Below are 70282 nucleotides of genomic sequence, written 5' to 3'. Positions count from 1 at the left end.
TGCTAGGGGTGATTGCAGGCAATCCCAGTGACCGAGGCTGCCTCCCCAAGGTCAGGGAAGGTATTTCCCGGAGTTCCCCGAACAGGGAACACCTGTGACTGAAGAGAGCTGCGTGGAGTTGTCTCTCGAGCTCCCCCACGCACTGACAATGGTTCCGGAATCCTGAGCGTGGGGAGGATCCACCAACGGTCGGCAGCGCGTGGGTTCTAACGGAATGCCTAAGCTCCTCTCCCCTGAGGGTTTTCCTAATGTCTCTGTGCCAGGGAATGCTAGGGGTGATTGCAGGATATCCCAGTGACCGAGGCTGCCTCCCCAAGGTCAGGGAAGGTATTTCCCGGACTTCCCCGAACAGGGAACACCTGTGAATGAAGAGAGCTGCTTGGAGTTGTCTCTCGAGGTCCTCCACGCACTGACAATGGTTCCGGAATATTGAGGGTGGGGAGGTTCCACCAACGGTCGGCAGCGCGTGGGTTCTAACGGAATGCCTAAGCTCGTCTCCCCTGAGGGTTTTCCTAATGTCTCTGTGCCAGGGAATGCTAGGGGTGATTGCAGGCAATTCCAGTGACCGAGGCTGCCTCCCCAAGGTCAGGGAAGGTATTTCCCGGACTTCCCCGAACAGGGAACACCTGTGACTGAAGAGAGCTGCGTGGAGTTGTCTCTCGAGCTCCCCCACGCACTGACAATGGTTCCGGAATCCTGAGCGTGGGGAGGTTCCACCAACGGTCGGCAGCGCGTGGGTTCTAACGGAAGGCCTAAGCTCGTCTCCCCTGAGGGTTTTCCTAATGTCTCTGTGCCAGGGAATGCTAGGGGTGATTGCAGGATATCCCAGTGACGGAGGCTGCCTACCCAAGTTCAGGAAATGTATTTCCCGAACTTTCCCGAACAGGGAACACCTGTGAATGAAGAGAGCTGCGTGGAGTTGTCTCTCGAGCTCCCCCACGCACTGACAATGGTTCCGGAATCCTGAGCGTGGGGAGGATCCACCAACGGTCGGCAGCGTGTGGGTTCTAACGGAATGCCTAAGCTCGTCTCCCCTGAGGGTTTTCCTAGTGTCTCTGTGCCAGGGAATGCTAGGGGTGATTGCAGGATATCCCAGTGACCGAGGCTGCCTCACCAAGTTCAGGGAAGTTATTTCCCGGACTTCCCCGAACAGGGAACACCTGTGACTGAAGAGAGATGCGTGGAGTTGTCTCTCGTGCTCCCCCACGCACTGACAATGGTTCCGGAATCCTGAGCGTGGGGAGGTTCCACCAACGGTCGGCATCGCGTGGGTAATAACGGAATGCCTAAGCTCGTCTCCCCTGAGGATTTTCCTAATGTCTCTGTGCCAGGGAATGCTAGGGGTGATTGCAGGATATCCCTGTGACTGAGCTGCCTCCCCAAGGTCAGGGAAGGTATTTCCCGGACTTCCCCAAACAGGGAACACCTGTGACTGAAGAGAGCCTCGTGGAGTTGTCTCTCGAGCTCCCCCACGCACTGACAATGGTTCCGGAATCCTGAGCGTGGGGAGGTTCCACCAACGGTCGGCAGCGCGTGGGTTCTAACGTAATGCCTAAGCTCGTCTCCCCTGAGGGTTTTCCTAATATCTCTGTGCCAGGGAATGCTAGGGGTGATTGCAGGATATCCCAGTGACCGAGGCTTCCTCCCCATGGTCAGGGAAGGTATTTCCCGGACTTCCCCGAACAGGGAAAACCTGTGACTGAAGAGAGCCTCGTGGAGTATTCTCTCGAGCTCCCCCACGCACATACAATGGTTCCGGAATCCTGAGCGTGTGGAGGTTCCACCAACGGTCGGCAGCGCGTGGGTTCTAATGGAATGCCTAAGATCGTCTCCACTGAGCGTTTTCCTAATGTCTCTGTGCCAGGGAATGCTAGGGGTGATTGCAGGATATCCCTGTGACCGAGCTGCCTCCCCAAGGTCAGGGAAGGTATTTCCCGGACTTCCCCGAACAGGGAACACCTGTGACTGAAGAGAGCCTCGTGGAGTTGTCTCTCGAGCTCCCCCACGCACTGACAATGGTTCCGGAATCCTGAGCGTGGGGAGGTTCCCCCAACGGTCTTGAGCGCGTGGGATCTAACGGAATGCCTAATCTCGTCTCACCTGAGGATTTTCCTAATATCTCTGTGCCAGGAAATGCTACGGGTGATTGCAGGATATCCCAGTGACCGAGGCTGCCTCCCCATGGTCAGGGAAGGTATTTCCCGGAATTTCCCGAACAGGGAACACCTGTGACTGAAGAGAGCCTCGTGGAGTATTCTCTCGAGCTCCCCCACGCACTGACAATGTTTCCGGAATCCTGAGCGTGGGGAGGTTCCACCAACGGTCGGCAGCGCGTGGGTTCTAGTGGAATGCCTAAGATCATCTCCACTGAGGGTTTTCCTAATGTCTCTGTGCCAGGGAATGCTAGGGGTGATTGCAGGATATCCCAGTGACCGAGGATGCCTCCCCAATGTCAGGGAAGTTATTTCCCGGACTTCCCCGAACAGGGAACACCTGTGACTGAAGAGAGCTTCGTGGAGTTGTCTCTCGAGCTCCCCCACGCACTGACAATGGTTCCGGAATCCTGAGCGTGGGGAGGTTCCACCAACGGTCGGCAGTGCGTGGGTACTAACGGAATGCCTATGCTCGTTTCCCCTGATGGTTTTCCTAATATCTCTGTGCCAGGGAATGCTAGGGGTGATTGCAGGCAATCCCAGTGACCGAGGCTGCCTCCCCAAGGTCAGGGAAAGTATTTCCCGGACTTCCGCGAACAGGGAACACCTGTGACTGAAGAGAGCCTCGTGGAGTATTCTCTCGAGCTCCCCCACGCACTGACAATGGTTCCGGAATTCTGAGCGTGGGGAGGTTCCACCAACGGTCGGCAGCGCGTGGGTTCTAACGGAATGCCTAAGATCGTCTCCACTGAGGGTTTTCCTAATGTCTCTGTGCCAGGGAATGCTAGGGGTGATTGCAGGATATCACAGTGACCGAAGCTACTTCCCCAAGGTCAGGGAAGGTTTTTCCCGGACTTCCTCGAACAGGGAACACCTGTGACTGAAGAGAACTGCGTGGAGTTGTCTCTCGAACTCCCCCACACACTGACAATGGTTCCGGAACCCTAGCGTGGGGAGGTTCCACCAACGGTCGGCAGCGCGTGGGTTCTAACTTAAGGCCTAAGCTCGTCTCCCCTGAGGGTTTTCCTAATATCTCTGTGCCAGGGAATGCTAGGGGTGATTGCAGTCAATCCCAGTGACCGAGGCTGCCTCCCCAAGTTCAGGGAAGGTATTTCCCGGACTTCCCCGAACAGGGAACACCTGTGACTGAAGAGAGCTGCGTGGAGTTGTCTCTCGAGCTCCCCCACGCACTGACAATGGTTCTGGAATCCTGAGCGTGGGGAGGTTCCACCAACAGGCGGCAGCGCGTGGGTTCTAACGGAAGGCCTAAGCTCGTCTCCCCTGAGGGTTTTCCTAATGTCTCTGTGCCAGGGAATGCTAGGGGTGATTGCAGGCAATCCCAGTGACCGAGGCTGCCACCCCAAGTTCAGGGAAGGTATTTCCCGGACTTCCCCGGACAGGGAACACCTGTGACTGAAGAGAGCTTCGTGGAGTTGTCTCTCGAGCTCCCCCACGCACTGACAATGGTTCCGGAATCCTGAGCGTGGGGAGGTTCCACCAACGGTCGGCAGTGGGTGGGTTCTAACGGAATGCCTATGCTCGTTTCCCCTGATGGTTTTCCTAATATCTCTGTGCCAGGGAATGCTAGGGGTGATTGCAGGCAATCCCAGTGACCGAGGCTGCCTCCCCAAGGTCAGGGAAAGTATTTCCCGGACTTCCGCGAACAGGGAACACCTGTGACTGAAGAGAGCCTCGTGGAGTATTCTCTCGAGCTCCCCCACGCACTGACAATGTTTCCGGAATTCTGAGCGTGGGGAGGTTCCACCAACGGTCGGCAGCGCGTGGGTTCTAACGGAATGCCTAAGATCGTCTCCACTGAGGGTTTTCCTAATGTCTCTGTGCCAGGGAATGCTAGGGGTGATTGCAGTATATCCCAGTGACCGAGGCTGCCTCCGCAAGGTCAGGGAATGTATTTCCCGGACTTCCCCGAACAGGGAACACCTGTGACTGAAGAGAGCCAAGTGGAGGATTCTCTCGAGGTCCCCCACGCACTGACAATGGTTCCGGAATCCTGAGCGTGGGGAGGTTCCACCAACGTTCGGCAGGGCGTGTGTTCTAACTGAATGCCTAAGCTCGTCTCCCCTGAGGGTTTTCCTAATGTCACTGTGCCAGGGAATGCTAGGGGTGATTGCAGGATATCCCATTGATCGAGGCTGCCTCCCCAAGGTCAGGGAAGGTATTTCCCGGACTTCCCCGAACAGGGAACACCTGTGACTGAAGAAAGCCTCGTGGAGTTGTCTCTCGAGCTCCCCCACGCACTGACAATGTTTCCGGAATCCTGAGCGTGGGGAGGTTCCACCAACGGTCGGCAGCGCGTGGGTTCTAACGGAATACCTAAGCTCGACTCCCCTGAGGGTTTTCCAAATGTCTCTGTGCCAGGGAATGCTTGGGTTGATTGCAGGCAATCCCAGTGACCGAGGCTGCCACCCCAAGGTCAGGGAAAGTATTTCCCGGACTTCCCCGAACAGGGAACACCTGTGACTGAAGAGAGCTGCGTGGAGTTGTCTCTCGAGCTCCCCCACGCACTGACAATGGTTCCAGAATCCTGAGCGTGGGGAGGTTCCACCAACGGTCGGCAGCGCGTGGGTTCTAACGGAATGCCTAAGCTCGTCTCCCCTGAGTCTTTTCCTAATGTCTCTGTGCCAGGGAATGTTAGGTGTGATTGCAGGATATCCCAGTGACCGAGGCTGCCTCCACAAATTCAGGGAAGGTATTTCCCGGACTTCCCCGAACAGGGAACACCTGTGACTGAAGAGAGCTGCGTGGAGTTGTCTCTCGAGCTCCACCACGCACTGACAATGGTTCCGGAATCCTGAGTTTGGGGAGGATTCACCAACGGTCGGTAGCGCGTGGGTTCTAACGGAATGCCTAAGCTCGTCTCCCCTGAGGGTTTTCCTAATGTCTCTGTGCCAGGGAATGCTAGTGGTGATTGCAGGATATCCCAGTGTACGAGGATGCCTTCCCAAGTTCAGGGAAGTTCTTTCCCGGACTTCCCAGAACAGGGAACTCCTGTGAATGAAGAGAGCTGCGTGGAGTTGTCTCTCGAGCTCCCCCACGCACTGACAATGGTTCCGGAATCCTGAGCGTGGGGAGGTTCCACCAACGGTCGGCAGCGCGTGGGTTCTAACGGAATTCCTAAGCTCGTATCCCCTGAGGGTTTTCCTAATGTCTCTGGGCCAGAGAAGTCTAGGGGTGATTGCAGGCAATCACAGTGACCGAGGCTGCCTCCCCAAGGTCAGGGAAGGTATTTCCCGGACTTCCCCGAACAGGGAAGCCCTGTGACTGAAGAGAGCCTGGTGGAGTATTCTCTCGAGCTCCCCCACGCACTGACAATGGTTCCGGAATCCTGAGCGTGGGGAGGTTCCACCAACGGTCGGCAGCGCGTGGGTTCTAACGGAATGCCTAAGCTCGTCTCCCCTGAGGGTTTTCCTAATGTCTCTGTGCCATGGAATGCTAGGGGTGATTGCAGGCAATCCCAGTGACCGAGGCTGCCTCCTCAAGTTCAGGGAAGGTATTTCGCGGACTTCCCCGAACAGGGAACACCTGTGACTGAAGAGAGCTGCGTGGAGTTTTCTCTCGAGGTCCCCCACGCACTGACAATGGTTCCGGAATCCTGAGCGTGGGGAGGTTCCACCAACGGTCGGCAGCGCGTGGGTTCTAACGGAAGGCCTAAGCTCGTCTCCCCTGAGGGTTTTCCTAATGTCTCTGTGCCAGGGAATGCTAGGGGTGATTGCAGGCAATCCCAGTGACCGAGGCTGCCTCCCCAAGGTCAGGGAAGGTATTTCCCGAACTTCCCCGAACAGGGAACACCTGTGACTGAAGAGAGCCGCGTGGAGTTGTCTCTCGAGCTCCCCCACGCACTGACAATGGTTCTGGAATCCTGAGCGTGGGGAGGTTCCAACAACGGTCGGCAGCGCGTGGGTTCTAACGGAAGGCCTAAGCTCGTCTCCCCTGAGGGTTTTCCTAATATCTCTGTGCCAGGGAATGCTAGGGGTGATTGCAGGCAATCCCAGTGACCGAGGCTGCAACCCCAAGGTCAGGGAAGGTATTTCCCGGACTTTCCCGAACAGGGAACACCTGTGACTGAAGAGAGCTGCGTGGAGTTGTCTCTCGAGCTCCCCCACGCACTGACAATGGTTCCGGAATCCTGAGCGTGGGGAAGATCCACGAACGGTCGGCAGCGCGTGGGTTCTTACGGAATGCCTAAGCTCGTCTCCCCTGAGGGTTTTCCTAATGTCTCTGTGCCAGGGAATGTTAGGGGTGATTGCAGGATATCCCTGTGACCGGGCTGCCTCCCCAAGGTCAGGGAAGGTATTTCCCGGACTTCCCCGAACAGGGAACACCTGTGACTGAAGAGAGCCTCGTGGAGTTGTCTCTCGAGCTCCCCCACGCACTGACAATGGTTCCGGAATCCTGAGCGTGGGGAGGTTCCACCAAAGGTCGGCAGCGTGTGGGTACTAACGGAATGCATAAGCTCATCTCCCCTGAGGGTTTTCCTAATATCTCTGTGCCAGGGAATGCTAGGGGTGATTGCAGGCAATCCCAGTGACCGAGGCTGCCTCCCCAAGGTCAGGGAAGGTATTTCCCGGACTTCCCCAAACAGGGAACACCTGTGACTGAAGAGAGCTGCGTGGAGTTGTCTCTCGAGCTCCCCCACGCACTGACAATGGTTCCGGAATCCTGAGCGTGGGGAGGATCCACCAAAGGTCGGCAGCGCGTGGGTTCTAACGGAATGCCTAAGCTCGTCTCCCCTGAGTGTTTTCCTAATGTCTCTGTGCCAGGGAATGCTAGGGGTGATTGCAGGCAATTCCAGTGACCGAGGCTGCCTCCCCAAGGTCAGGGAAGGTATTTCCCGGACTTCCCCGTACAGGGAACACCTGTGACTGAAGAGAGCTGCGTGGAGTTGTCTCTCGAGCTCCCCCACGCACTGACAATGGTTCCGGAATCCTGAGCGTGGGGAGGTTCCACCAACGGTCGGCAGCGCGTGGGTTCTAACGGAATGCCTAAGCTCGTCTCCCCTGAGGGTTTTCCTAATGTCTCTGTGCCAGGGAATGCTAGGGGTGATTACAGGATATCCCAGTGACCGAGGCTGCCTCCCCAAGGTCAGGGAAGTTATTTCCCGGACTTCCCCGAACAGGGAACACCTGTGACTGAAGAGAGCTGCGTGGAGTTGTCTCTCGAGCTAACCACGCACTGACAATGGTTCCGGAATCCTGAGCGTGGGGAGGTTCCACCAACGGTCGACAGCGCGTGGGTTCTAACGGAATGCCTAAGCTCGTATCCCCTGAAGGTTTTCCTAATGTCTCTGTGCCAGGGAATGCTAGGGATGATTGCAGGATATCCCAGTGGCCGAGGCTGCCTCCCCAAGGTCAGGGAAGTTATTTCCCGAACTTCCCCGAACAGGGAACACCTGTGACTGAAGAGAGCCTCGTGGAGTTGTCTCACGAGCTCCCCCACGCACTGACAATTGTTCCGGAATCCTGAGCGTGGGGAGGTTCCATCAAAGGTCGGCAGCGCGTGGGTTCTAACGGAATGCCTAAGCTCGTCTCCCCTGAGGGTTTTCCTAATGTCTCTGTGCCAGGGAATGCTAGGGCTGATTGCAGGGTATCCCTGTGACCGAGCTGCCTCCCCAATGTCAGGGAAGGTATTTCCAGGACTTCCCCAAACAGGGAACACCTGTGACTGAAGAGAGATGCGTGGAGTTGTCTCTCGTGCTCCCCCACGCACTGACAATGGTTCCGGAATCCTGAGCGTGGGGAGGTTCCACCAACGGTCGGCAGCGCGTGGGTAATAACGGAATGCCTAAGCTCGTCTCCCCTGAGGATTTTCCTAATGTCTCTGTGCCAGGGAATGCTAGGGGTGATTGCAGGATATCCCTGTGACCGAGCTGCCTCCCCAAGGTCAGGGAAGGTATTTCCCAGACTTCCCCGAACAGGGAACACCTGTGACTGAAGAGAGCCTCGTGGAGTTGTCTCTCGAGCTCCCCCACGCACTGACAATGGTTCCGGAATCCTGAGCGTGGGGAGGTTCCACCAACTGTCGGCAGTGCGTGCGTTCTAACGTAATGCCTAAGCTCGTCTCCCCTGAGGGTTTTCCTAATATCTCTGTGCCAGGGAATGCTAGGGGTGATTGCAGGATATCCCAGTGACCGAGGCTTCCTCCCCATGGTCAGGGAAGGTATTTCCCGGACTTCCCCGAACAGGGAAAACCTGTGACTGAAGAGAGCCACGTGGAGTATTCTCTCGAGCTCCCCCACGCACTGACAATGGTTCCGGAATCCTGAGCGTGTGGAGGTTCCACCAACGGTCGGCAGCGTGTGGGTTCTAATGGAATGCCTAAGATCGTCTCCACTGAGCGTTTTCCTAATGTCTCTGTGCCAGGGAATGCTAGGGGTGATTGCAGGATATCCCAGTGACCGAGGCTGCCTCCCCAAGGTCAGGGAATGTATTTCCCGGAATTCCCCGAAGAGGGAACACCTGTGACTGAAGAGAGCTGCGTGGAGTTGTCTCTCGAGCTCCCCCACGCACTGACAATGGTTCCGGAATTCTGAGCGTGGGGAGGTTCCACCAATGGTAGGCAGCGTGTGGGTACTAACGGAATGCCTAAGCTCATCTCCCCTGAGGGTTTTCATAATATCTCTGTGCCAGGGAATGCTAGGGGTGATTGCAGGCAATCCCAGTGACCGAGGCTGCCTCCCCAAGGTCACGGAAGGTATTTCCCGGACTTCCCCGAACAGGGAACACCTGTGACTGAAGAGAGCTGCGTGGAGTTGTCTCTCGAGCTCCCCCACGCACTGACAATTTTTCCGGAATCCTGAGCGTGGGGACGATCCACCAACGGTCGGCAGCGCGTGGGTTCTAACGGAATGCCTAAGCTCGTCTCCCCTGAGGGTTTTCCTAATATCTATGTGCCAGGGAATGCTAGGGGTGATTGCAGGATATCCCAGTGACCGAGGCTGCCTCCCCAAGGTCAGGGAAGGTATTTCCCGGACTTCCCCGAACAGGGAACACCTGTGACTGAAGAGAGCTGCGTGGAGTTGTCTCTCGAGCTCCCCCACGCACTGACAATGGTTCCGGAATCCTGAGGGTGGGGAGGTTCCACCAACGGTCGGTAGCGCTTGGGTTCTAACGGAATGCCTAAGCTCGTCTCCCCTGAGGGTTTTCCTAATGTCTCTGTGCCAGGGAATGCTAGGGGTGATTGCAGGATATCCCAGTGACCGAGGCTGCCTTCGCAAAGTCAGGGAAGATATTTCCCGGACTTCCCCGAACAGGGATAACCTGTGACTGAAGAGAGCTGCGTGGAGTTTTCTCTCGAGCTTCCCCACGCACTGACAATGTTTCCGGAATCCTGAGCGTGGGGAGGTTCCACCAACGGTCGGCAGCGCATGGGTTCAAACGGAATGCCTAAGCTCGTCTCCCCTGAGGGTTTTCCTAATGTCTCTCTGCCAGGAAATGCTTGCGGTGATTGCAGGCAATCCCAGTGACCGAGTCTGCCTCCCCAAGGTCAGGGAAGTTATTTTTCGGACTTCCCCGAACAGGGAACACCTGTGACTGAAGAGAGCTGTGTGGAGTTGTCTCTCGAGATCCCCACGCACTGACAATGTTTCCGGAATCCTGAGCGTGGGGAGGTTCCACCAACGGTCGGCAGTGCGTGGGTTCTAACGGAATGCCTATTCTCGTCTCCCCTGAGGGTTTTCCTAAAGTCTCTGTGCCAGGGAATGCTAGGGGTGATTGCAGGATATCCCAGTGACCGAGGCTGCCCCCACAAATTCAGGGAAGGTATTTCCCGGACTTCCTCGAACAGGGAACACCTGTGACTGAAGAGAGCTTTGTGGAGTTGTCTCTCGAGCTCCACCACGCACTGACAATGGTTCCGGAATCCTGAGCTTGGGGAGGTTTCACCAACGGTCGGCAGCGCGTGGGTTCTAACGGAAGGCCTAAGCTCGTCTCCCCTGAGGGTTTTCCTAATGTCTCTGTGCCAGGGAATGCTAGGGGTGATTGCAGGCAATCCCAGTGACCGAGGCTGCCACCCCAAGGTCAGGGAAGGTATTTCCCGGACTTTCCCGAACAGGGAACACCTGTGACTGAAGAGAGCTGCGTGGAGTTGTCTCTCGAGCTCCCCCACGCACTGACAATGGTTCCGGAATCCTGAGCGTGGGGAAGATCCACCAACGGTCGGCAGCGCGTGGGTTCTTACGGAATGCCTAAGCTCGTCTCCCCTGAGGGTTTTCCTAATGTCTCTGTGCCAGGGAATGCTAGGGGTGATTGCAGGATATCCCTGTGATCGAGCTGCCTCCCCAAGGTCAGGGAAGGTATTTCCCGGACTTCCCCGAACAGGGAACACCTGTGACTGAAGAGAGCCTCGTGGAGTTGTCTCTCGAGCTCCCCCACGCACTGAAAATGGTTCCGGAATCCTGAGCATGGGGAGGTTCCCCCAACGGTCTTGAGCGCGTGGGTTCTAACGGAATGCCTAATCTCGTCTCACCTGAGGGTTTTCCTAATATCTCTGTGCCAGGAAATGCTACGGGTGATTGCAGGATATCCCAGAGACCGAGGCTGCCTCCCCATGGTCAGGGAAGGTATTTCCCGGACTTTCCCGAACAGGGAACACCTGTGACTGAAGAGAGCCTCGTGGAGTATTCTCTCGAGCTCCCCCACGCCCTGACAATGTTTCCGGAATCCTGAGCGTGGGGAGGTTCCACCAACGGTCGGCAGCGCGTGGGTTCTAGTGGAATGCCTAAGATCATCTCCACTGAGTGTTTTCCTAATGTCTCTGTGCCAGGGAATGCTAGGGGTGATTGCAGGATATCATAGTGACCGAGGATGCCTCCCCAATGTCAGGGAAGTTATTTCCCGGACTTCCTCGAACTGGGAACACCTGTGACTGAAGAGAGCTTCGTGGAGTTGTCTCTCGAGCTCCCCCACGCACTGACAATGGTTCCGGAATCCTGAGCGTGGGGAGGTTCCACCAACGGTCGGCAGTGCGTGGGTTCTAACGGAATGCCTATGCTCGTTTCCCCTGATGGTTTTCCTAATATCTCTGTGCCAGGGAATGCTAGGGGTGATTGCAGGCAATCCCAGTGACCGAGGCTGACTCCCCAATGTCAGGGAAAGTATTTCCCGGACTTCCGCGAACAGGGAACACCTGTGACTGAAGAAAGCCTCGTGGAGTATTCTCTCGAGCTCCCCCACGCACTGACAATGGTTCCGGAATTCTGAGCGTTGGGAGGTTAGACCAACGGTCGGCAGCGCGTGGGTTCTAACGGAATGCCTAAGATCGTCTCCACTGAGGGTTTTCCTAATTTCTCTGTGCCAGGGAATGCTAGGGGTGATGCAGTATATCCCAGTGACCGAGGCTGCATCCGCAAGGTCAGGGAATGTATTTCCCGGACATCCCCGAACAGGGAACACCTGTGACTGAAGAGAGCCAAGTGGAGGATTCTCTCGAGGTCCCCCACGCACTGACAATGGTTCCGGAATCCTGAGCGTGGGGAGGTTCCACCAACGTTCGGCAGGGCGTGTGTTCTAACTGAATGCCTAAGCTCGTCTCCCCTGAGGGTTTTCCTAATGTCACTGTGCCAGGGAATGCTAGGGGTGATTGCAGGATATCCCATTGATCGAGGCTGCCTCCCCAAGGTCAGGGAAGGTATTTCCCGGACTTCCCCGAACAGGGAACACCTGTGACTGAAGAAAGCCTCGTGGAGTTGTCTCTCGAGCTCCCCCACGCACTGACAATGGTTCCGGAATCCTGAGCGTGGGGAGGTTCCACCAACGGTCGGCAGCGCGTGGGTTCTAACGGAATACCTAAGCTCGACTCCCCTGAGGGTTTTCCAAATGTCTCTGTGCCAGGGAATGCTTGGGGTGATTGCAGGCAATCCCAGTGACCGAGGCTGCCACCCCAAGTTCAGGGAAAGTATTTCCCGGACTTCCCCGAACAGGGAACACCTGTGACTGAAGAGAGCTGCGTGGAGTTGTCTCTCGAGCTCCCCCACGCACTGACAATGGTTCCGGAATCCTGAGCGTGGGGAGGTTCCACCAACGGTCGGCAGCGCGTGGGTTCTAACGGAATGCCTATGCTCGTCTCCCCTGAGTGTTTTCCTAATGTCTCTGTGCCAGGGAATGCTAGGTGTGATTGCAGGATATCACAGTGACCGATGCTGCCTCCACAAATTCAGGGAAGGTATTTCCCGGACTTCCCCGAACAGGGAACACCTGTGACTGAAGAGAGCTGCGTGGAGTTGTCTCTCGAGCTCCACCACGCACTGACAATGGTTCCGGAATCCTGAGTTTGGGGAGGATTCACCAACGGTCGGTAGCGCGTGGGTTCTAACGGAATGCCTAAGCTCGTCTCCCCTGAGGGTTTTCCTAATGTCTCTGTGCCAGGGAATGCTAGTGGTGATTGCAGGATATCCCAGTGTACGAGGATGCCTTCCCAAGTTCAGGGAAGTTATTTCCCGGACTTCCCAGAACAGGGAACTCCTGTGAATGAAGAGAGCTGCGTGGAGTTGTCTCTCGAGCTCCCCCACGCACTGACAATGGTTCCGGAATCCTGAGCGTGGGGAGGTTCCACCAACGGTCGGCAGCGCGTGGGTTCTAACGGAATTCCTAAGCTCGTCTCCCCTGAGGGTTTTCCTAATGTCTCTGGGCCAGAGAAGTCTAGGGGTGATTGCAGGCAATCACAGTGACCGAGGCTGCCTACCTAATGTCAGGGAAGGTATTTCCCGGACTTCCCCGAACAGGGAAGCCCTGTGACTGAAGAGAGCCTGGTGGAGTATTCTCTCGAGCTCCCCCACGCACTGACAATGGTTCCGGAATCCTGAGCGTGGGGAGGTTCCACCAACGATCGGCAGCGCGTGGGTTCTAACGGAATGCCTAAGCTCGTCTCCCCTGAGGGTTTTCCTAATGTCTCTGTGCCATGGAATGCTAGGGGTGATTGCAGGCAATCCCAGTGACCGAGGCTGCCTCCCCAAGTTCAGGGAAGGTATTTCGCGGACTTCCCCGAACAGGGAACACCTGTGACTGAAGAGAGCTGCGTGGAGTTTTCTCTCGAGGTCCCCCACGCACTGACAATGGTTCCGGAATCCTGAGCGTGGGGAGGTTCCACCAACGGTCGGCAGCGCGTGGGTTCTAACGGAAGGCCTAAGCTCGTCTCCCCTGAGGGTTTTCCTAATGTCTCTGTGCCAGGGAATGCTAGGGGTGATTGCAGGCAATCCCAGTGACCGAGGCTGCCTCCCCAAGGTCAGGGAAGGTATTTCCCGAACTTCCCCGAACAGGGAACACCTGTGACTGAAGAGAGCCGCGTGGAGTTGTCTCTCGAGCTCCCCCACGCACTGACAATGGTTCTGGAATCCTGAGCGTGGGGAGATTCCACCAACGGTCGGCAGCACGTGGGTTCTAACGGAAGGCCTAAGCTCGTCTCCCCTGAGGGTTTTCCTAATATCTCTGTGCCAGGGAATGCTAGGGGTGATTGCAGGCAATCCCAGTGACCGAGGCTGCAACCCCAAGGTCAGGGAAGGTATTTCCCGGACTTTCCCGAACAGGGAACACCTGTGACTGAAGAGAGCTGCGTGGAGTTGTCTCTCGAGCTTCCCCACGCACTGACAATGGTTCCGGAATCCTGAGCGTGGGGAAGATCCACGAACGGTCGGCAGCGCGTGGGTTCTTACGGAATGCCTAAGCTCGTCTCCCCTGAGGGTTTTCCTAATGTCTCTGTGCCAGGGAATGCTAGGGGTGTTTGCAGGATATCCCTGTGACCGGGCTGCCTCCCCAAGGTCAGGGAAGTTATTTCCCGGACTTCCCCGAACAGGGAACACCTGTGACTGAAGAGAGCCTCGTGGAGTTGTCTCTCGAGCTCCCCCACGCACTGACAATGGTTCCGGAATCCTGAGCGTGGGGAGGTTCCCCCAACGGTCTTGAGCGCGTGGGTTCTAACGGAATGCCTAATCTCGTCTCACCTGAGGGTTTTCCTAATATCTCTGTGCCAGGAAATGCTACGGGTGATTGCAGGATATCCCAGTGACCGAGGCTGCCTCCCCATGGTCAGGGAAGGTATTTCCCGGACTTTCCCGAACAGGGAACACCTGTGACTGAAGAGAGCCTCGTGGAGTATTCTCTCGAGCTCCCCCACGCACTGACAATGTTTCCGGAATCCTGAGCGTGGGGAGGTTCCACCAACGGTCGTCAGCGCGTGGGTTCTAGTGGAATGCCTAAGATCATCTCCACTGAGGGTTTTCCTAATGTCTCTGTGCCAGGGAATGCTAGGGGTGATTGCAGGATATCCCAGTGACCGAGGATGCCTCCCCAATGTCAGGGAAGTTATTTCCCGGACTGCCCCGAACAGGGAACACCTGTGACTGAAGAGAACTGCGTGGAGTTGTCTCTCGAGCTCCCCCACGCACTGACAATGGTTCCGGAATCCTGAGCGTGGGGAGGTTCCACCAACGGTCGGCAGTGCGTGGGTTCTAACGGAATGCCTATGCTCGTTTCCCCTGATGGTTTTCCTAATATCTCTGTGCCAGGGAATGCTAGGGGTGATTGCAGGCAATCCCAGTGACCGAGGCTGCCTCCCCAAGGTCAGGGAAAGTATTTCCCGGACTTCCGCGAACAGGGAACACCTGTGACTGAAGAGAGCCTCGTGGAGTATTCTCTTGAGCTCCCCCACGCACTGACAATGGTTCCGGAATCCTGAGCGTGGGGAGGTTCCACCAACGGTCGGCAGCGCGTGGGTTCTAACGGAATGCCTAAGATCGTCTCCACTGAGGGTTTTCCTAATGTCTCTGTGCCAGGGAATTCTAGGGGTGATTGCAGTACATCCCAGTGACCGAGGCTGCCTCCGCAAGGTCAGGGAATGTATTTCCCGGACTTCCCCGAACAGGGAACACCTGTGACTGAAGAGAGCCTCGTGGAGAATTCTCTCGAGGTCCCCCACGCACTGACAATTGTTCCGGAATCCTGAGCGTGGGGAGGTTCCACCAACGGTCGGCAGGGCGTGGGTTCTAACTGAATGCCTAAGCTCGTCTCCCCTGAGGGTTTTCCTAATGTCACTGTGCCAGGGAATGCTAGGGGTGATTGCAGGATATCCCATTGATCGAGGCTGCCTCCCCAAGGTCAGGGAAGGTATTTCCCGGACTTCCCCGAACAGGGAACACCTGTGACTGAAGAAAGCCTCGTGGAGTTGTCTCTCGAGCTCCCCCACGCACTGACAATGGTTCCGGAATCCTGAGCGTGGGGAGGTTCCACCAACGGTCGGCAGCGCGTGGGTTCTAACGGAATACCTAAGCTCGACTCCCCTGAGGTTTTTCCTAATGTCTCTGTGCCAGGGAATGCTTGGGGTGATTGCAGGCAATCCCAGTGACCGAGGCTGCCACCCCAAGGTCAGGGAAAGTATTTCCCGGACTTCCCCGAACAGGGAACACCTGTGACTGAAGAGAGCTGCGTGGAGTTGTCTCTCGAGCTCCCCCACGCACTGACAATTGTTCCGGAATCCTGAGCGTGGGGAGGTTCCACCAACGGTCGGCAGCGCGTGGGTTCTAACGGAATGCATATGCTCGTCTCCCCTGAGTGTTTTCCTAATGTCTCTGTGCCAGGGAATGCTAGGGGTGATTGCAGGATATCCCAGTGACCGAGGCTGCCTCCACAAATTCAGGGAAGGTATTTCCCGGACTTCCCCGAACAGGGAACACCTGTGACTGAAGAGAGCTGCGTGGAGTTGTCTCTCGAGCTCCACCACGCACTGACTATGGTTCCGGAATCCTGAGTTTGGGGAGGATTCACCAACGGTCGGTAGCGCGTGGGTTCTAACGGAATGCCTAAGCTCGTCTCCCCTGAGTGTTTTCCTAATGTCTCTGTGCCAGGGAATGCTAGTGGTGATTGCAGGATATCCCAGTGAACGAGGATGCCTTCCCAAGTTCAGGGAAGTTATTTCCCGGACTTCCCAGAACAGGGAACTCCTGTGAATGAAGAGAGCTGCGTGGAGTTGTCTCTCGAGCTCCCCCAAGCACTGACAATGGTTCCGGAATCCTGAGCGTGGGGAGGTTCCACCAACGGTCGGCAGCGCGTGGGTTCTAACGGAATGCCTAAGCTCGACTCCCCTGAGGGTTTTCCTAATGTCTCTGGGCCAGAGAAGTCTAGGGGTGATTGCAGGCAATCACAGTGACCGAGGCTGCCTACCCAAGGTCAGGGAAGGTATTTCCCGGACTTCCCCGAACAGGGAACCCCTGTGACTGAAGAGAGCCTGGTGGAGTATTCTCTCGAGCTCCCCCACGCACTGACAATGGTTCCGGAATCCTGAGCGTGGGGAGGTTCTACCAACGGTCGGCAGCGCGTGGGTTCTAACGGAATGCCTAAGCTCGTCTCCCCTGAGGGTTTTCCTAATGTCTCTGTGCCAGGGAATGCTAGGGGTGATTGCAGGCATTCCCAGTGACCGAGGCTGCCTCCCCAAGTTCAGGGAATGTATTTCACGGACTTCCCCGAACAGGGAACAATTGTGACTGAAGAGAGCTGCGTGGAGTTGTCTCTCGAGCTCCCCCACGCACTGACAATGGTTCCGAAATCCTTAGCGTGGGGAGGTTCCACCAACGGTCGGCAGCGCGTGGGTTCTAACGGAATGCCTAAGCTCGTCTCCCCTGAGGGTTTTCCTAATGTCTCTGTGCCAGGGAATGATAGGGGTGATTGCAGGATATCACAGTGACCAAGGCTGCTTCCCCAAGGTCAGGGAAGGTATTTCCCGGACTTCCCCGAACAGGGAACACCTGTGACTGAAGAGAGCCTCGTGAAGTTGTCTCTCGAGCTCCCCCACGCACTGACAATGGTTCCGGAATCCTGAGCATGGGGAGGTTCCACCAACGGTCGGCAGCGCGTGGGTTCTAACGGAATGCCTAAGCCCGTCTCCCCTGAGGGCTTTCCTAATGTCTCTGTGCCAGGGAATGCTAGGGGTGATTGCAGGCAATCCCAGTGACCGAGGCTGCCTCCCCAAGGTCAGGGAAGGTATTTCCCGGACTTCCCCGAACAGGGAACACCTGTGACTGAAGAGAGCCGATGGAGTTGTCTCTCGAGCTCCCCCACGCACTGACAATGTTTCTGGAATCCTGAGCGTGGGGAGGTTCCACAAACGGTCGGCAGCGCGTGAGTTCTAGTGGAATGCCTCAGATCATCTCCACTGAGGGTTTTCCTAATGTCTCTGTGCCAGGGAATGCTAGGGGTGATTTCAGGATATCCCAGTGACCGTGGATGCCTCCCCAATGTCAGGGAAGGTATTTCCCGGACTTCCCCGAACAGGGAACACCTGTGACTGAAGAGAGCTGCGTGGAGTTGTCTCTCGAGCTCCCCCACGCACTGACAATGGTTCCGGAATCCTGAGCGTGGGGAGGTTCCACCAACGGTCGGCAGTGCGTGGGTTCTAACGGAATGCCTATGCTCGTTTCCCCTGATGGTTTTCCTAATATCTCTGTGCCAGGGAATGCTAGGGGTGATTGCAGGCAATCCCAGTGACCGAGGCTGCCTCCCCAAGGTCAGGGAAGGTATTTCCCGGACTTCCCCGAACAGGGAACACCTGTGAATGAAGAGAGCTGCGTGGAGTTGTCTCTCGAGCTCCCCCACGCACTGACAATGGTTCCGGAATCTTGAGCGTGGGGAGGATCCACCAACGGTCGACAGCGCGTGGGTTCTAATGGAATGCCTAAGCTCGTCTCCCCTGAGGGTTTTCCTAATGTCTCTGTGCCAGGGAATGCTAGGGGTGATTGCAGGATATCCCAGTGACCGAGGCTGCCTCCCCAAGGTCAGGGAAGGTATTTCCCGGACTTCCCCGAACAGGGAACCCCTGTGACTGAAGAGAGCCTGGTGGAGTATTCTCTCGAGCTCCCCCACGCACTGACAATGGTTCCGGAATCCTGAGCGTGGGGAAGTTCCACCAACGGTCGGCAGGGCGTGGGTTCTAACGGAATGCCTAAGCTCGTCTCCCCTGAGGGTTTTCCTAATGTCTCTGTGCCAGGGAATGTTAGGGGTGATTGCAGGCATTCCCAGTGACCGAGGCTGCCTCCCCAAGTTCAGGGAATGTATTTCACGGACTTCCCCGAACAGGGAACACCTGTGACTGAATAGAGCTGCGTGGAGTTGTCTCTCGAGCTCCCCCACGCACTGACAATGGTTCCGAAATCCTTAGCGTGGGGAGGTTCCACCAACGGTCGGCATCGCGTGGGTTCTAACGGAATGCCTAAGCTCGTCTCCCCTGAGGGTTTTCCTAATGTCTCTGGGCCAGAGAAGGCTAGGGGTGATTGCAGGATATCCCAGTGTCCGAGGCTGCCTCCCCAAGGTCAGGGAAGGTATTTCCCGGACTTCCCCGTACAGGGAAAACCTGTGAATGAAGAGAGCTGCGTGGAGTTGTCTCTCGAGCTCCCCCACGCACTGACAATGGTTTCGGAATCCTGAGCGTGGGGAGGTTCCACCAACGGTCGGAAGCTGGTGGGTTCTAACGGAATGCCTAAGCTCGTCTCCCCTGAGGGTTTTCCTAATATCTCTGTGCCAGGGAATGCTAGGGGTGATTGCAGGTAATCCCAGTGTCCCAGGCTGCCTCCCTAAGGTCAGGGAAGGTATTTCCCGGACTTCCCCGAACAGTGAACACCTGTGACTGAAGAGAGCTGCGTGGAGTTGTCTCTCGAGCTCCCCCACGCACTGACAATGTTTCCGGAATCCTGAGCATTGGGAGGTTCCACCAACGTTCGGCAGCGCGTGGGTTCTATCGGAATGCATAAGCTCGTCTCCCCTGAGGGTTTTCCTAATGTCTCTGTGCCAGGGAATGCTAGGGGTGATTGCAGGCAATCCCAGTGACCGAGGCTGCCTCCCCAAGGTCAGGGAAGGTAATTCCCGGACTTCCCCGAACAGGGAACACCTGTGACTGAAGAGAGCTGCGTGGAGTTTTCTCTCGAGCTCCCCCACGCACTGACAATGGTTCCGGAATCCTGAGCGTGGGGAGGTTCCACCAACGGTCGGCAGCGCGTGGGTTCTAACGGAATGCCAAAGCTCGTCTCCCCTGAAGGTTTTCCTAATGTCTCTGTGCCAGGGAATGCTAGGGGTGATTGCAGGATATCCCTGTGACCGAGGCTGCCTCCCTAAAGTCAGTGAAGGTATTTCCCAGAATTCCCCGAACAGGGAACACCTGTGACTGAAGAGAGCTGCGTGGAGTTGTCTCTCGAGCTCCCCTACGCACTGACAATGGTTCCGGAATCCTGAGCGTGGGGAAGTTCCACCAACGGTCGGCAGGGCGTGGGTTCTAACTGAATGCCTAAGCTCGTCTCCCCTGAGGCTTTTCCTAATATCTCTGTGCCAGGGAATGCTAGGGGTGATTGCAGGCAATCCCAGTGACCGAGGCTGCCTCCCCAAGGTCAGGGAAGGTTTTTCCCGGACTTCCTCGAACAGGGAACACCTGTGACTGAAGAGAGCTGCGTGGAGTTGTCTCTCGAGCTCCCCCACGCACTGACAATGGTTCCGGAATCCTGAGCGTAGGGAGGATCCACCAACGGTCGGCAGCGCGTGGGTTCTAATGGAATGCCTAAGCTCGTCTCCCCTGAGGGTTTTCCTAATGTCTCTGTGCCAGGGAATGCTAGGGGTGATTGCAGGATATCCCAGTGACCGAGACTGCCTGCCCAAGGTCAGGGAATGTATTTCCCGGACTTCCCCGAACAGGGAACACCTGTGACTGAAGAGAGCTGCGTGGAGTTGTCTCTCGAGGTCCCCCACGCACTGACAATGGTTCCGGAATCCTGAGTGTGGGGAGGTTCCACCAAATGTCGGCAGCGCGTGGGGTCTAACGGAATGCCTAAGGTCGTCTCCCCTGAGTGTTTTCCTAATTTCTCTGGGCCAGGGAATGCTAGGGGTGATTGCAGGCAATCCCAGTGACCGAGACTGCCTCCCCAATGTCAGGGAAGGTATTTCCCGGACTTCCCCGAACAGGGAACACCTGTGACTGAAGAGAGCTGCGTGGAGTTGTCTCTCGAGCTCCCCCACGCACTGACAATGGTTCCGGAATCCTGCGCGTGGGGAGGTTCCACCAACGGTCGTCAGCGCGTGGGTTCTAACGGAATGCCTAAGTTCGTCTCCCCTGAAGGTTTTCCTTATGTCCCTGTGCCAGGGAATGCTAGGGGTGATTGCAGGGTATCCCAGTGCCCGAGGCTGCCCCCACATATTCAGGGAAGGTTTTTCCCTACTTCCCCGAACAGGGAACACCTGTGACTGAAGAGAACTTTGTGGAGTTGTCTCTCGAGCTCCCCCACGCACTGACAATGGTTCCGGAATCCTGAGCGTGGGAAGGTTCCACCAACGGTCGGCAGCGCGTGGGTTCTAACGGAATGCCTAAGCTCGTTTCCCCTGATGGTTTTCCTAATGTCTCTGTGCCAGGGAATGCTAGGGGTGATTGCAGGCAATCACAGTGACCGAGGCTGCCTCCCCAAGGTCAGGGAAGGTATTTCCCGGACTTCCTCGAACAGCGAACCCCTGTGACTGAAGAGAGCCTCGTGGAGTATTCTCTCGAGCTCCTCCACGCACTGACAATGGTTCCGGAATCCTGAGCGTGGGGAGGTTCCACCAACGGTCGGCAGAGCGTGGGTTCTAACGGAATGCCTAAGCTCGTTTCCCCTGAGGGTTTTCCTAATGTCACTGTGCCAGGGAATGCTAGGGGTGATTGCAGAATATCCCATTGATCGAGGCTGACTCCCAAATTCAGGGAAGGTATTTCCCGGACTTCCCCGAACAGGGAACACCTGTGACTGAAGAGAGCTTCGTGGAGTCGTCTCTCGAGCTCCCCCACGCACTGACAATGGTTCCGGAATCCTGAGCGTGGGGAGGTACCACCAACGGTCGGCAGCGCGTTGGTTCTAACGGAATGCCTAAGCTCGTCTCCCCTGAGGGTTTTCGCAATGTCTCTGTGCCAGGGAATGCTAGGGGTGATTGCAGGATATCCCTGTGACCGAGGCTGCCTCCCCAATGTCAGGGAATTTATTTCCCAGACTTCCCCGAACAGGGTACACCTGTGACTGAAGAGAGCTGCGTGGAGTTGTCTCTCGAGCTCCCCCACGCACTTAAAATTGTTCCGGAATCCTGAGCGTGGGGAGGATCCACCAACGGTCGGCAGCGTGTGGGTTCTAACGGAATGCCTAAGCTCGTCTCCCCTGAGGGTTTTCCTAATGTCTCTGTGCCAGGGAATGCTAGGTGTGATTGCAGGATATCCCAGTGACCGAGGCTGCCTCACCAAGGTCAGGGAAGGTATTTCCCGAACTTCCCCGAACAGGGAAAACCTGTGACTGAAGAGAGATGCGTGGAGTTGTCTCTCGAGCACCCCCACGCACTGACAATGGTTCCGGAATCCTGAGCGTGGGAAGGTTCCACCAACGGTCGGCAGCGCGTGGGTTCAAACGGAATGCCTAAGCTCGTCTCCCCTGAGGGTTTTCCTAATGTCTCTGTGACAGGGAATGCTAGGGGTGATTGCAGGCAATCCCAGTGACCGAGGCTGCCTCCCCAAGGTCAGGGAAGGTATTTCCCGGACTTCTCCGAACAGGGAACACCTGTGACTGAAGAGAGCTGCGTGGAGTTGTCTCTCGAGCTCCCCCACGCACTGACAATGGTTCCGGAATCCTGAGCGTGGGGAGGATCCACCAACGGTCGGCAGCGCGTGGGTTCTTACGGAATGCCTAAACTCGTCTCCCCTGAGGGTTTTCATAATGTCTCTGTGCCAGGGAATGCTAGGGGTGATTGCAGGAAATCCCTGTGACAGAGCTGCCTCCCCAAGGTCAGGGAAGGTATTTCCCGGACTTCCCCGAACAGGGAACACCTGTGACTGAAGAGAGCCTCGTGGAGTTGTCTCTCGAGCTCCCCCACGCACTGACAATGGTTCCGGAATCCTGAGCGTGGGGAGGTTCCACCAACGGTCGACAGCGCGTGGGTTCTAACGGAATGCCTAAGATCGTCTCCACTGAGTGTTTTCCTACTGCCTTTGTGCCAGGGAATGCTAGGGGTGATTGCAGGATATCCCAGTGACCGAGGCTGCCTCCCCAAGATCAGGGAATGTATTTCCCGGACTTCCCCGAACAGGGAACACCTGTGACTGAAGAGAGCTGCGTGGAGTTGTCTCTCGAGCTCCCCCACGCTCTGACAATGGTTCCGGAATCCTGAGCGTGGGGAGGTTCCACCAACGGTCGGCAGCGCGTGGGTTCTAACGGAATGCCTAAGCTCGTTTCCCCTGATGGTTTTCCTAATGTCTCTGTGCCAGGGAATGCTAGGGGTGATTGCAGGCAATCACAGTGACCGAGGCTGCCTCCCCAAGGTCAGGGAAGGTATTTCCCGGACTTCCCCGTACAGGGAACACCTGTGAATGAAGAGAGCCTCGTGGAGTTGTCTCTCGAGTTCCCCACGCACTGACAATGGTTCCGGAATCCTGAGCGTGGGGAGGTTTCACCAACGGTCGGCAGCACGTGGGTTCTAACGGAATACCTAAGCTCGTCTCCCCTGAGGGTTTTCCTAATGTCTCTGTGCCAGGGAATGCTAGGGGTGATTGCAGGATATCCCAGTGACCGAGGCTGCCTCCGCAAGGTCAGGGAATGTATTTCCCGGACTTCCCCGAACAGGGAACTCCTGTGACTGAAGAGAGCCTCGTGGAGTATTCTCTCGAGCTCCCCCACGTACTGACAATGGTTCCGGAATCCTGAGTTTGGGGAGGTTTCACCAACGGTCGGTAGCGCGTGGGTTCTAACGGAATGCCTAAGCTCGTCTCCCCTGAGTGTTTTCCTAATGTCTCTGTGCCAGGGAATGCTAGTGGTGATTGCAGGATATCCCAGTGAACGAGGATGCCTTTCCAAGTTCTGGGAAGTTATTTCCCGGACTTCCCAGAACATTGAACTCCTGTGAATGAAGAGAGCTGCGTGGAGTTGTCTCTCGAGCTCCCCCACGCACTGACAATGGTTCCGGAATCCTGAGCGTGGGGAGGTTCCACCAACGGTCGGCAGCGCGTGGGTTCTAACGGAATGCCTAAGCTCGTTTCCCCTGATGGTTTTCCTAATATCTCTGTGCCAGGGAATGCTAGGGGTGATTGCAGGCAATCACAGTGACCGAGGCTGCCTCCCCAAGGTCAGGGAAGGTATTTCCCGGACTTCCTCGAACAGGGAACCCCTGTGACTGAAGAGAGCCTCGTGGAGTATTCTCTCGAGCTCCTCCACGCACTGACAATGGTTCCGGAATCCTGAGCGTGGGGAGGTTCCACCAACGGTCGGCAGAGCGTGGGTTCTAACGGAATGCCTAAGCTCGTTTCCCCTGAGGGTTTTCCTAATGTCACTGTGCCAGGGAATTCTAGGGGTGATTGCAGGATATCCCATTGATCGAGGCTGACTCCCAAATTCAGGCAAGGTATTTCCCGGACTTCCCCGAACAGGGAACACCTGTGACTGAAGAGAGCTTCGTGGAGTCGTCTCTCGAGCTCCCCCACGCACTGACAATGGTTCCGGAATCCTGAGCGTGGGGAGGTACCACCAACGGTCGGCAGCGCGTTGGTTCTAACGGAATGCCTAAGCTCGTCTCCCCTGAGGGTTTTCGCAATGTCTCTGTGCCAGGGAATGCTAGGGGTGATTGCAGGATATCCCTGTGACCGAGGCTGCCTCCCCAATGTCAGGGAATTTATTTCCCAGACTTCCCCGAACAGGGTACACCTGTGACTGAAGAGAGCTGCGTGGAGTTGTCTCTCGAGCTCCCCCACGCACTTAAAATTGTTCCGGAATCCTGAGCGTGGGGAGGATCCACCAACGGTCGGCAGCGTGTGGGTTCTAACGGAATGCCTAAGCTCGTCTCCCCTGAGGGTTTTCCTAATGTCTCTGTGCCAGGGAATGCTAGGTGTGATTGCAGGATATCCCAGTGACCGAGACTGCCTCACCAAGGTCAGGGAAGGTATTTCCCGAACTTCCCCGAACAGGGAAAACCTGTGACTGAAGAGAGATGCGTGGAGATGTCTCTCGAGCTCCCCCACGCACTGACAATGGTTCCGGAATTCTGAGCGTGGGAAGGTTCCACCAACGGTCGGCAGCGCGTGGGTTCAAACGGAATGCCTAAGCTCGTCTCCCCTGAGGGTTTTCCTAATGTCTCTGTGACAGGGAATGCTAGGGGTGATTGCAGGCAATCCCAGTGACCGAGGCTGCCTCCCCAAGGTCAGGGAAGGTATTTCCTGGACTTCTCCGAACAGGGAACAACTGTGACTGAAGAGAGCTGCGTGGAGTTGTCTCTCGAGCTCCCCCACGCACTGACAATGGTTCCGGAATCCTGAGCGTGGGGAGGATCCACCAACGGTCGGCAGCGCGTGGGTTCTTACGGAATGCCTAAACTCGTCTCCCCTGAGGGTTTTCATAATGTCTCTGTGCCAGGGAATGCTAGGGGTGATTGCAGGAAATCCCTGTGACCGAGCTGCCTCCCCAAGGTCAGGGAAGGTATTTCCCGGACTTCCCCGAACAGGGAACACCTGTGACTGAAGAGAGCCTCGTGGAGTTGTCTCTCGAGCTCCCCCACGCACTGACAATGGTTCCGGAATCCTGAGCGTGGGGAGGTTCCACCAACGGTCGACAGCGCGTGGGTTCTAACGGAATGCCTAAGATCGTCTCCACTGAGTGTTTTCCTACTGCCTTTGTGCCAGGGAATGCTAGGGGTGATTGCAGGATATCCCAGTGACCGAGGCTGCCTCCCCAAGGTCAGGGAATGTATTTCCCGGACTTCCCCGAACAGGGAACACCTGTGACTGAAGAGACCTGCGTGGAGTTGTCTCTCGAGCTCCCCCACGCTCTGACAATGTTTCCGGAATCCTGAGCGTGGGGAGGTTCCACCAACGGTCGGCAGCGCGTGGGTTCTAACGGAATGCCTATGCTCGTTTCCCCTGATGGTTTTCCTAATGTCTCTGTGCCAGGGAATGCTAGGGGTGATTGCAGGCAATCACAGTGACCGAGGCTGCCTCCCCAAGGTCAGGGAAGGTATTTCCCGGACTTCCCCGAACAGGGAACACCTGTGAATGAAGAGAGCCTCGTGGAGTTGTCTCTCGAGTTCCCCACGCACTGACAATGGTTCCGGAATCCTGAGCGTGGGGAGGTTTCACCAACGGTCGGCAGCACGTGGGTTCTAACGGAATACCTAAGCTCGATTCCCCTGAGGGTTTTCGTAATGTCTCTGTGCCAGGGACTGCTAGGGGTGATTGCAGGATATCCCTGTGACCGAGGCTGCATCCCCAAGGTCAGGGAATGTATTTCCCGGGCTTCCCCGAACAGGGAACACCTGTGACTGAAGAGAGCTGCGTGGAGTTGTCTCTCGAGGTCCCCCACGCACTGACAATGGTTCCGGAATCCTGAACGTGGGGAGGTTCCACCAACGGTCGGCAGCGCGTGGGTTCAAACGGAATGCCTAAGCTCGTCTCCCCTGAGGGTTTTCCTAATGTCTCTGTGCCAGGGAATGCTAGGGGTGATTGCAGGATATCCCAGTGACCGAGGCTGCCTCCGCAAGGTCAGGGAATGTATTTCCCGGACTTCCCCGAACAGGGAACTCCTGTGACTGAAGAGAGCCTCGTGGAGTATTCTCTCGAGCTCCCCCACGCACTGACAATGGTTCCGGAATCCTGAGCGTGTGGAGGTTCCACCAACGGTCGGCAGCGCGTGGGTTCTAACGGAATACCTAAGCTCGACTCCCCTGAGGGTTTTCGTAATGTCTCTGTGCCAGGGAATGCTGGGGGTGATTGCAGGATATCCCAGTGACCTAGGCTGCCTCCCCAAGGTCAGGGAAGGTATTTCCCGGACTTCCCCGAACAGGGAACACCTGTGACTGAAGAGAGCTGCGTAGAGTTGTCTCTCGAGGTCCCCCACGCACTGACAATTGTTCCAGAATCCTGAGCGTGGGGAGGTTCCACCAACGGTCGGCAGCGCATGGGTTCTAACGGAATGCCTAAGCTCGTCTCCCCTGAAGATTTTCCTAATTTCTCTGTGCCAGGGAATGCTAGCGGTGATTGCAGTCAATCCCAGTGACCGAGGCTGCCTCCCCATGGTCAGGGAAGGTATTTCCCGGAATTTCCCGAACAGGGAACACCTGTGACTGAAGAGAGCCTCGTGGAGTATTCTCTCGAGCTCCCCCACGCACTGACAATGTTTCCGGAATCCTGAGCGTGGGGAGGTTCCACCAACGGTCGGCAGCGCGTGGGTTCTAGTGGAATGCCTAAGATCATCTCCACTGAGGGTTTTCCTAATGTCTCTGTGCCAGGGAATGCTAGGGGTGATTGCAGGATATCCCAGTGACCGAGGATGCCTCCCCAATGTCAGGGAAGTTATTTCCCGGACTTCCCCGAACAGGGAACACCTGTGACTGAAGAGAGCTTCGTGGAGTTGTCTCTCGAGCTCCCCCACGCACTGACAATGGTTCCGGAATCCTGAGCGTGGGGTGGTTCCACCAACGGTCGGCAGTGCGTGGGTACTAACGGAATGCCTATGCTCGTTTCCCCTGATGGTTTTCCTAATATCTCTGTGCCAGGGAATGCTAGGGGTGATTGCAGGCAATCCCAGTGACCGAGGCTGCCTCCCCAAGGTCAGGGAAAGTATTTCCCGGACTTCCGCGAACAGGGAACACCTGTGACTGAAGAGAGCCTCGTGGAGTATTCTCTCGAGCTCCCCCACGCACTGACAATGGTTCCGGAATTCTGAGCGTGGGGAGGTTCCACCAACGGTCGGCAGCGCGTGGGTTCTAACGGAATGCCTAAGATCGTCTCCACTGAGGGTTTTCCTAGTGTCTCTGTGCCAGGGAATGCTAGGGGTGATTGCAGGATATCACAGTGACCGAAGCTACTTCCCCAAGGTCAGGGAAGGTTTTTCCCGGACTTCCTCGAACAGGGAACACCTGTGACTGAAGAGAACTGCGTGGAGTTGTCTCTCGAACTCCCCCACACACTGACAATGGTTCCGGAACCCTAGCGTGGGGAGGTTCCACCAACGGTCGGCAGCGCGTGGGTTCTAACTTAAGGCCTAAGCTCGTCTCCCCTGAGGGTTTTCCTAATATCTCTGTGCCAGGGAATGCTAGGGGTGATTGCAGGCAATCCCAGTGACCGAGGCTGCCTTCCCAAGTTCAGGGAAGGTATTTCCCGGACTTCCCCGAACAGGGAACACCTGTGACTGAAGAGAGCCGCGTGGAGTTGTCTCTCGAGCTCCCCCACGCACTGACAATGGTTCTGGAATCCTGAGCGTGGGGAGGTTCCACCAACAGGCGGCAGCGCGTGGGTTCTAACGGAAGGCCTAAGCTCGTCTCCCCTGAGGGTTTTCCTAATGTCTCTGTGCCAGGGAATGCTAGGGGTGATTGCAGGCAATCCCAGTGACCGAGGCTGCCACCCCAAGTTCAGGGAAGGTATTTCCCGGACTTCCCCGAACAGGGAACACCTGTGACTGAAGAGAGCTTCGTGGAGTTGTCTCTCGAGCTCCCCCACGCACTGACAATGGTTCCGGAATCCTGAGCGTGGGGAGGTTCCACCAACGGTCGGCAGTGCGTGGGTTCTAACGGAATGCCTATGCTCGTTTCCCCTGATGGTTTTCCTAATATCTCTGTGCCAGGGAATGCTAGGGGTGATTGCAGGCAATCCCAGTGACCGAGGCTGCCTCCCCAAGGTCAGGGAAAGTATTTCCCGGACTTCCGCGAACAGGGAACACCTGTGACTGAAGAGAGCCTCGTGGAGTATTCTCTCGAGCTCCCCCACGCACTGACAATGTTTCCGGAATTCTGAGCGTGGGGAGGTTCCACCAACGGTCGGCAGCGCGTGGGTTCTAACGGAATGCCTAAGATCGTCTCCACTGAGGGTTTTCCTAATGTCTCTGTGCCAGGGAATGCTAGGGGTGATTGCAGTATATCCCAGTGACCGAGGCTGCCTCCGCAAGGTCAGGGAATGTATTTCCCGGACTTCCCCGAACAGGGAACACCTGTGACTGAAGAGAGCCAAGTGGAGGATTCTCTCGAGGTCCCCCACGCACTGACAATGGTTCCGGAATCCTGAACGTGGGGAGGTTCCACCAACGTTCGGCAGGGCGTGTGTTCTAACTGAATGCCTAAGCTCGTCTCCCCTGAGGGTTTTCCTAATGTCACTGTGCCAGGGAATGCTAGGGGTGATTGCAGGATATCCCATTGATCGAGGCTGCCTCCCCAAGGTCAGGGAAGGTATTTCCCGGACTTCCCCGAACAGGGAACACCTGTGACTGAAGAAAGCCTCGTGGAGTTGTCTCTCGAGCTCCCCCACGCACTGACAATGGTTCCGGAATCCTGAGCGTGGGGAGGTTCCACCAACGGTCGGCAGCGCGTGGGTTCTAACGGAATACCTAAGCTCGACTCCCCTGAGGGTTTTCCAAATGTCTCTGTGCCAGGGAATGCTTGGGGTGATTGCAGGCAATCCCAGTGACCGAGGCTGCCACCCCAAGGTCAGGGAAAGTATTTCCCGGACTTCCCCGAACAGGGAACACCTGTGACTGAAGAGAGCTGCGTGGAGTTGTCTCTCGAGCTCCCCCACGCACTGACAATGGTTCCGGAATCCTGAGCGTGGGGAGGTTCCACCAACGGTCGGCAGCGCGTGGGTTCTAACGGAATGCCTATGCTCGTCTCCCCTGAGTCTTTTCCTAATGTCTCTGTGCCAGGGAATGTTAGGTGTGATTGCAGGATATCCCAGTGACCGAGGCTGCCTCCACAAATTCAGGGAAGGTATTTCCCGGACTTCCCCGAACAGGGAACACCTGTGACTGAAGAGAGCTGCGTGGAGTTGTCTCTCGAGCTCCACCACGCACTGACAATGGTTCCGGAATCCTGAGTTTGGGGAGGATTCACCAACGGTCGGTAGCGCGTGGGTTCTAACGGAATGCCTAAGCTCGTCTCCCCTGAGGGTTTTCCTAATGTCTCTGTGCCAGGGAATGCTAGTGGTGATTGCAGGATATCCCAGTGTACGAGGATGCCTTCCCAAGTTCAGGGAAGTTCTTTCCCGGACTTCCCAGAACAGGGAACTCCTGTGAATGAAGAGAGCTGCGTGGAGTTGTCTCTCGAGCTCCCCCACGCACTGACAATGGTTCCGGAATCCTGAGCGTGGGGAGGTTCCACCAACGGTCGGCAGCGCGTGGGTTCTAACGGAATTCCTAAGCTCGTCTCCCCTGAGGGTTTTCCTAATGTCTCTGTGCCAGAGAAGTCTAGGGGTGATTGCAGGCAATCACAGTGACCGAGGCTGCCTCCCCAAGGTCAGGGAAGGTATTTCCCGGACTTCCCCGAACAGGGAAGCCCTGTGACTGAAGAGAGCCTGGTGGAGTATTCTCTCGAGCTCCCCCACGCACTGACAATGGTTCCGGAATCCTGAGCGTGGGGAGGTTCCACCAACGGTCGGCAGCGCGTGGGTTCTAACGGAATGCCTAAGCTCGTCTCCCCTGAGGGTTTTCCTAATGTCTCTGTGCCATGGAATGCTAGGGGTGATTGCAGGCAATCCCAGTGACCGAGGCTGCCTCCCCAAGTTCAGGGAAGGTATTTCGCGGACTTCCCCGAACAGGGAACACCTGTGACTGAAGAGAGCTGCGTGGAGTTTTCTCTCGAGGTCCCCCACGCACTGACAATGGTTCCGGATTCCTGAGCGTGGGGAGGTTCCACCAACGGTCGGCAGCGCGTGGGTTCTAACGGAAGGCCTAAGCTCGTCTCCCCTGAGGGTTTTCCTAATGTCTCTGTGCCAGGGAATGCTAGGGGTGATTGCAGGCAATCCCAGTGACCGAGGCTGCCTCCCCAAGGTCAGGGAAGGTATTTCCCGAACTTCCCCGAACAGGGAACACCTGTGACTGAAGATAGCCGCGTGGAGTTGTCTCTCGAGCTCCCCCACGCACTGACAATGGTTCTGGAATCCTGAGCGTGGGGAGGTTCCACCAACGGTCGGCAGCGCGTGGGTTCTAACGGAAGGCCTAAGCTCGTCTCCCCTGAGGGTTTTCCTAATATCTCTGTGCCAGGGAATGCTAGGGGTGATTGCAGGCAATCCCAGTGACCGAGGCTGCAACCCCAAGGTCAGGGAAGGTATTTCCCGGACTTTCCCGAACAGGGAACACCTGTGACTGAAGAGAGCTGCGTGGAGTTGTCTCTCGAGCTCCCCCACGCACTGACAATGGTTCCGGAATCCTGAGCGTGGGGAAGATCCACGAACGGTCGGCAGCGCGTGGGATCTTACGGAATGCCTAAGCTCGTCTCCCCTGAGGGTTTTCCTAATGTCTCTGTGCCAGGGAATGCTAGGGGTGATTGCAGGATATCCCTGTGACCGGGCTGCCTCCCCAAGGTCAGGGAAGGTATTTCCCGGACTTCCCCGAACAGGGAACACCTGTGACTGAAGAGAGCCTCGTGGAGTTGTCTCTCGAGCTCCCCCACGCACTGACAATGGTTCCGGAATCCTGAGCGTGGGGAGGTTCCACCAAAGGTCGGCAGCGTGTGGGTACTAACGGAATGCATAAGCTCATCTCCCCTGAGGGTTTTCCTAATATCTCTGTGCCAGGGAATGCTAGGGGTGATTGCAGGCAATCCCAGTGACCGAGGCTGCCTCCCCAAGGTCAGGGAAGGTATTTCCCGGACTTCCCCGAACAGGGAACACCTGTGACTGAAGAGAGCTGCGTGGAGTTGTCTCTCGAGCTCCCCCACGCACTGACAATGGTTCCGGAATCCTGAGCGTGGGGAGGATCCACCAACGTTCGGCAGCGCGTGGGTTCTAACGGAATGCCTAAGCTCGTCTCCCCTGAGGGTTTTCCTAATGTCTCTGTGCCAGGGAATGCTAGGGGTGATTGCAGGATATCCCAGTGACCGAGGCTGCCTCCCCAAGGTCAGGGAAGGTATTTCCCGGACTTCCCCGAACAGGGAACACCTGTGAATGAAGAGAGCTGCTTGGAGTTGTCTCTCGAGCTCCTCCACGCACTGACAATGGTTCCGGAATCCTGAGGGTGGGGAGGTTCCACCAACGGTCGGCAGCGCGTGGGTTCTAACGGAATGCCATGCTCGTCTCCCCTGAGGGTTTTCCTAATGTCTCTGTGCCAGGGAATGCTAGGGGTGATTGCAGGCAATTCCAGTGACCGAGGCTGCCTCCCCAAGGTCAGGGAAGGTATTTCCAGGACTTCCCCGAACAGGGAACACCTGTGACTGAAGAGAGCTGCGTGGAGTTGTCTCTCGAGCTCCCCCACGCACTGACAATGGTTCCGGAATCCTGAGCTTGGGGAGGTTCCACCAACGGTCGGCAGCGCGTGTGTTCTAACGGAATGCCTAAGCTCGTCTCCCCTGAGGGTTTTCCTAATGTCTCTGTGCCAGGGAATGCTAGGGGTGATTACAGGATATCCCAGTGACCGAGGCTGCCTCCCCAAGGTCAGGGAAGTTATTTCCCGGACTTCCCCGAACAGGGAACACCTGTGACTGAAGAGACCTGCGTGGAGTTGTCTCTCGAGCTAACCACGCACTGACAATGGTTCCGGAATCCTGAGCGTGGGGAGGTTCCACCGACGGTCGACAGCGCGTGGGTTCTAACGGAATGCCTAAGCTCGTATCCCCTGAAGGTTTTCCTAATGTCTCTGTGCCAGGGAATGCTAGGGATGATTGCAGGATATCCCAGTGGCCGAGGCTGCCTCCCCAAGGTCAGGGAAGTTATTTCCCGAACTTCCCCGAACAGGGAACACCTGTGACTGAAGAGAGCCTCGTGGAGTTGTCTCACGAGCTCCCCCACGCACTGACAATGGTTCCGGAATCCTGAGCGTGGGGAGGTTCCACCAAAGGTCGGCAGCGCGTGGGTTCTAACGGAATGCCTAAGCTCGTCTCCCCTGAGGGTTTTCCTAATGTCTCTGTGCCAGGGAATGCTAGGGCTGATTGCAGGGTATCCCTGTGACCGAGCTGCCTCCCCAATGTCAGGGAAGGTATTTCCCGGACTTCCCCAAACAGGGAACACCTGTGACTGAAGAGAGATGCGTGGAGTTGTCTCTCGTGCTCCCCCACGCACTGACAATGGTTCCGGAATCCTGAGCGTGGGGAGGTTCCACCAACGGTCGGCAGCGCGTGGGTAATAACGGAATGCCTAAGCTCGTCTCCCCTGAGGATTTTCCTAATGTCTCTGTGCCAGGGAATGCTAGGGGTGATTGCAGGATATCCCTGTGACCGAGCTGCCTCCCCAAGGTCAGGGAAGGTATTTCCCAGACTTCCCCGAACAGGGAACACCTGTGACTGAAGAGAGCCTCGTGGAGTTGTCTCTCGAGCTCCCCCACGCACTGACAATGGTTCCGGAATCCTGAGCGTGGGGAGGTTCCACCAACTGTCGGCAGTGCGTGCGTTCTAACGTAATGCCTAAGCTCGTCTCCCCTGAGGGTTTTCCTAATATCTCTGTGCCAGGGAATGCTAGGGGTGATTGCAGGATATCCCAGTGACCGAGGCTTCCTCCCCATGGTCAGGGAAGGTATTTCCCGGACTTCCCCGAACAGGGAAAACCTGTGACTGAAGAGAGCCACGTGGAGTATTCTCTCGAGCTCCCCCACGCACTGACAATGGTTCCGGAATCCTGAGCGTGTGGAGGTTCCACCAACGGTCGGCAGCGCGTGGGTTCTAATGGAATGCCTAAGATCGTCTCCACTGAGCGTTTTCCTAATGTCTCTGTGCCAGGGAATGCTAGGGGTGATTGCAGGATATCCCAGTGACCGAGGCTGCCTCCCCAAGGTCAGGGAATGTATTTCCCGGACTTCCCCGAAGAGGGAACACCTGTGACTGAAGAGAGCTGCGTGGAGTTGTCTCTCGAGCTCCCCCACGCACTGACAATGGTTCCGGAATCCTGAGCGTGGGGAGGTTCCACCAATGGTAGGCAGCGTGTGGGTACTAACGGAATGCCTAAGCTCATCTCCCCTGAGGGTTTTCATAATATCTCTGTGCCAGGGAATGCTAGGGGTGATTGCAGGCAATCCCAGTGACCGAGGCTGCCTCCCCAAGGTCAGGGAAGGTATTTCCCGGACTTCCCCGAACAGGGAACACCTGTGACTGAAGAGAGCTGCGTGGAGTTGTCTCTCGAGCTCCCCCACGCACTGACAATTTTTCCGGAATCCTGAGCGTGGGGACGATCCACCAACGGTCGGCAGCGCGTGGGTTCTAACGGAATGCCTAAGCTCGTCTCCCCTGAGGGTTTTCCTAATATCTATGTGCCAGGGAATGCTAGGGGTGATTGCAGGATATCCCAGTGACCGAGGCTGCCTCCCCAAGGTCAGGGAAGGTATTTCCCGGACTTCCCCGAACAGGAACACCTGTGACTGAAGAGAGCTGCGTGGAGTTGTCTCTCGAGCTCCTCCACGCACTGACAATGGTTCCGGAATCCTGAGGGTGGGGAGGTTCCACCAACGGTCGGTAGCGCGTGGGTTCTAACGGAATGCCTAAGCTCGTCTCCCCTGAGGGTTTTCCTAATATCTCTGTGGCAGGGAATGCTAGGGGTGATTGCAGGATATCCCAGTGACCGAGGCTGCCTTCGCAAAGTCAGGGAAGATATTTCCCGGACTTCCCCGAACAGGGATAACCTGTGACTGAAGAGAGCTGCGTGGAGTTTTCTCTCGAGCTTCCCCACGCACTGACAATGTTTCCGGAATCCTGAGCGTGGGGAGGTTCCACCAACGGTCGGCAGCGCATGGGTTCAAACGGAATGCCTAAGCTCGTCTCCCCTGAGGGTTTTCCTAATGTCTCTCTGCCAGGAAATGCTTGCGGTGATTGCAGGCAATCCCAGTGACCGAGTCTGCCTCCCCAAGGTCAGGGAAGTTATTTTTCGGACTTCCCCGAACAGGGAACACCTGTGACTGAAGAGAGCTGTGTGGAGTTGTCTCTCGAGATCCCCACGCACTGACAATGTTTCCGGAATCCTGAGCGTGGGGAGGTTCCACCAACGGTCGGCAGTGCGTGGGTTCTAACGGAATGCCTATTCTCGTCTCCCCTGAGGGTTTTCCTAAAGTCTCTGTGCCAGGGAATGCTAGGGGTGATTGCAGGATATCCCAGTGACCGAGGCTGCCCCCACAAATTCAGGGAAGGTATTTCCCGGACTTCCTCGAACAGGGAACACCTGTGACTGAAGAGAGCTTTGTGGAGTTGTCTCTCGAGCTCCACCACGCACTGACAATGGTTCCGGAATCCTGAGCTTGGGGAGGTTTCACCAACGGTCGGCAGCGCGTGGGTTCTAACGGAAGGCCTAAGCTCGTCTCCCCTGAGGGTTTTCCTAATGTCTCTGTGCCAGGGAATGCTAGGGGTGATTGCAGGCAATCCCAGTGACCGAGGCTGCCACCCCAAGTTCAGGGAAGGTATTTCCCGGACTTTCCCGAACAGGGAACACCTGTGACTGAAGAGAGCTGCGTGGAGTTGTCTCTCGAGCTCCCCCACGCACTGACAATGGTTCCGGAATCCTGAGCGTGGGGAAGATCCACCAACGGTCGGCAGCGCGTGGGTTCTTACGGAATGCCTAAGCTCGTCTCCCCTGAGGGTTTTCCTAATGTCTCTGTGCCAGGGAATGCTAGGGGTGATTGCAGGATATCCCTGTGACCGAGCTGCCTCCCCAAGGTCAGGGAAGGTATTTCCCGGACTTCCCCGAACAGGGAACACCTGTGACTGAAGAGAGCCTCGTGGAGTTGTCTCTCGAGCTCCCCCACGCACTGAAAATGGTTCCGGTATCCTGAGCATGGGGAGGTTCCCCCAACGGTCTTGAGCGCGTGGGTTCTAACGGAATGCCTAATCTCGTCTCACCTGAGGCTTTTCCTAATATCTCTGTGCCAGGAAATGCTACGGGTGATTGCAGGATATCCCAGAGACCGAGGCTGCCTCCCCATGGTCAGGGAAGGTATTTCCCGGACTTTCCCGAACAGGGAACACCTGTGACTGAAGAGAGCCTCGTGGAGTATTCTCTCGAGCTCCCCCACGCCCTGACAATGTTTCCGGAATCCTGAGCGTGGGGAGGTTCCACCAACGGTCGGCAGCGCGTGGGTTCTAGTGGAATGCCTAAGATCATCTCCACTGAGTGTTTTCCTAATGTCTCTGTGCCAGGGAATGCTAGGGGTGATTGCAGGATATCCCAGTGACCGAGGATGCCTCCCCAATGTCAGGGAAGTTATTTCCCGGACTTCCTCGAACAGGGAACACCTGTGACTGAAGAGAGCTTCGTGGAGTTGTCTCTCGAGCTCCCCCACGCACTGACAATGGTTCCGGAATCCTGAGCGTGGGGAGGTTCCACCAACGGTCGGCAGTGCGTGGGTTCTAACGGAATGCCTAAGATCGTCTCCACTGAGGGTTTTCCTAATATCTCTGTGCCAGGGAATGCTAGGGGTGATTGCAGGCAATCCCAGTGACCGAGGCTGCCTCCCCAAGGTCAGGGAAAGTATTTCCCGGACTTCCGCGAACAGGGAACACCTGTGACTGAAGAGAGCCTCGTGGAGTATTCTCTTGAGCTCCCCCACGCACTGACAATGGTTCCGGAATCCTGAGCGTGGGGAGGTTCCACCAACGGTCGGCAGCGCGTGGGTTCTAACGGAATGCATATGCTCGTCTCCCCTGAGTGTTTTCCTAATGTCTCTGTGCCAGGGAATGCTAGGGGTGATTGCAGGATATCCCAGTGACCGAGGCTGCCTCCCCAAGTTCAGGGAAGGTATTTCCCGGACTTCCCCGAACAGGGAACACCTGTGACTGAAGAGAGCTGCGTGGAGTTGTCTCTCGAGCTCCACCACGCACTGACTATGGTTCCGGAATCCTGAGTTTGGGGAGGATTCACCAACGGTCGGTAGCGCGTGGGTTCTAACGGAATGCCTAAGCTCGTCTCCCCTGAGTGTTTTCCTAATGTCTCTGTGCCAGGGAATGTTAGTGGTGATTGCAGGATATCCCAGTGAACGAGGATGCCTTCCCAAGTTCAGGGAAGTTATTTCCCGGACTTCCCAGAACAGGGAACTCCTGTGAATGAAGAGAGCTGCGTGGAGTTGTCTCTCGAGCTCCCCCAAGCACTGACAATGGTTCCGGAATCCTGAGCGTGGGGAGGTTCCACCAACGGTCGGCAGCGCGTGGGTTCTAACGGAATGCCTAAGCTCGACTCCCCTGAGGGTTTTCCTAATATCTCTGGGCCAGAGAAGTCTAGGGGTGATTGCAGGCAATCACAGTGACCGAGGCTGCCTACCCAAGGTCAGGGAAGGTATTTCCCGGACTTCCCCGAACAGGGAAGCCCTGTGACTGAAGAGAGCCTGGTGGAGTATTCTCTCGAGCTCCCCCACGCACTGACAATGGTTCCGGAATCCTGAGCGTGGGGAGGTTCTACCAACGGTCGGCAGCGCGTGGGTTCTAACGGAATGCCTAAGCTCGTCTCCCCTGAGGGTATTCATAATGTCTCTGTGCCATGGAATGCTAGGGGTGATTGCAGGCAATCCCAGTGACCGAGGCTCCCTCCCCAAGTTCAGGGAAGGTATTTCGCGGACTTCCCCGAACAGGGAACACCTGTGACTGAAGAGAGCTGAGTGGAGTTGTCTCTCGAGCTCCCCCACGCACTGACAATGGTTCCGGAATTCTGAGCGTGGGGAGGTTCCACCAACGGTCGGCAGCGCGTGGGTTCTAACGGAAGGCCTAAGCTCGTCTCCCCTGAGGGTTTTCCTAATGTCTCTGTGCCAGGGAATGCTAGGGGTGATTGCAGGCATTCCCAGTGACCGAGGCTGCCTCCCCAAGTTCAGGGAATGTATTTCACGGACTTCCCCGAACAGGGAACAATTGTGACTGAAGAGAGCTGCGTGGAGTTGTCTCTCGAGCTCCCCCACGCACTGACAATGGTTCCGAAATCCTTAGCGTGGGGAGGTTCCACCAACGGTCGGCAGCGCGTGGGTTCTAACGGAATGCCTAAGCTCGTCTCCCCTGAGGGTTTTCCTAATGTCTCTGTGCCAGGGAATGATAGGGGTGATTGCAGGATATCCCAGTGTCCGAGGCTGCCTCCCCAAGGTCAGGGAAGGTATTTCCCGGACTTCCCCGTACAGGGAACACCTGTGAATGAAGAGAGCTGCGTGGAGTTGTGTCTCGAGCTCCCCCACGCACTGACAATGGTTTCGGAATCCTGAGCGTGGGGAGGTTCCACCAACGGTCGGAAGCTGGTGGGTTCTAACGGAATGCCTAAGCTCGTCTCCCCTGAGGGTTTTCCTAATGTCTCTGTGCCAGGGAATGCTAGGGGTGATTGCAGGTAATCCCAGTGTCCCAGGCTGCCTCCCTAAGGTCAGGGAAGGTATTTCCCGGACTTCCCCGAACAGTGAACACCTGTGACTGTAGAGAGCTGCGTGGAGTTGTCTCTCGAGGTCCCCCACGCACTGACAATGGTTCCGGAATCCTGAGCGTGGGGAGGTTCCACCAAATGTCGGCAGCGCGTGGGGTCTAACGGAATGCCTAAGGTCGTCTCCCCTGAGTGTTTTCCTAATTTCTCTGGGCCAGGGAATGCTAGGGGTGATTGCAGGCAATCCCAGTGACCGAGACTGCCTCCCCAAGGTCAGGGAAGGTATTTCCCGGACTTCCCCGAACAGGGAACACCTGTGACTGAAGAGAGCTGCGTGGAGTTGTCTCTCGAGCTCCCCCACGCACTGACAATGGTTCCGGAATCCTGAGCGTGGGGAGGTTCCACCAACGGTCGTCAGCGCGTGGGTTCTAACGGAATGCCTAAGCTCGTCTCCCCTGAAGGTTTTCCTTATGTCCCTGTGCCAGGGAATGCTAGGGGTGATTGCAGGGTATCCCAGTGACCGAGGCTGCCCCCACATATTCAGGGAAGGTATTTCCCTACTTCCCCGAACAGGGAACACCTGTGACTGAAGAGAACTTTGTGGAGTTGTCTCTCGAGCTCCCCCACGCACTGACAATGGTTCCGGAATCCTGAGCGTGGGGAGGTTCCACCAACGGTCGGCAGCGCGTGGGTTCTAACGGAATGCCTATGCTCGTTTCCCCTGATGGTTTTCCTAATGTCTCTGTGCCAGGGAATGCTAGGGGTGATTGCAGGCAATCACAGTGACCGAGGCTGCCTCCCCAAGGTCAGGGAAGGTATTTCCCGGACTTCCTCGAACAGCGAACCCCTGTGACTGGAGAGAGCCTCGTGGAGTATTCTCTCGAGCTCCTCCACGCACTGACAATGGTTCCGGAATCCTGAGCGTGGGGAGGTTCCACCAACGGTCGGCAGAGCGTGGGTTCTAACGGAATGCCTAAGCTCGTTTCCCCTGAGGGTTTTCCTAATGTCACTGTGCCAGGGAATGCTAGGGGTGATTGCAGGATATCCCATTGATCGAGGCTGACTCCCAAATTCAGGGAAGGTATTTCCCGGACTTCCCCGAACAGGGAACACCTGTGACTGAAGAGAGCTTCGTGGAGTCGTCTCTCGAGCTCCCCCACGCACTGACAATGGTTCCGGAATCCTGAGCGTGGGGAGGTACCACCAACGGTCGGCAGCGCGTTGGTTCTAACGGAATGCCTAAGCTCGTCTCCCCTGAGGGTTTTCGCAATGTCTCTGTGCCAGGGAATGCTAGGGGTGATTGCAGGATATCCCTGTGACCGAGGCTGCCTCCCCAATGTCAGGGAATTTATTTCCCAGACTTCCCCGAACAGGGTACACCTGTGACTGAAGAGAGCTGCGTGGAGTTGTCTCTCGAGCTCCCCCACGCACTTAAAATTGTTCCGGAATCCTGAGCGTGAGGAGGATCCACCAACGGTCGGCAGCGTGTGGGTTCTAACGGAATGCCTAAGCTCGTCTCCCCTGAGGGTTTTCCTAATGTCTCTGTGCCAGGGAATGCTAGGTGTGATTGCAGGATATCCCAGTGACCGATGCTGCCTCACCAAGGTCAGGGAAGGTATTTCCCGAACTTCCCCGAACAGGGAAAACCTGTGACTGAAGAGAGATGCGTGGAGTTGTCTCTCGAGCACCCCCACGCACTGACAATGGTTCCGGAATCCTGAGCGTGGGAAGGTTCCACCAACGGTCGGCAGCGCGTGGGTTCAAACGGAATGCCTAAGCTCGTCTCCCCTGAGGGTTTTCCTAATGTCTCTGTGACAGGGAATGCTAGGGGTGATTGCAGGCAATCCCAGTGACCGAGGCTGCCTCCCCAAGGTCAGGGAAGGTATTTCCCGGACTTCTCCGAACAGGGAACACCTGTGACTGAAGAGAGCTGCGTGGAGTTGTCTCTCGAGCTCCCCCACGCACTGACAATGGTTCCGGAATCCTGAGCGTGGGGAGGATCCACCAACGGTCGGCAGCGCGTGGGTTCTTACGGAATGCCTAAACTCGTCTCCCCTGAGGGTTTTCATAATGTCTCTGTGCCAGGGAATGCTAGGGGTGATTGCAGGAAATCCCTGTGACCGAGCTGCCTCCCCAAGGTCAGGGAAGGTATTTCCCGGACTTCCCCGAACAGGGAACACCTGTGACTGAAGAGAGCCTCGTGGAGTTGTCTCTCGAGCTCCCCCACGCACTGACAATGGTTCCGGAATCCTGAGCGTGGGGAGGTTCCACCAACGGTCGACAGCGCGTGGGTTCTAACGGAATGCCTAAGATCGTCTCCACTGAGTGTTTTCCTACTGCCTTTGTGCCAGGGAATGCTAGGGGTGATTGCAGGATATCCCAGTGACCGAGGCTGCCTCCCCAAGATCAGGGAATGTATTTCCCGGACTTCCCCGAACAGGGAACACCTGTGACTGAAGAGAGCTGCGTGGAGTTGTCTCTCGAGCTCCCCCACGCTCTGACAATGGTTCCGGAATCCTGAGCGTGGGGAGGTTCCACCAACGGTCGGCAGCGCGTGGGTTCTAACGGAATGCCTATGCTCGTTTCCCCTGATGGTTTTCCTAATGTCTCTGTGCCAGGGAATGCTAGGGGTGATTGCAGGCAATCACAGTGACCGAGGCTGCCTCCCCAAGGTCAGGGAAGGTATTTCCCGGACTTCCCCGAACAGGGAACACCTGTGAATGAAGAGAGCCTCGTGGAGTTGTCTCTCGAGTTCCCCACGCACTGACAATGGTTCCGGAATCCTGAGCGTGGGGAGGTTTCACCAACGGTCGGCAGCACGTGGGTTCTAACGGAATAACTAAGCTCGTCTCCCCTGAGGGTTTTCCTAATATCTCTGTGCCAGGGAATGCTAGGGGTGATTGCAGGATATCCCAGTGACCGAGGCTGCCTCCGCAAGGTCAGGGAATTTATTTCCCGGACTTCCCCGAACAGGGAACTCCTGTGACTGAAGAGAGCCTCGTGGAGTATTCTCTCGAGCTCCCCCACGTACTGACAATGGTTCCGGAATCCTGAGTTTGGGGAGGTTTCACCAACGGTCGGTAGCGCGTGGGTTCTAACGGAATGCCTAAGCTCGTCTCCCCTGAGTGTTTTCCTAATGTCTCTGTGCCAGGGAATGCTAGTGGTGATTGCAGGATATCCCAGTGAACGAGGATGCCTTTCCAAGTTCTGGGAAGTTATTTCCCGGACTTCCCAGAACATTGAACTCCTGTGAATGAAGAGAGCTGCGTGGAGTTGTCTCTCGAGCTCCCCCACGCACTGACAATGGTTCCGGAATCCTGAGCGTGGGGAGGTTCCACCAACGGTCGGCAGCGCGTGGGTTCTAACGGAATGCCTAAGCTCGTTTCCCCTGATGGTTTTCCTAATATCTCTGTGCCAGGGAATGCTAGGGGTGATTGCAGGCAATCACAGTGACCGAGGCTGCCTCCCCAAGGTCAGGGAAGGTATTTCCCGGACTTCCTCGAACAGGGAACCCCTGTGACTGAAGAGAGCCTCGTGGAGTATTCTCTCGAGCTCCTCCACGCACTGACAATGGTTCCGGAATCCTGAGCGTGGGGAGGTTCCACCAACGGTCGGCAGAGCGTGGGTTCTAACGGAATGCCTAAGCTCGTTTCCCCTGAGGGTTTTCCTAATGTCACTGTGCCAGGGAATGCTAGGGGTGATTGCAGGATATCCCATTGATCGAGGCTGACTCCCAAATTCAGGGAAGGTATTTCCTGGACTTCCCCGAACAGGGAACACCTGTGACTGAAGAGAGCTTCGTGGAGTCGTCTCTCGAGCTTCCCCACGCACTTAAAATTGTTCCGGAATCCTGAGCGTGGGGAGGATCCACCAACGGTCGGCAGCGTGTGGGTTCTAACGGAATGCCTAAGCTCGTCTCCCCTGAGGATTTTCCTAATGTCTCTGTGCCAGGGAATGCTAGGTGTGATTGCAGGATATCCCAGTGACCGAGACTGCCTCACCAAGGTCAGGGAAGGTATTTCCCGAACTTCCCCGAACAGGGAAAACCTGTGACTGAAGAGAGATGCGTGGAGTTGTCTCTCGAGCTCCCCCACGCACTGACAATGGTTCCGGAATTCTGAGCGTGGGAAGGTTCCACCAACGGTCGGCAGCGCGTGGGTTCAAACGGAATGCCTAAGCTCGTCTCCCCTGAGGGTTTTCCTAATGTCTCTGTGACAGGGAATGCTAGGGGTGATTGCAGGCAATCCCAGTGACCGAGGCTGCCTCCCCAAGGTCAGGGAAGGTATTTCCTGGACTTCTCCGAACAGGGAACACCTGTGACTGAAGAGAGCTGCGTGGAGTTGTCTCTCGAGCTCCCCCACGCACTGACAATGGTTCCGGAATCCTGAGCGTGGGGAGGATCCACCAACGGTCGGCAGCGCGTGGGTTCTTACGGAATGCCTAAACTCGTCTCCCCTGAGGGTTTTCATAATGTCTCTATGCCAGGGAATGCTAGGGGTGATTGCAGGAAATCCCTGTGACCGAGCTGCCTCACCAAGGTCAGGGAAGGTATTTCCCGGACTTCCCCGAACAGGGAACACCTGTGACTGAAGAGAGCCTCGTGGAGTTGTCTCTCGAGCTCCCCCACGCACTGACAATGGTTCCGGAATCCTGAGCGTGGGGAGGTTCCACCAACGGTCGACAGCGCGTGGGTTCTAACGGAATGCCTAAGATCGTCTCCACTGAGTGTTTTCCTACTGCCTTTGTGCCAGGGAATGCTAGGGGTGATTGCAGGATATCCCAGTGACCGAGGCTGCCTCCCCAAGGTCAGGGAATGTATTTCCCGGACTTCCCCGAACAGGGAACACCTGTGACTGAAGAGAGCTGCGTGGAGTTGTCTCTCGAGCTCCCCCACGCTCTGACAATGTTTCCGGAATCCTGAGCGTGGGGAGGTTCCACCAACGGTCGGCAGCGCGTGGGTTCTAACGGAATGCCTATGCTCGTTTCCCCTGATGGTTTTCCTAATGTCTCTGTGCCAGGGAATGCTAGGGGTGATTGCAGGCAATCACAGTGACCGAGGCTGCCTCCCCAAGGTCAGGGAAGGTATTTCCCGGACTTCCCCGAACAGGGAACACCTGTGAATGAAGAGAGCCTCGTGGAGTTGTCTCTCGAGTTCCCCACGCACTGACAATGGTTCCGGAATCCTGAGCGTGGGGAGGTTTCACCAACGGTCGGCAGCACGTGGGTTCTAACGGAATACCTAAGCTCGACTCCCCTGAGGGTTTTCGTAATGTCTCTGTGCCAGGGACTGCTAGGGGTGATTGCAGGATATCCCTGTGACCGAGGCTGCATCCCCAAGGTCAGGGAATGTATTTCCCGAGCTTCCCCGAACAGGGAACACCTGTGACTGAAGAGAGCTGCGTGGAGTTGTCTCTCGAGCTCCCCCACGCACTGACAATGGTTCCGGAATCCTGAACGTGGGGAGGTTCCACCAACGGTCGGCAGCGCGTGGGTTCAAACGGAATGCCTAAGCTCGTCTCCCCTGAGGGTTTTCCTAATGTCTCTGTGCCAGGGAATGCTAGGGGTGATTGCAGGATATCCCAGTGACCGAGGCTGCCTCCGCAAGGTCAGGGAATGTATTTCCCGGACTTCCCCGAACAGGGAACTCCTGTGACTGAAGAGAGCCTCGTGGAGTATTCTCTCGAGCTCCCCCACGCACTGACAATGGTTCCGGAATCCTGAGCGTGTGGAGGTTCCACCAACGGTCGGCAGCGCGTGGGTTCTAACGGAATACCTAAGCTCGACTCCCCTGAGGGTTTTCGTAATGTCTCTGTGCCAGGGAATGCAAGGGGTGATTGCAGGATATCCCAGTGACCTAGGCTGCCTCCCCAAGGTCAGGGAAGGTATTTCCCGGACTTCCCCGAACAGGGAACACCTGTGAATGAAGAGAGCTGCGTGGAGTTGTCTCTCGAGGTCCCCCACGCACTGACAATTGTTCCAGAATCCTGAGCGTGGGGAGGTTCCACCAACGGTCGGCAGCGCATGGGTTCTAACGGAATGCCTAAGCTCGTCTCCCCTGAAGATTTTCCTAATTTCTCTGTGCCAGGGAATGCTAGCGGTGATTGCAGTCAATCCCAGTGACCGAGGCTGCCTCCCCAAGGTCAAGAATGGTATTTCCCGGACTTCCCCGAACAGGGAACTCCTGTGAATGAAGAGAGATGCGTGGAGTTGTCTCTCGAGCTCCCCCACGCACTGACAATGGTTCCGGAATCCTGAGCGTGGGGAGGTTCCACCAACGGTCGGCAGCGCGTGGGTTCTAACGGAAAGCCTAAGCTCGTCTCCCCTGAGGGTTTTCCTAATGTCTCTGTGCCAGGGAATGCTAAGGGTGATTGCAGGATATCCCAGTGACCGAGGCTGCCTCCCTAAGGTCAGGGAAGTTATTTCCCGGACTTCCCCGAACAGGGAACACCTGTGACTGAAGAGAGCTGCGTGGAGTTGTCTCTCGAGCTCCCCCACGCACTGACAATGGTTCCGGAATCCTGAGCGTGGGGAGGTTCCAACAACGGTCAGCAGCGCGTGGGTTCTAACGGAATGCCTAAGCTCGTCTCCTCTGAGGTTTCTCCTAATTTAACTATTCCAGGGAATGCTAGGGGTGATTGCAGGGTATCCCAGTGACCGAGGATGTCTCCCCAAGGTCAGGGGAGTTATTTCTCGGAATTCACCGAACAGGGAACTTCTGTGAATGAAGAATGCTGCGTGGAGTTGTCTCTCGAGCTCCCCCACGCACTGACAATGGTTCCGGAATCCTGAGCTTGGGGATGTTCCACCAACTGTCGGCAGCTCGTGGGTTCTAACGGAGTGCCTAAGCTCGTCTCCCCTGAGGCTTTTCCTAATGTCTCTGTGCCAGGGAATGGTAGGGGTGATTGCAGGATATCCCCGTGACCGAGGCGGCCTCCCCAAGTTCAGGGAAGATATTTCTTGGACTTCCCCGTACAGGGAACACCTGTGACTGAAGAGAGCTGCGTGGAGTTGTCTCTCGAGCTCCCCCACGCACTGACAATTTTTCCGGAATCCTGAGCGGGGGGAGGTTCCACAAAAGGTCGGTAACACGTGGGTTATAACGGAATGCCTAAGCTCGTCTCCCCTGAGGGTTTCCCAAATGTCTCTGTGCCAGTGAATGCTAGGGGGGTTTGCAGGTTATCCCAGTGACCGAGGCTGCCTCCAGAAGGTCAGGGAAGGTATTTCCCGGACTTCCCCGAACAGGGAACTCCTGTGAATGAAGAGAGCTGCGTGGAGTTGTCTCTCGAGCTCCCCCACGCACTGACAATGGTTCCGGAATCATGAGCGTGGGGAGGTTCCACCAAAGGTCGGCAGCGCGTGGGTTCTAACGGAATGCCTAAGCTCGTCTCCCCTGAGGGTTTTCCTAATGTCTCTGTGCGAGGGAAAGCTAGGGGTGTTTGCAGGATATCCCAGTGACCGTGGATGCCTCCCCAAGGTCACGGAAGGTATTTCCCGGACTTCCCCGAACAGGGAACACCTGTGACTGAAGAGAGCTGCGTGGAGTTGTCTCTCGAGCTCCCCCACGCACTGACAATTTTTCCGGAATCCTGAGCGTGGGGAGGTTCCACCAACGGTCGGCAGCGCGTGGGTTCAAACCGAAAGCATAAGCTCGTCTCCCCTGTGGCTTTTCCTAATGTCTCTGTGCCAGGGAATGCTGAGGTGATTGCAGGAAATCCCAGTGACCGAGGCTGCCTCCACAAGGTCAGGGAAGGTATTTCCCGGACTTCCCCGAACAGGGAACTCCTGTGAATGAAGAGATCTGCGTGGAGTTGTCTCTCGAGATCCCCCACTCACTGACAATGGTTCCGGAATCCTGAGCGTGGGGAGGTTCCAAAAACGGTCGGCAGCGCGAGGGTTTAACGGAATGCCTAAGCTCGTCTCCCCTGAGGGTTTTCCTAATTTCTCTGTGCCAGGGAATGTTAGGGGGGTTTGCAGGATATCCCAGTGACATACGCTGCCTCCCCAAGTTCAGTGAAGGTATTTCCCGGACTTCCCCGAACAGGGAACTCCTGTGAATGAAGAGAGCTGCGTGGAGTTGTCTCTCGAGCTCCCCCACGCACTGACAATGGTTCCGGAATCCTGAGCGTGGGGAGGTTCAACCAACGTTCGGCAGCGCGTGGGTTCTAACGGAATGTCTAAGCTCGTCTCCCCTTAGGGTTTCCCTAATATCTCTGTGCCAGTGAATGGTAGGTGGGTTTGCAGGATATCCCAGTGACCGAGGCTGCCTCCCCAAGGTCAGGAATGGTATTTCCCGGACTTCCCCGAACAGGGAACTCCTGTGAATGAAGAGAGCTGCGTGGAGTTTTCTCTCGAGCTCCCCCACGCACTGACAATGGTTCCGGAATCCTGAGCGTGGGGAGGTTCCACCAACGGTCGGCAGCGCGTGGGTTCTAATGGAAAGCCTAAGCTCGTCTCCCCTGAGGGTTTTCCTAATGTCTCTGTGCCAGGGAATGCTAAGGGTGATTGCAGGATATCCCAGTTTCCGAGGCTGCCTCCCCAAGGTCAGGGAAGTTATTTCCCGGACTTCCCCGAACAGGGAACACCTGTGACTGAAGAGAGCTGCGTGGAGTTGTCTCTCGAGCTCCCCCACGCACTGACAATGGTTCCGGAATCCTGAGCGTGGGGATGTTCCACCGCTGTCGGCAGCTCGTGGGTTCTAACGGAATGCCTAAGCTCGTCTCCCCTGAGGGTTTTCCTAATGTCTCTGTGCCAGGGAATGGTAGGGGTGATTGCAGGATATCCCCGTGCCCGAGGCGGCCTCCCCAATTTCAGGGAAGATATTTCTCGGACTTCCCCGTACAGGGAACACCTGTGACTGAAGAGAGCTGCGTGGAGTTGTCTCTCGAGCTCCCCCACGCACTGACAATTGTTCCGGAATCCTGGGCGTGGGGAGGTTCCACCAACGGTCGGCAGCCGTGGTTTCTAACGGAATGCCTAAGCTCGTCTCCCCTGAGGATTTTCCTAATGTCTCTGTGACAGTGAATGCTGGGGTGATTGCAGGATATCCCAGTGACCTAGGCTGCATCCCCAAGGTCAAGGAAGGTATTTTCCAGACTTCCCCGAACAGGGAACACCTGTGACTGAAGAGAGCTGCGTGGAGTTGTCTCTCGAGCTCCCCCACGCACTGACAATGGTTCCGGAATCCTGAGCGTGGGGAGGTACCACCAACGGTCGGCAGCGCGTGGGTTCTAACGGAATGCCTAAGCTCGTTTCCCCTGAGGGTTTTCCTAATATCTCTGTGCCAGGGAATAGTAGGGGGGTTTGCAGGATATCCCAGTGACATACGATGCCTCCCCAAGTTCAGGGAAGGTATTTCCCAGACTTCCCCGAACAAGTAACACCTGTGAATGAAGAGACATGCGTGGAGTTGTCTCTCGAGCTCCCCCACGCACTGACAATGTTTCCGGGATCCTGAGCGTGGGGAGGTTCCACCAACGGTCGGTAGCGCGTGGGTTCTAACGGAATGCCTAAGCTCGTCTCCCCTGAGGGTTTTCCTAATGTCTCTCTGCCAGGAAATGCTAGGGGTGATTGCAGGATATCCCAGTGACCGAGGCTGCCTGCCCAAGTTCAGGAAAGTTATTTCTCGGACTTCCCCGAACAGGGAACTCCTGTGAATGAAGAGAGCTGCGTGGAGTTGTCTCTCCAGCTCCCCCTCGCACTGAAAATGGTTCCGGAATCCTGAGCGTGGGGAGGTTCCACCAACGGTCGGCAGCGCGTGGGTTCTAACGGAATGCCTAAGCTCGTCTCCCCTGAGGTTTTTCCTAATGTCTCTGTGCCAGGGAATGCTAGGGGTGATTGCAGGATATCCCAGTGACCGAGGCTGCCTCCCCAAGGTCAGGGAAGGTTTTTCCCGGACTTCCCCGAACAGGGAACACCTGTGACTGAAGAGAGCTGCGTGGAGTTTTCTCTCGAGCTCCCCAACGCACTGACAATGGTTCCGGAATCCTCAGCGTGGGGAGGTTCCACCAACGGTCGGCAGCGCGTGGGTTCTAACGGAAAGCCTAAGCTCGTCTCCCCTGAGGGTTTTCCTAATGTCTCTGTTCCAGGGAATGGTAGGGGGGTTTGTAGGATATCCCAGTGACATACGCTGCCTCCCCAAGGTCAGGGAAGGTATTTCCCGGACTTCCCCGAAAAGGGAACTCCTGTGAATGAAGAGAGCTGGGTGGAGTTGTCTCTCGAGCTCCCCCACGCACTGACAATTGTTCCGGAAACCTGAGTTGGGGAGGTTCCACCAACGATCGGCAGCGCGTGGGTTCTAACGGAATGCCTAAGCTCGTCTCCCCTGAGGGTTTTCCTAATGTCTCTGTACCAGGGAATGGTAGGGGGGTTTGCAGGATATCCCAGTGACATACGCTGCCTCCCCAAGTTCAGGGAAGGTATTTCCCGGACTTCCTCGAACAGGGAACTCCTGTGAATGAAGAGAGCTGCGTGGAGTTGTCTCTCGAGCTCCCCCACGCACTGACAATGGTTCCGGAATCCTGAGCGTGGGGAGGTTCCACCAACGTTCGGCAGCGCGTGGGTTCTAACGGAATGTCTAAGCTCGTCTCCCCTGAGGGTTTTCCTAATGTCTCTGTGCCAGTGAATGGTAGGTGTGTTTGCAGGATATCCCAGTGACCGAGGCTGCCTCCCCAAGGTAAGGAATGGTATTTCCCGGACTTCCCCGAACAGGGAACTCCTGTGAATGAAGAGAGTTGCGTGGAGTTGTCTCTCGAGCTCCCCCACGCACTGACAATGTTTCCGGAATCCTGAGCGTGGGGAGGTTCCACCAACGGTCGGCAGCGCGTGGGTTCTAACGGAATGCCTTAGCTCGTCTCCCCTGAGGTTTTTCATAATGTCTCTGTGCCAGGGAATGCTAGGGGTGATTGCAGGATATCCCAGTGACCGAGGCTGCCTCCCCAAGGTCAGGGAAGGTATTTCCCGGACTTCCCCGAACAGGGAACACCTGTGACTGAAGAGAGCTGCGTGGAGTTTTCTCTCGAGCTCCCCCACGCACTGACAATGGTTCCGGAATCCTCAGCGTGGGGAGGTTACACCAACGGTCGGCAGCGCGTGGGTTCTAACGGAAAGCCTAAGCTCGTCTCCCCTGAGGCTTTTCCTAATGTCTCTGTGCCAGGGAATGCTAAGGGTGATTGCAGGATATCCCAGAGACCGAGGCTGCCTCCCCAAGTTCAGGGAAGTTATTTCCGGGACTTCCCCGAACAGGGAACACCTGTGACTGAAGAGAGCTGCGTGGAGTTGTCTCTCGAGCTCCCCCACGCACTGACAATGGTTCCGGAATGATGACCGTGGGGAGGTACCACCAACGGTCGACAGCGCGTGGGTTCTAATGGAATGCCTAAGCTCGTCTCCCCTGAAGGTTTTCCTAATATCTCTGTGCCAGGGAATGGTAGGGGGGTTTGCAGGATATCCCAGTGACATACGCTGCTTCCCCAAGTTCGGGGAAGGTATTTCCCGGACTTCCCCGAACAGGGAACACTTGTGACTGAAGAGAGCTGCGTGGAGTTGTCTCTCGAGCTCCCCCACGCACTGACAATGGTTCCGGAATCCAGAGCGTGGGGAAGTTCCACCAACGGTCGGCAGCGCGTGGGTTCTAACGGAATGCCTAAGCTGGTCTCCCCTGAGGTTTTTCCTAATGTCACTGTACCAGGGAGTGGTAGGGGTGTTTGCAGGATATCCCAGTGACATACGCTGCCTCCCCAAGGTCAGGGAAGGTATTTCCCGGACTTCCCCGAACAGGGAACTCCTGTGAATGAAGAGAGCTGCGTGGAGTTGTCTCTCGAGCTCCCCCACGCACTGACAATGTTTCCGGAATCCTGAGCGTGGGGAGGTTCCACCAACGGTCGTCAGCGCGTGGGTTCTAACGGAATGCCAAAGCTCGTCTCCCCTGAGGGTTTTCCTAATGTCTCTGTGCCAGGGAATGCTAGGGGTGATTGCAGGATATCCCAGTGACTGAGGCTGCCTCCGTAAGGTCAGGGAAGGTTTTTCCCGGACTTCCCCGAACAGGGAACACCTGTGACTGAAGAGAGCTGCGTGGAGTTGTCTATCGAGCTCCCCCACGCACTGACAATGTTTCCGGAATCCTGACCGTGGGGAGGTTCCACCAACAGTCGGCAGCGCGTGGGTTCTAACGGAATGCCTAAGCTCGTCTCCCCTGAGGGTTTTCCTAATGTCTCTGTGACAGGGAATTTTAGGTGGTTTTGCAGGATATCCCAGTGACATACGCTGCCTCCCCAAGGTCAGGGAAGGTATTTCCCGGACTTCCCCGAACAGGGAACTCCTGTGAATGAAGAGAGCTGCGTGGAGTTGTCTCTCGAGCTCCCCCATGCACTGACAATGGTTCCGGAATCCTGAGTGTCGGGAGGTTCCACCAACGGTCGGCAGCGCGTGGGTTCTAACGGAATGCCTAAGCTCGTCTCCCCTGAGGGTTTTCCTTATGTCTCTGTGCCAAGGAATGGTAGGGGGGTTTGCAGGATATCCCAGTGACATACGCTGCCTCCCAAAGGTCAGGGAAGGTATTTCCCGGACTTCCCCGAACAGGGAACTCCTGTGAATAAAGAGAGCTGCGTGAAGTTGTCTCTCGAGCTCCCCCACCCACTGACAATGGTTCCGGAATCCTGAGCATGGGGAGGTTCCACCAACGGTCGGCAGCGCATGGGTTCTAACGGAATGCCTAAGCTCGCCTCCCCTGAGGGTTTTCCTAATATCTCTGTGCCAGGGAAAGCTAGGGGTGATTGTAGGGTATCCCAGTGACCGAGGCTGCCTCCCCAAGGTCAGGGAAGGTATTTAACATACTTCCCCGAACAGGGAACACCTGTGACTGGAGAGAGCTGCGTGGAGTTGTCTCTCGAGCTCCCCCACGCACTGACAATGGTTCCGGAATCCTGAGCGTGGGGAGGTTCCACCAACGGTCGGCAGAGCGTGGGTTCTAACGGAATGCCTAAGCTCGTCTCCCCTGAGGGTTTTCCTAATGTCTCTGTGCCAGGGTATGCTAGGGGTGATTGCAGGATATCCCAGTGACCGAGGCTGCTTCCCCAAGTTCAGGAAAGTTATTTTTCGGACTTCCCCGAACAGGGAACTCCTGTGAATGAAGAGAGCTGCGTGGAGTTGTCTCTCGTGCTCCCCCACGCACTGACAATGGTTCCGGAATCCTGAGCGTGGGGAGGTTCCACCAACGGTCGGCAGCGCGTGGGTTCTAAACGAATGTCTAAGCTCGTCTCCCCTGAGGGTTTTCTTAATGTCTCTGTGCCAGTGAATGGTAGGTGGGTTTGCAGGATATCCCAGTGACATACGCTGCCTCCCCAAGTTCAGGGAAGGTATTTCCCGGACTTCCCCGAACAGGGAACTCCTGTGAATGAAGAGAGCTGCGTGGAGTTTCTCTCGAGCTCTCCCACGCACTGACAATGTTTCCGGAATCCTGAGCGTGGGGAGGTTCAACCAACGTTCGGCAGCGCGTGGGTTCTAACGGAATGTCTAAGCTCGTCTCCCCTGAGGGTTTCCCTAATGTCTCTGTGCCAGTGAATGGTAGGTGGGTTTGCAGGATATCCCAGTGACCGAGGCTGCCTCCCCAAGGTCAGGGAAGTTATTTCCCGGACTTCCCCGAACAGGGAACACCTGTGACTGAAGAGAGCTGCGTGGAGTTGTCTCTCGAGTTCCCCCACGCACTGACAATGGTTCCGGAATCCTGAGCGTGGGGAGGTTCCAACAACGGTCAGCAGCGCGTGGGTTCTAACGGAATGCCTAAGCTCGTCTCCTCTGAGGGTTTTCCTAATTTAACTGTTCCAGGGAATGCTAGGGGTGATTGCAGGGTATCCCAGTGGCCGAGGATGTCTCCCCAAGGTCAGGGGAGTTATTTTTCGGAATTCACCGAACAGGGAACTCCTGTGACTGAAGAAAACTGCGTGGCGTTTTCTCTCGAGATCCCCCACTCAATGACAATGGTTCCAGAATCCTGAGCTTGGGGAGGTTCCACCAACGGTCGGCAGCGCGTGGGTTCTAATGGAATGCCTGTGCTCGACTCCCCTGAGGATTTTCCTCTTATCTCTGTGCCACGGAATACTAGGGGGGTTTGTAGGAAATCCCAGTGACAGAGGCTGCCTCCCCAAGTTCAGGGAAGGTATTTCTCGGACTTCCCCGAGCAGGGAACACCTGTGACTGAAGACAGCTGCGTGGAGTTTTCTCTCGAGCTCCCCCACTCAATGACTTTGGTTCCGGAATCCTAAGCGTGGGGAGGATCCACCAACGGTCGGCAGCGCGTGGGATCTCAGGGAATGCCTGTGCTCGTCTCCCCTGAGTGTTTTCCTCATGTCTCTGTGCCAGGGAATGCTGGGGGGGGTTGCAGGCTATCCCAGTGACAGAGACAGCATCCCCATGGTCACGGAAGTTATTTCTCGGACTTCCCCGTGCAGGGAACACCTGTGAATGAAGAGAGATGCGTGGAGTTGTCTCTCGAGCTCCCCCACGCACTGACAATCTTTCTGGAATCCTGAGCGTGGGGAGGTTCCACAATCGGGCGGCAGCGCGTGGGTTCTAAGGGAATGCCTGTCTCGTCTCCCCTGAGGGTTTTCAGCATGTCTCTGTGCCAGGGAATGCTAGGGGGGTTTGCAGGAAAACCCAGTGTTAAAGGCTGCCTCCCCATGGTCAGGGAAGTTATTTTTCGGACTTCCCCGAGCAGGGAACACCTGTGACTGAAGAGAGCTGCGTGGAGTTGTCTCTCGATATCCCTAAATCAATGACTATGATTCCGGAATCCTGAGCGTGGGGAGGTTCCACCAACAGTCGTCAGCGCGTCGGTTCTAAGGAAATGCCTGGGATCGTCTCCCCTGAGTGTTTTCCACATGTCTGTGTGCCAGGGAATGCTAGTGGGGGTTGCAGGAAATCCCAGTGTCAGAGGCTGCCTCCCCAAGTTCAGGGAAGTTATTTCTCGGACATCCCCGAGCAGGGAACACCTGTGACTGAAGAGAGATGCGTGGAGTTGTCTCTCGAGCTCCCACACTAAATGACTATTTTTCCGGAATCCTGACGGTGGGGAGGTTCCACCAACGGTCGGCAGCGCGTGGGTTCTAAAGGAATGCCTGTGCTCGTCTCCCCTGAGGGTTTTCCTCATTTCTGTGTGCCAGGGAATGCTAGGGGTGGTTGCAGGAAATCCCAGTGACAGAGCCTGCCTCCCCAAGATCAGGGAAATTATTTCTAGGACTTCCCCGAGCAGGGATCACCTGTGACTGAAGAGAGTTGCGTGGAGATGTCTCTCGAGCTCCCAAACTCAATTACAATGGTTCCGGGATCCTGAGCGTGGGGAGGTTCCACCAACGGACGGCAGCGCGTGGGTTCTAGGGGATTGCCTGTGCTCGTCTCCACTGAGGGTTTTCCTCATTTCTCTGTGCCAGGGAATGCTAGGGGAGGTTTCAGGAAATCCCAGAGACTTAGGCTGCCTCCCCAAATTCAGGGAAGGTATTTCTCGGACTTCCCCTATCAGGGTACACCTGTGATTGAAGAGAGATGCGTGGAGTTGTCTCTCGAGCTCCCCCACTCAATGAATATTTTTCCGGGATCCTGAATGTGGGGAGGTTCCACCAATGGTCGGAGGCACGTGGGTTCTAAGGGAATGCCTGTGCTCGCCTCCCCACAGGGTTTTCCTCATGTCTCTGTGCCAGGGAATGCTAGGGGGTGTTGCAGGAAATCCCAGTGACAGAGACTGCCACCCCATGTTCAGGGAAATTATTTTTCGGACTTCCCCGAGCAGGGAAAACCTGTGACTGAAGAGAGATGCGTGAAGATGTCTCTCGAGCTCCCCACTCAGTGAATATGGTTCCGGAATCCTGAGCGTGGGGAGGTTCCACCAACGGTCGGCAGAGCGTGGGTTCTAACGGAATGCCTAAGCTCGTCTCCCCTGAGGGTTTTCCTAATGTCTCTGTGCCAGGGTATGCTAGGGGTGATTGCAGGATATCCCAGTGACCGAGGCTGCTTCCCCAAGTTCAGGAAAGTTATTTTTCGGACTTCCCCGAACAGGGAACTCCTGTGAATGAAGAGAGCTGCGTGGAGTTGTCTCTCGTGCTCCCCCACGCACTGACAATGGTTCCGGAATCCTGAGCGTGGGGAGGTTCCACCAACGGTCGGCAGCGCGTGGGTTCTAAACGAATGTCTAAGCTCGTCTCCCCTGAGGGTTTTCTTAATGTCTCTGTGCCAGTGAATTGTAGGTGGGTTTGCAGGATATCCCAGTGACATACGCTGCCTCCCCAAGTTCAGGGAAGGTATTTCCCGGACTTCCCCGAACAGGGAACTCCTGTGAATGAAGAGAGCTGCGTGGAGTTTCTCTCGAGCTCTCCCACGCACTGACAATGTTTCCGGAATCCTGAGCGTGGGGAGGTTCAACCAACGTTCGGCAGCGCGTGGGTTCTAACGGAATGTCTAAGCTCGTCTCCCCTGAGGGTTTCCCTAATGTCTCTGTGCCAGTGAATGGTAGGTGGGTTTGCAGGATATCCCAGTGACCGAGGCTGCCTCCCCAAGGTCAGGGAAGTTATTTCCCGGACTTCCCCGAACAGGGAACACCTGTGACTGAAGAGAGCTGCGTGGAGTTGTCTCTCGAGTTCCCCCACGCACTGACAATGGTTCCGGAATCCTGAGCGTGGGGAGGTTCCAACAACGGTCAGCAGCGTGTGGGTTCTAACGGAATGCCTAAGCTCGTCTCCTCTGAGGGTTTTCCTAATTTAACTGTTCCAGGGAATGCTAGGGGTGATTGCAGGGTATCCCAGTGGCCGAGGATGTCTCCCCAAGGTCAGGGGAGTTATTTTTCGGAATTCACCGAACAGGGAACTCCTGTGACTGAAGAAAACTGCGTGGCGTTTTCTCTCGAGATCCCCCACTCAATGACAATGGTTCCAGAATCCTGAGCTTGGGGAGGTTCCACCAACGGTCGGCAGCGCGTGGGTTCTAATGGAATGCCTGTGCTCGACTCCCCTGAGGATTTTCCTCTTATCTCTGTGCCACGGAATACTAGGGGGGTTTGTAGGAAATCCCAGTGACAGAGGCTGCCTCCCCAAGTTCAGGGAAGGTATTTCTCGGACTTCCCCGAGCAGGGAACACCTGTGACTGAAGACAGCTGCGTGGAGTTTTCTCTCGAGCTCCCCCACTCAATGACTTTGGTTCCGGAATCCTAAGCGTGGGGAGGATCCACCAACGGTCGGCAGCGCGTGGGATCTCAGGGAATGCCTGTGCTCGTCTCCCCTGAGTGTTTTCCTCATGTCTCTGTGCCAGGGAATGCTGGGGGGGGTTGCAGGCTATCCCAGTGACAGAGACAGCATCCCCATGGTCAGGGAAGTTATTTCTCGGACTTCCCCGTGCAGGGAACACCTGTGAATGAAGAGAGATGCGTGGAGTTGTCTCTCGAGCTCCCCCACGCACTGACAATCTTTCTGGAATCCTGAGCGTGGGGAGGTTCCACAATCGGGCGGCAGCGCGTGGGTTCTAAGGGAATGCCTGTCTCGTCTCCCCTGAGGGTTTTCAGCATGTCTCTGTGCCAGGGAATGCTAGGGGGGTTTGCAGGAAAACCCAGTGTTAAAGGCTGCCTCCCCATGGTCAGGGAAGTTATTTTTCGGACTTCCCCGAGCAGGGAACACCTGTGACTGAAGAGAGCTGCGTGGAGTTGTCTCTCGATATCCCTAAATCAATGACTATGATTCCGGAATCCTGAGCGTGGGGAGGTTCCACCAACAGTCGTCAGCGCGTCGGTTCTAAGGAAATGCCTGGGATCGTCTCCCCTGAGTGTTTTCCACATGTCTGTGTGCCAGGGAATGCTAGTGGGGGTTGCAGGAAATCCCAGTGTCAGAGGCTGCCTCCCCAAGTTCAGGGAAGTTATTTCTCGGACATCCCCGAGCAGGGAACACCTGTGACTGAAGAGAGATGCGTGGAGTTGTCTCTCGAGCTCCCACACTAAATGACTATTTTTCCGGAATCCTGACGGTGGGGAGGTTCCACCAACGGTCGGCAGCGCGTGGGTTCTAAAGGAATGCCTGTGCTCGTCTCCCCTGAGGGTTTTCCTCATTTCTGTGTGCCAGGGAATGCTAGGGGTGGTTGCAGGAAATCCCAGTGACAGAGCCTGCCTCCCCAAGATCAGGGAAATTATTTCTAGGACTTCCCCGAGCAGGGATCACCTGTGACTGAAGAGAGTTGCGTGGAGATGTCTCTCGAGCTCCCCAACTCAATTACAATGGTTCCGGGATCCTGAGCGTGGGGAGGTTCCACCAACGGACGGCAGCGCGTGGGTTCTAGGGGAATGCCTGTGCTCGTCTCCACTGAGGGTTTTCCTCATTTCTCTGTGCCAGGGAATGCTAGGGGGCTTTGCAGGGAATCCCAGTGACAGAGGCCGCATCCCCAAGGTCAGGGAAGGTATTTCTCAGACTTCCCCGAGCAGGGAACACCTGTGACTGAAGAGAGCTGCGTGGAGTTGTCTCTCGGTCTCCCCCACTCAATGATTATGGTTCCGGAATCCTGAGCGTGGGGAGGTTCCACCAACGGTCGGCAGCGTGTGGGTTCTAAGGGAATGCCTGTGCTCGTCTCCCCTAAATATTTTCCTCATTTCTCTGTGCCAGGGAATGCTAGGGGAGGTTGCAGGAAATCCCAGAGACTTAGGCTGCCTCCCCAAATTCAGGGAAGGTATTTCTCGGACTTCCCCTATCAGGGTACACCTGTGATTGAAGAGAGCTGCGTGGAGTTGTCTCTCGAGCTCCCCCACTCAATGAATATTTTTCCGGGATCCTGAATGTGGGGAGGTTCCACCAATGGTCGGAGGCACGTGGGTTCTAAGGGAATGCCTGTGCTCGCCTCCCCACAGGGTTTTCCTCATGTCTCTGTGCCAGGGAATGCTAGGGGGTGTTGCAGGAAATCCCAGTGACAGAGACTGCCACCCCATGTTCAGGGAAATTATTTTTCGGACTTCCCCGAGCAGGGAAAACCTGTGACTGAAGAGAGATGCGTGAAGATGTCTCTCGAGCTCCCCACTCAGTGAATATGGTTCCGGAATCCTGAGCGTGTGGAGGTTCCACGAATGGTCGGCAGCGAGTGGGTTCTATGGGAATGACGTTGCTCGTCTCCCCTGAGGGTTTTTCTCATGTCTCTTTGCCAGGGAATGCAAGGGTGGGGTTGCAGGAAATCCCAGTGACAGAGGCTGCCTCCCCAAGTTCAGGGAAGATATTTCTAGGACTTTCCCGAGCAGGGAACACCTGTGACTGAAGAGAGCTGCGTGGAGTTGGCTCTCGAGTTCCCCCAATCAATGACAAATTTTCTGGAATACTGAGCGTGGGGAGGTTCCACCAACGGTCGTCAGCGCTTGGGTTCTAAGGGAATGCCTGTGCTCGTCTCCCCTGAGGGTTTTCCTCATGTCTGTGTGCCAGGGAATGCTAGGGGTTGTTGCAGGAAATCCCAGTGACAGAGGCTGCCTCCCCAAGGTCAGGGAAGTTATTTCTCGGACTTCCCCGAATAGGGAACACCTGTGAATGAAGACAACTGCGTGGAGATTTCTCTCGAGCTCCCCCACACAATGACAATGTTTCCGGAATCCTGAGCGTGGGGAGGTTCCACCAACGTTAGGCAGCGCGTGGGTTCTTAGGGAATGCCTGTGCTCATTTCCCCTGAAAGTTTTCGTCATGTCTGTGTGCCAGGGAATGCTGGGGGAGTTGCAGGAAATCCCAGGGTCAGAGTCTGCCTCCCAAAGTTCAGGGAAGGTTTTTCTCGGACTTCCCCGATCAGGGAACAACTGTGATTGAAGTGATCTGCGTGGAGTGGTCTCTCGAGCTCCCCCACTCAATGACAATGGTTCCGGAATCCTGAGCGTGGGGAGGTTCCACCAACGGTCGGCAGAGCGTGGGTTCTATGGGAATCCCTGTGCTCTTATCCCTTGAGTGTTTTCCTCATGTCTCTGTGCCAGGGAATGCTAGGGGTGGTTGCAGGAAATCCCAGTGACAGAGGCTGCCTCCCCCAGGTCAGGGAATGTTTTTCTCGGCCTTCCCAGAGCAGGGAAAATCTGTGATTGATGAGAGCTGCGTGAAGTTGTCTCTCGAGCTCCACCACTCAATTATTATTCTTCCAGAATCCTGAGGGTGGGGAGGTTCCACCAACGGTCGGCAGCGCGTGGGTTCTAAGGGAATGCCTGTGCTCGCCTCCCCTGAGGGTTTTCCTCATGTCTCTCTGCCAGGGAATGCTAGGGGGCGTTGCAGGAAATCCCAGTGACAGAGCTGCCTCCCCAAGGTCAGGGAATGTATTTCTCGGAATACCCCGTTCAGGGAACACCTGTGACTAAAGAGAGCTGCGTGGAGATGTCTCTCGAGCTCCCCCACTCAATGACAATGTTTCAGGAATCCTGAGAGTGGGGAGGTTCCACCAACGGTCGGCAGGGTGTGGGTTCTAAGGGAATGCCTGTGTTCGTCTCCCCAGAGGGTTTTCCTCATATCTCTGTGCCAGGGAATGCTAGGGGGTGTTGCTGGATATCCCAGTGACAGAGGCTGCCTCCCCAAGGTCAGGGAAGGTATTTCTCGGACTTCCCGGAGCAGGGAAAACCTGTGACTGAAGAGAACTGCGTGGAGTTGTCTCTAGAGCTCCCTCACTCAATGACAAAATTTCCGGAATCCTGAGCGTGGGGAGGTTTCAACAACGGTCGGCAGCGCGTGGGTTCTAATGGAATGCCTGTGCTCGTCTATCCTGACGATTTTCCTCATTTCTCTCTGCCAGGGAATGCTAGGGGGGGTTGCAGAAAATCCCAGTGACAGAGGCTGCCTCCCCAAGGACAGGGAAGTTATTTCTCGGACGTCCCCGAGCAGGGAACACCTGTGAATGAAGAGAGCTACGTAGAGTTGTCTCTCGAGCTCCCCCACATAATGAGAATTGTTCCGGAATCCTGAGCGTTGGGAGGTTCCACGAATGGCCGGCAACGCCTGGGTTCTAAGGGAATGCCTGTGCTCATCTCCCCTGAGGATTTTTCGCATGTCTGTGTGCCAGGGAATGCAAGGGATTTTGCAGGAAATCCCAGTTACAGAGGCTGCCTCCCCAAGTTCAGCTAAGATATTTGTCGGACATCCCCGAGCAGGGAACATCTGTGACTGAAGAAAGCTGCGTGGATTTGTCTCCCGAGCTCCGCCACTCAATGACAATTGTTCCGGAATCCTGAGCGTGGGGAGGTTCCACCAACGGTCGGCAGCGCGTGGGTTATAAGGGAATGCTGTGGTCGTCTCCCCTGAGGGTATTCCACATGTCTCTGTGCCAGGGAATGCTAGGGGGTGTTGCAGGAAATCCCAGTTAAAGAGGTTCCCTCCCCATAGTCAGGGAATATATTTCTCGGAATTCCCCGAGCTGGGAACACCTGTGACTGAAGAAAGCTGCGTGGAGTTGTCTCTCGAGATCCCCAACTCAATGACTATGTTTCCGGAATCCTGAGCGTGGGGAGGTTAGACCAACGGTCGGCAGCGTTTGGGTTCAAAGCGAATGCCGGTGCTCTTCTCCCCTGAAAGTTTTCCTCATGTCTCTGTGCCAGGGAATGCTAGGGGGGGTTGCAGGAAATCCCAGTGACAGAGGCTGCCTCCCCAATGTCAGAGAAGATATTTCTCGGACTTCCCCGAGCAGGGAACACCTGTGACTGAAGAGAGCTGCGTGGAGCTGTCTCTCGAGCTCCCCCACGTACTGACAATTTTTCCGGAACTTTGAGCGAGGGGAGGATCCACCAACGGTGTGCAGCGCGTGGGTTCCAACGGAATGCCTGAACTGGTCTCCCCTGAGGCTTTTCCTAATGTCTCTGTGCAAGGGAATGCTAGGGGGGTTGCAGCAAATCCCAGTGACAGAGGCTGACTCCCCAAGCTCAGGGAACGTATTTCTCGGACTTCCCCTAACAGGGAACACCTGTGACTGAAGAGAGCTGCCTGGAGATGTCTCTCGAGCTCCCCCACTCAATGAAAATGGTTTCGGAATCCTGAGCGTGGGGAGGTTCCACCAATGGTCTGCAGCGTGTGGGTTCTAAGGGAATGCCTGTGCTCGTCTCCCCTGGGGGTTTTCCTGATGTGTCTGTGACAGGTAATGCTAGGGGGGGTTGCAGGAAATCCCAGTGACCGAGGCGGCCTCCCCAAGGTCAGGGAAGGTATTTCTCGGACTTCCCGGAGCAGGGAAAACCTGTGACTGAAGAGAGCTGCGTGGAGTTGTCTCTAGAGCTCCCTCACTCAATGACAATGGTTCCGGAATCCTGAGCGTGGGGAGGTTCCAACAACGGTCGGCAGCGCGTGGGTTCTAATGGAATGCCTGTGCTCATCTCCCCTGAAGATTTTCCTCATGTCTCTCTGCCAGGGAATGCTAGGGGTGGTTGCAGGAAATCCCAGTGACAGAGGCTGCCTCCACAAGGACAGGGAAGTTATTTCTCGGACGTCCCCGAGCAGGGAACACCTGTGACTGAAGAGAGATGCGTGGATATATCTCTCGAGCTCCCCCTCACAATGTCTATGATTCCGGAATCCTGAGGGTGGGGAGGTTCCACGAACGGTCGTCAGCGCGTGGGTTCTAAGGGAATGCATGTGTTCGTCTCCCCTGAGGGTTTTCCTAATGTCTCTGTGCCAGGGAATGCTAGGGTGGGTTGCAGGAAATCCCAGTGTCAGAGGCTGCCTCCCAAATGTCAGGGAAGTTATTTCTCGGACTTCCCCAAGCAGAGAACACCTGTGACTGAAGAGAGCTGCGTGGAGTTGTCTCTCGAGCTCCCCCACTCAATGACAATGGTTCCGGAATCCTGAGCGTGTGGAGGTTCCACGAATGGTCGGCAAAGCCTGGGTTCTAAGGGTATGCCTGTGCTCATCTCCCCTGAGGATTTTTCTCATGTCTCTGTGCCAGGGAATGCAAGGGGTTTTGCAGGAAATCCCAGTGACAGAGGCTGCCTCCCCAAGTTCAGGGAAGATATTTCTCGGACATCCCCGAGCAGGGAACATCTGTGACTGAAGAAACCTGCGTGGATTTGTCTCCCGAGCTCCGCCACTCAATGACAATTGTTCCGGAATCCTGAGCGTGGGGAGGTTCCACCAACGGTCGGCAGCGCATGGGTTCTAAGGGAATGCCTGTGCTCTTCTCCCCTGAAGGTTTTCCTCATGTCTCTGTGCCAGGGAATGCTAGTGGGGGTTGCAGGAAATCCCAGTGACAGAGGCTGCCTACCCAATGTCAGGGAATGTATTTCTCGGACTTCCCCGAGCAGGGAACACCTGTGACTGAAGAGAGCTACGTGGAGCTGTCTCTCGAGCACCCCCACGCACTGACAATTGTTCCGGAACTTTGAGCGAGGGGAGGATCCACCAACGGTGGGCAGCGCGTGGGTTCAAACGGAATACATGAACTGGTCTCCCTTGAGTATTTTCCTAATGTCTCTGTGCAAGGGAATGCTAGGGGGGTTTGCAGCAAATCCCAGTTACAGAGGCTGCCTCCCCAAGCTCAGGGAACGTATTTTTCGGACTTCCCCGAGCAGGGAACACCTGTGACTGAAGAGAACTGCGTGGAGTTGTCTCTCGAGCTCCCCCACTCAATGACAATGGTTCCGGAATCCTGACTGTGTTGAGGTTCCACCAAAGGTCGGCAGCGCGTGGATTCTAAGGGAATGCCTGTGCTCGTCTCCCCTGAGGGTTTTCCACATGTCTCTGTGCCAGGGAATGCTAGGGGGGGTTGCAGGAAATCCCAGTGACAGAGGCTGCCTCTCCCAGGTCAGGGAAAGTGTTTCTTGGACTTCACAGTGCAGGGAAAACTGTGACTGACGAGAGCTGCGTGAAGTTGTCTATCGAGCTCCCCCACTCAATGACTATGCTTACGGAATCCTGAGCGTGGGGAGGTTCTACCAACGGTCGGCAGCGCGTGGGTTCTAAGGGAATGCCTGTGTTCGTCTCCCCTGAGTGTTTTCCTAATTTCTCTGTGCCAGGGAATGCTAGGGGGGGTTGCAGGAAATCCCAGTGTCAGAGGCTGCCTCCCCAAGTTCAGGGAAGTTATTTCTCGGACTTCCCCGAACACGGAACACCTGTGACTGAAAAGAGCTGCCTGGAGATGTCTCTCGAGCTCCCCCACTCAATGAAAATGGTTCCGGAATTCTGAGCGTGGGGAGGTTCCACCAATGGTCTGCAGCGTGTGGGTTCTAAGGGAATGCCTTTGCTCGTCTCCCCTGAGAGTTTTCCTCATGTCTCTCTCCCAGGGAATGCTAGGGGGGGTTGCAGGAAATCCCAGGGACAGAGGCTGCGTCCACAAAGTCAGGGAAGATATTTCTCGGAATTCCCCGAGCTGGGAACACCTGTGACTGAAGAGAGCTGCTTGGAGTTTTCTCTCGAACTCCCCCAATCAATGACTATGGTTCCGGAATCCTGAGCGTGGGGAGGTTCCACCAACTGTCGTCAGCGCGTGGGATCAAAGGGAATGCCTGTGCTCGTCTGCCCTGAGGGTTTTCATCATGTCTCTGTGCCAGGGAATGCTGGGGTGTTTGCAGGAAATCCCAGGGTCAGAGGCTGCCTCCTAAAGGTCAGGGAAGGTATTTCTCGGACTTCCCCGAGCAGGGAACAACTGTGACTGAAGAGAGATGCGTGGAGTGGTCTCTCGAGCTCCCCCACTCAATGAAAATTTTTCCGGAATCCAGAGAGTGGGGAGGTTCCACCAACGGTCGGCAGCGCGTGGATTCTAAGTGAATCCCTGTGCTCGTCTCCCTTGAGGGTTTTCCTCATGTCTCTGTGCCAGGGAATGCTAGGGGGGGTTGCAGGAAATCCCAGTGACAGAGGCTGCCTCCCCCAGGTCATGGAAGGTGTTTCTCGGACTTCCGACAGCAGGGAAAAGCTGTGACTGATGAGAGCTGCGTGAAGTTGTCTCTCGAGCTCCCCCACTCAATGACTATGCTTCCGGAATCCTGAGCGTGGGGAGGTTCCACCAACGGTCGGCAGCGCGTGGGTTCTAAGGGAATGCATGTGCTCGTCTCCCCTGAGTGTTTTCCCCATGTCTCTGTGCCAGGTAATGCTAGGGCGGGTTACAGGAATTCCCAGTGTCAGAGGCTGCCTCCCCAAGGTCAGGGAAGTTATTTCTCGGACTTCCCCGAGCAGGGAACACCTGTGACTGAAGAGAGTTTCGTGAAGCTGTCTCTCGATCTCCCCCACTCAATGAATATATTTCCGGAATCCTGAGCGTGGGGAGGTTCCACGAATGGTCGGCAGCGCGTGGGTTCTAAGGGAATGACTGTGCTCGTCTTCCATGAAGGTTTTTCTCATGTCTCTGTGCCAGGGAATGCAAGGGGGGGGTTCCAGGAAATCCCAGTGTCAGAGGCTGCCTCCCCAAGGTCAGGGAAGTTATTTCTCGGAATTCCCCGAGCTGGGAAACCGTGTGACTGAAGAGAGCTGCTTGGACTTGTCTCTCGAGGTCCCGCACTCAATGACTATATTTCCGGAATCCTGAGCGTGGGGAGGTTCCACCAACGGTCGGCAGCGCGTGGGTTCTATGGGAATGCCTGTGCTCTTCTCCCCTGAGTGTTTTCCTCATGTCTCTGTGCCAGGTAATGCTAGGGGTGGTTACAGGAAATCCCAGTGACAGAGGCTGCCTCCCCAAGGTAAGGGAAGTTATTTCTCGGACTTCCCCAAGCAGGGAACACCTGTGACTGAAGAGAGCTGCGTGAAGCTGTCTCTCGAGCTCCCTCACACAATGAATATGGTTCCAGAATCCTGAGCGTGGGGAGGTTCCACGAATGGTCGGCAGTGCGTGGGTTCTAAGGGAATGCATGTGCTCGTCTCCCCTGAGGGTTTTCCTCATGTCTCTGTGCCAGGGAATGCTAGGGGGGGTTGCAGGAAATCCCAGTGACAGAGGCTGCCTCCCCAAGGTCAGGGAAGGTTTTTCTCGGACTTCCCCGAGCAGGGAACACCTGTGACTGAAGAGAGCTTCGTGGAGTTGTCTCTCGAGATCCCCAACTCAATGACTATGGTTCCAGAATCCTGAGCGTGGGGAGGTTCCACCAACGGTCGGCAGCGCGTGGGTTCTAAGGGAATGCATGTGCTCGTCTCCCCTGAGGGTTTTCCTCATGTCTCTGTGCCAGGGAATGCTAGGGGCGGTTGCAGGAAATCCCAGTGTCAGAGGCTGCCTCACCAAGGTCAGGGAAGTTATTTCACGGATATCCCCGAGCAGGGAACACCTGTGACTGAAGAGAGATGCGTGGAGTTGTCTCACGAGCTCCCCCACAAAATGACAATGGTTCCGGAATCCTGAGCGTGGGGAGGTGCAACCAACGGTCGTCAGCGCGTGGGTTCTAAGGGAATGACTGTGCTCATCTCCCCTGAGGGTTTTCCTCATGTCTGTGTGCCAGGGAATGCTAGGGGGGGTTGCAGGAAATCCCAGTGACAGAGGCTTCCTCCCCAAGTTCAGGGAAAGTATTTCTCGGACTTCCCCGAGCAGGGAACACCTGTGACTGAAGAGATCCGCGTGGAGTTGTCTCTCGAACTACCCCACTCGATGACAATTGTTCCGGAATCCTGAGCGTGGGGAGGTTCCACCAACTGTCGTCAGCACGTGGGATCAAAGGGAATGCCTGTGCTCGTCTGCCCTGAGGGTTTTCATCATGTCTCTGTGACAGGGAATGCTGGGGGGTTTGCAGGAAATCCCAGGGTCAGAGGCTGCCTCCCAAAGTCAGGGAAGTTTTTTCTCGGACTTCCCCGAGCAGGGAACACCTGTGACTGAAGAGAGCGGCGTGGAGTTGTCTCTCGGGCTCCTCCAATCAATGACTATGGTTCCGGAATCCTGAGCGTGGGGAGGTTGCACCAACGGTCGGCAGCGCGTGGGTTCTTAGGGAATGCCTGTGCTCGTCTCCCCTGAGTGTTTTTCTCATTTCTCTGTGCCAGGGAATGCTAGGGGTGGTTGCAGGAAATCCCAGTGACAGAGGCTGACTCCCGAAGGTCAGGGAAGTTATTTCTCGGACTTCCCCGAGCAGGGAACACCTGTGACTGAAGAGAGCGGCGTGAAGCTGTCTCTCGATCTCCCCCAGTCAATGAATTTTTTTCCGGAATCCTGAGCGTGGGGAGGTTCAACGAATGGTCGGCAGCGCGTGGGTTCTAAGGGAATGCCTGTGATCGTCTCCTCTGAGGGTTTTCCACATGTCTCTGTGCCCGGGAATGATAGGGGTGTTGAAGGAAATCCCAGTGCCAGAGGCTGCCTCCCCAAGTTCAGGGAAGTTATTTCTCGGACTTCCCCGAGCAGGGAACACGTGTGACTGAAGAGAGCTGCGTGAAGCTGTCTCTCGCGCTCCCCCACTCAATGACTATGGTTCCAGAATCCTGAGCGAGGGGAGGTTGCACAAACTGTCGGCAGCGCGTGGGTTCTAAGGGAATGCCTGTGCTCGTTTCCCCTGAGAGTTTTCTTCATTTCTCTGTGCCAGGGAATGCTAGGGGTGGTTACAGGAAAACCCAGTGACAGAGGCTGCCTCCCCAAGGTCAGTGAATTTATTTCTCGGACTTCCCCGAGCAGGGAACACCTGTGACTGAAGAGAGCGGCGTGAAGCTGTCTCTCGATCTCCCCCACTCAATGAATATTTTTCCGGAATCCTGAGCGTGGGGAGGTTCCACGAATGGTCGGCAGCGCGTGGGTTCTAAGGGAATACCTGCGCTCGTCTCCCCTGAATGTTTTTCTCATGTCTCTGTGCCAGGGAATGCAAGTGGGGGGTTGCAGGAAATCCCAGTGACAGAGGCTGCCTCCCCAAGTTCAGGGAAGGTATTTCTCGGACGTCCCCGAGCAGGGAACACCTGTGACTTAAGAGAGCTGCGTGGAGTTGTCTCTCGAGCTCCCCCACAAAATGACAATGGTTCCGGAATCCTGAGCGTGGGGAGGTTCCACCAACGGTCGTCAGCGTCTGGGGTTCTAAGGGAATGCCTGTGCTCGTCTCCCCTGAGGGTTTTCGTCATGTCATTGTGCCAGGGAATGCTAGGGCGGTTGCAGGAAATCCCAGTGACAGAGGCTGCCTCCCCAAGGTCAGGGAGGGTATTTCTCGGACTTCCCCGGGCAGGGAACACCTGTGACTGTAGATAGCTGCGGTGAGTTGTCTCTCGAGCTCCGCCACTCAATGACTATGGTTCCGGAATCCTGAGCGTGGGGAGGTTCCACCAACGGTCGGCAGAGCGTGGGTTCTAAGTGAATGCCTGTGCTCGTCTCCCCTGAGGATTTTCCTCATGTCTCTGTGCCAGGGAATGCTAGGGGGGGTTGCAGGAAATCCCAATCACAGAGGCTGCCTCCCCAAGTTCAGGGAAGTTATTTCTCGGACTTCCCAGAGCAGGGAACACCTGTGACTGAAGAGAGCTGCGTTGAGTTGTCTCTCGAGCTCCCCCACTCAATGACAATGGTTCCGGAATCCTGAGCGTGGGGAGGTTCCACCAACGGTCGGCAGCGCGTGGATTTTAAGGGAATGCAGGTGCTAGTCTCCCCTGAGTGTTTTCCTCATGTCTATATGCCAGGGGATGCCAGGGGTGTTTGCAGGTAATCCCAGAGACAGAGGCTGCCTCCTCAACGTCAGGGAAAGTATTTCTCGGACTTCCCCGAGTAGGGAACACCTGTGAATGAAGAGAGCTGCGTGGAGATGTCTCTCGAGCTCCCCCACTCAATGATTATGTTTCCGGAATCCTGAGCGTGGGGAGGTTCCACCAACGGTCGGCAGCGCGTGGGTTCTAAGGGAATGCCTGTGCTCGTCTCCCCTGAGGTTTTACCTCATGTCTCTGTGCCAGGGAATGGTAGTCAGGGTTGCAGGAATTCCCAGTGACAGAGGCTGCCTCCCCAAGGTCAGTGAATCTATTTCTCGGACTTCCCCGAGCAGGGAACACCAGTGACTGAAGACAGCTGCGTGGAGTTGTCTCTCGAGCTCCCCCACTCAATGACTATTGTTCCGGAATCCTGAGCGTGGGGAGGTTCCAACAACGGTCGGCAGCGCGTGGGATCAAAAGGAATGCCTGTGCTCGTCTCCCCTGAGGGTTTTCCTCATTTCTCTGTGCCAGGGAATTCTTGGGGTGGTTGTAGGAATTCCCAGTTACAGAGGCTGCCTCCACAAGGTCAGGGAAGGTATTTCTCGGACTTCCCCGAGCAGGGAACTCCTGTGACTGAAGTCAGCTGCATGGAGTTGTCTCTCGATCTCCCCCACTCAATGACTATGTTTCCGGAATCCTGAGCGTGGGGAGGTTCCACCAACGGTCGGCAGCGCGTGGGATCTAAGAGAATGCCTGTTCTCGTCTCCCCTCAGCGTTTTCCTCATGTCTCCGTGCGAGGGAATGCTAGGGGTGGTTGCAGGAAATCCCAGTGACAGAGGCTGCCACCCCAAGGTCAGGGAAGTTATTTCTCGGACTTCCCCGAGCAGGGAACACCTGTGACTGAAGACAGCTGCGTGTAGTTGTCTCACGAGCTCCCACACTCAATGACAATGGTTCCAGAATCCTGAGCGTGGGGAGGTTCCACCAACGTTCGGTAGCACGTGGGTTCTTAGGGAATGCCTGTGCTCGCCTCCCCTGAGTGTTTACCTCATGTCTCTGTGCCAGGGAATGCTAGGGGGGGTTGCAGGAAATCCCAGAGACTGATGCTGCCTCCACATGTTCAGGGAAGTTATTTCCCCGACTTCCCCGAGCAGGGAACACCTGTGACTGAAGTGAGCTGCGTGTAGTTGTCTCTCGAGCTCCCCCACTCAATGACTATGATTCCGGAATCCTGAGCGTGGGGAGGTTCCACTAACGGTCGGCAGCGCGTGGGTTCTAAGGAAATGCCTGTGATCTTCCCCCCTGAGGGTTTTCCTCAGGTCTCTGTGCCAGGGAATGCTAGGGGGGGTTTTCAGGAAATCCCAGTGACAGAGGCTACCTCCCCAAGGTCAGGGAAGGTATTTCTCGGACTTCCCCGAGCAGGGAACACGTGTGACTGAAGAGAGCTGCGTGGAGTTGTCTCTCGAGCTCCCCCAATCAATGACAATGGTTCCGGAATCCTGAGCGTGGGGAGGTTCCACCAACGGTCGGCAGCGCGTGGATTCTAATGGAATGCAGGTGCTAGTCTCCCCTGAGAGTTTTCCTCATGTCTCTGTGCCAGGGAATGTTAGGGGTGGTTGCAGGTAATCCCAGTGACAGAGGCTGCCTCCCCAAGGTCAGGGAAGTTATTTCTCGGACTTCCCCGAGCAGGGAACACCTGTGATTGAAGAGAGCTACGTGGAGTTGGCTCTCGAGCTAGCCCACTCAATGACAATGTTTCCGGAATCCTGAGCGTGGGGAGGTTCCACCAACGGTCGGCAGCGCGTGGTTTCTAATGGAATGCCTGTGCTCGTCTCCCCTGAGTTTTTTCCTCATGTCTCTGTGCCAGGGAATGCTACGGGGGGTTGCAGGAAATCCCAGTGATAGTGGCTGCCTCCCCAAGGCCAGGGGAGGTATTGCTCGGACTTCCCCGAGCAGGGAACACCTGTGACTGAAGAGAGCTGCGTGGAGTTGTCTCTCGAGCTCCCCCAATCAATGACAATTGTTCTGGAATCCTGAGCGTGGGGAGGTTCCACCAACGGTCGGCAGCGCGTGGATTCTAAGGGAATGCAGGTGCTAGTCTCCCCTGAGTGTTTTCCTCATGTCTCTGTGCCAGGGAATGCTAGGGGGTTTGCAGGTAACCCCAGTGTCAGATGTTGCCTCCCCAAGGTCAGGGAAGTTTTTTCTCGGACTTCCCGGAGCAGGAAACACCTGTGACTGAAGAGAGCTGCGTGGAGTTTTCTCTAGATCTCCCTCACTCAATGACAATGGTTCCGGAATCCTGAGCGTGGGGAGGTTCCACCAAAGTTCGGCACGTGTGAGTTTTAAGGGAATGCCTGTTCTCTTCTCCCCTGAGGGTTTTCCTCATTTCTCTGTGCCAGGGAATGCTAGTGGGGGTTGCAGGAAATCCTAGTGACCGAGGCTGCCTTCCCAAGTTAAGGGAAGTTATTTCTCGGACTTCCCCGTGCAGGGAACACCTGTGACTGAAGACAGCTGCGTGGAGTTGTCTCTCGAGCTCCCCCAATCAATGAATATGGTTCCGGAATCCTGAGCGTGGGGAGGTTCCACCAACGTTCGGCAGAGCGTGGGTTCTAAGTGAATGCCAGTGCTCGTCTCCCGTGAGGATTTTCCTAATATTTCTATACCAGGGAATGCTAGGGGGGGTTGCAGGAAATCCCAATGACAGAGGCTGCCTCCCCAATTTCAGGGAAGTTATTTCTCGGACTTCCCCGTGCAGGGAACACCTGTGACTGAAGACAGCTGCGTGGAGTTGTCTCTCGAGCTCCCCCACTGAATGACTATGTTTCTGGAATCCTGAGCGTGGGGAGGTTCCACCAACGGTCGGCAGCGCGTGGGTTCTTAGGGAATGCCTGTGCTCGTCTCCCCTGAGGGTTTTCCTCATGTCTCTGTGCCAGGGAATGCTAGGGGTGTTGCAGGAAATCCCTGTGACAGAGGCTGCCTCCACCAGGTCAGGGAAGGTATTTCTCGGACTTCCCTGAGCAGGGAACACCTGTGACTGAAGGGAGCTTCGTGGAGTTGTCACTCGAGCTCTTCCACGCACTGACTATGCTTCCGGAATCCTGAGCGTGGGGAGGTTCCAACAACGGTCGGCAGCGCGTGGGTTCTAAGGGAATGCCTGTGCTCGTCTCCCCTGAGCGTTTTCCTCATGTTTCTGTGCCAGGGAATTCTACGGGCTTTTGCAGGAATTCCCAGTGACAGAGGCTGCCTCCCCAAGTTCAGGGAAAGTATTTCTCGGACTTCCCCGAGTAGGGAACACCTGTGAATGAAGAGAGCTGCGTGGAGATGTCTCCCGAGCTCCCCCACTCAATGACTATGTTTCCGGAATCCTGAGCGTGGGGAGGTTCCACCAACGGTCGGCAGCACGTGGGATCTAAGGGAATGCCTGTGCTCGTTTACCCTGAGTGTTTTCCTCATGTCTCTGTGCCAGGGAATGCTAGGGGTGGTTTCAAGAAATTCCAGTGACAGAGGCTGCCTCCCCAAAGTCAGGAAAGTTATTGCTCGGACTTCCACGAACAGAGAACACCTGTGACTGAACAGCGCTGCGTGGAGATGTCTTTCGAGCTCCGCAACTCAATGACAATGTTTCTGAAATCCTGAGAGTGGGGAGGTTCCACCAACCGTCGGCAGCGTGTGGGTTTTAAGGGAATGCCTGTGCTCGTCTCCCGTGAGGATTTTCCTCATGTCTCTGTGCCAGGGAATGCTAGGGGGTTTGCAGGAAATCCCAGTGACAGAGGCTGCCTCCCCAAGGTCAGGGAATGTATTTCCCGGACTTCCCCGAGTAGGGAACACCTGTGACTGAAGAGAGCTGCGTGGCGTTGTCTCTCGAGCTCCCCTCCCTCAATGACAATGTTTCCGGAATTCTGAGCGTGGGGATGTTCCACCAACGGTCGGCAGCGCGTGGGTTTTAAGGGAATGCCTGTGCTCGTCTACCCTGAGGGTTTTCCTCATGTCTCTGTGCCAGGGAATGCTAGGGCGGGGTACAGGAAATCCCAGGGACAGAGGCTGCCTCCCCAAGGTCAGGGAAGTTATTACTCGGAATTCACCGAGCAGGGAACACCTGTGACTGAAGAGCGCTGCGTGGAGATGTCTCTCGAGCTCCCCCACTCAATGACAATATTTCCGGAATCCTGAGAGTGGGGAGGTTCCAACAACGGTCGACAGCGTGTGGGTTCTAAGGGAATGCATGTGCTCGTCTCCCCTGAGCGTTTTCCTCATGTCTCTGTGCCAGGGAATGCTAGGGGTGTTGTAGGAAATCCCTGTGACAGAGGCTGCTTTCACCAGGTCAGGGAAGGTATTTCTCGGACTTCCCTGTGCAGGGAAGACCTGTGACTGAAATGAGCTGCGTGTAGT

The sequence above is a fragment of the Vicugna pacos genome, unplaced genomic scaffold (genome assembly GCF_048564905.1).
Source record: "Vicugna pacos unplaced genomic scaffold, VicPac4 SAC-SAT, whole genome shotgun sequence".
Taxonomy (NCBI): domain Eukaryota; kingdom Metazoa; phylum Chordata; class Mammalia; order Artiodactyla; family Camelidae; genus Vicugna; species Vicugna pacos.
The sequence above is the reverse complement of the archived record's forward strand: the minus strand, read 5'-3'. Positions refer to the sequence as shown.